This window comes from Sabethes cyaneus, chromosome 3 (assembly GCF_943734655.1).
Source record: "Sabethes cyaneus chromosome 3, idSabCyanKW18_F2, whole genome shotgun sequence".
NCBI classification, from domain to species: Eukaryota; Metazoa; Arthropoda; class Insecta; order Diptera; family Culicidae; genus Sabethes; species Sabethes cyaneus.
This window is the reverse complement of record NC_071355.1, coordinates 194,707,547-194,779,635: the sequence shown is the minus strand read 5'-3', so window position 1 is coordinate 194,779,635 and position 72,089 is coordinate 194,707,547. Positions and strand designations below refer to the sequence as shown.

Here is a 72,089-nt window from a genome sequence, read left to right as displayed (position 1 = left end):
GGTCGAGGTCATTTAGCTGCTCCATCGTCAGAGGATTCCAAGGCAATCCTCGATGTCGTCTACTGTCAATTGCTCCAACTAATATCTCATCCATAACGATGAGAAACAGAAGCGGTGATAAAATGCAGCCCTCACGCCTCACGCCAGCAGTAACCCTTATAGGGTCGGACAAGACGCCGTCGTGCAAAACCTTGCAATTGAACGCCTCGTACTGAGCCTCGATGAGATGGACTAGCTTATCTCCTCTACACCTAAGTGCGCCCCAGATGTTTTCGTGGTTGAATCGGTCGAACGCCTTTTCGAAGTTAACGAACACCAGCAGAAGAGAGTCCTGGAATTCGTTGATCTGCTCCAATATAATGCGGAGCGTTGTGATATGGTCTACACATGATCGGCCAGCACGGAATCTAGCTTGCTGCCGCAGGAGAGTAGCGTCGATCTTCTCCTGGATCCGGTTGAGGATTACCTTACAGAGTACTTTGAGAGTAATACAGAGCAACGTGATGCCACGCCAGTTACCGCAGTCAATTAGATCTCCTTTCTTAGGGACTTTGATTTCATACTCTTGATGGCTGCTACAATTTCATCCAGCGATGGCGTCTCCGACTTAAAGCGATTAATTCGACGAACGCTGCTGGTTTTGTTGGTCTCTGACATTTGAAACTCGGAAGAGTTGTTCAAAATGTTTAGTCCATCGCTTAAGCTGTTCTGTACGGTCAGTCAATAGCTGACCAGCTCTGTCCTTTAGCGGCATCTTTGTATTCATCCTGGCACCACTAAGGCGGCGAGAAATATCGTACAACAAACGGATATCACCATTGGCGGCGGCGGTTTCTCCTTGTTCAGCTAGGGAGTTAGTCCCGGCTCTCTTGTCCCGCCTACAAGCACGTTTAACAGCCCTCTCCAGTTCGGCGTATCGTTGACGGGCAGCTGTCTTAGCCGATCTGGTTCGCGCTCGCTCAATGCCGGCTTTCGCCTCTCTCCGCTCGTCGATCTTCCTCCAAGTTTCATCCGAGATCCACTCGCTCCGCCTGATGTGCGCTTTGCTTGCAACCAACGTTGCAAGCACGTGGTAGGTGGCGTTGACCAGTGTAATACCGCGGTATATACAGCAACCGAACCGTTCACCCTTTTTGTTGATGGGACAAACCACATCTTCCATCCACTCCGCCGGTAAAATCTCTTCCTCCCAATACTTTGAAATCTTCCAGTGAGGTGTCGTTGCCAGTGGTCCATGGCTATTTTTGTAGAATTCTGCCGGGAGTCTCTATTAATCTTCAGGCGTCCAATTTCCTCGGATCTCTTCGAAATCGGCAGCCGGTACGCTTTATCGTTTATTGGTATTCCGATGTTAATTTCTATTTCGTCTCCTTTTGTCATATCGCCGTTGAGATTTTGAATACCTGTGGACCAACTCGCGCGATTATGATCAAGTTTCCATCCTCGTCCCTCACATATCAGGCTTCGGTGCGCATTCCTTACGAAATTGGTTCACCTTCTTATAGAACTTTCGCATCTAGTTTTTCTCTATTAATAAGGTTCTTTTGCTCAAACAACGCGGACCTTGAACGCGTCATAGGATGCCATGGCCTAGGAGAGATGAGCGAAAACGGAGAGCTGTTTACAGAATTCTGTGGTAATAACAACATGGATCGGATTGATGTACGCAACAAACGCAGCGCTGAAATCGCATCCAACTATCATCTTGTTATCGCTGAAATACGTTTGCGCGTCGCACGTGTCCAGCGACGGGAGGAGAAAGAGAAAGTCGGGTGCCGTTACGACGTTCGCCGATTGCATGCGTTGTGAAGACCCGTGCTACTACGGAACAAATTTTCACTCTCCGACAAATCCTCCAGAAATGTCGAGAGTACAACGTGCTCATGCATCATATTTTCGTGGATTTCAGGGCACGATATAGTCGAACGCGAACAACTGTGGAAGATGTAACTTACGACTAGCTCGGTCGAACTCTTGGTTACAGGATGGGCAACCCACCAATGTACTGGAGGAGACTCACTTCCCAGAAACTTACCTCGGACTATCAAGCAGACAAAACATCAAATACACATGCAAGACAGACATAGGGCTCAGTAAAGGAAAAGTTATACAAAGCAAATCATTTTAATACTTATATTTATATGCGATCATGCACCATTTGAACTGTGCGACCGACTGGAACTGTTGGCGCCCTGATAACAGGAACATGCAGACGTAGAGGGGGAGGGAGTGTGACGTACTGTGACTGGAACGCTGTGAATCGAGCTTTCCTGGATATTGACCGTCGCTCTGTTCACGGCGCTCGTGGACAAAGGAGAGACTCATCGGTTCTGGCGTCGAAGAGCGCGATCCAGGCCTAACCAGACCTCCTCGGACTTTTCCCTCCGAAAGATTCGTCTCTCTCAATGAACACGTATGACTCGACGATGGCGTTACTCGTCAACCACTAGCTCCTCTGCTGCCACCGATAACACGTTGTTGAAATCTGCTTACTTTGCCGGGACGAGATTTCCGAGTTGCTGTTATATACACGGGAGCCCGCCGATTTGTACCACGCTGCTGTAATGCTATAAAGTACTTCTCTGTAGTACGTAACCAGATCCAGGCCTTCTAGCGGTGGTTTTTTTTTCTCCGAAGGGCCTGCGCGTACGAACAATGCCAATGTCAAATGCCGATCCCAATTAGGTTACAAGACGGCGAAGGTTTTTTACGATTCCACCGTAGTGGAATGTCACAGGGAACCGCTTGACGGTCCGAACTTCGTCGTTTTACGGTGCGTCGTAATAGAATGGTTTTTTCTTAAACACTCGCAAAATCTACTGAAATCACCGACAGGACAGGCAGACCTTTCACTCGTGGTCTTGCACCACTGAGACACGTTTTTCGATACTGGTTGGAGGTCAGGCAACAACGATCCTGCCTCTTGATCGATCTAACCACGATCGACTTTTTCCTCTTCGATCACGACTCTCTTTGTTCCAGTCGCACTCCCTCTCTCTGTCGCATACCGGACATAAGGTTTTGCAAGGTGACGTCACGAATGAAGCGGAATGAACGCCATTCACGCATTTGACATCCACTCGTGGTTTGTTTACTATTTGTTGGGCGAACGCGATATACATAAATTGAAGTTAAACGTTTTAAAAGCGTATTATCCAGTAATGTCGCCCTCCAAACTACTCGGAATGGCAGTTTTTGTGCTTTTCTGACTTACTGTTAAGGCCTTAAGCAATATTCATTTTCAACATATTAACCCACGTTCTAAGTCCATGTAAACAAACCACTGATAGATGTCAAAGAAGTGAGGTTATGCTCGCCCGTGCAAAACCTTATAGTGGTGCTGCGTCAATTTCGCCAAGCTGAAATTCGCCGAAGAATTGTTAGTAGTGTTTTCAGGGTTGAATATTTTTTGATTGCCGTCTTTTTTCTGGTCTGTACAATTTTGTATTTTTTTTTTCAGGTCGACTCCAGGCACTCAACATATTTTACACATCACTGAGAAAAAAACCATGGTAACGCGAAACATGTACCCATGGTTATCTTAACTATATTGCAATATTGTAGTGCCTACCATGATTTTTGTCAACTTGAGAAGTTTCGTGGTTAAAACTACTATAACAACAAGCAAACCGCTCACTATTTCAGTGGTTAAATAGACTTTTTTCTCATACTTCTAATGACAATATTTTTACAGCTTGATATAACAATATTGAATTTTCAACAGGACCATGAAATTGGTGAATTTGCTAACTGCAAGAATATCATGGTAGTTTTAACATTTTTAGGAGTTATCGTAATCGGATAAGTTTAGTGGTTTTGAACTCACTGTGAAAATATGTCGCGTTGACAATTTTATAGTTGTTTTACCTTTTTTTTGTCAATCAAAATCGCCATTTTGGAAAATACAGAATACACGTGTTATGTTTACAGGTTTAAGTTCGGCTAATTATTCTTTAAAAATTAGGTGAGTTTTCAAACATTTAACAAGAAAAAACGTTGTGCTTCTTTATGTTACTAGTAAATATAAAAAATCAGTAAATCATCTTGGAACATCAGTGTCTTAAAACAACCTTTTCATGTTTTAGGGAGGATTTGGATACTGACTTTTGTCTTTTATCAGATGTAATTACAAATGGTAGTCTACGAAAAGACGGAGGCGGAAGCACTTAGACTCGCACTTAGAGCACAGAGAGGGCGAAGACGATTGTATTCATCTGCCCATGGAAGAAGCGACCGAACCCGATCCGGAAGCCGTGATCAGAAAAATTTGGACGTGCGCACGGCAACTTGAACTTGGACTAGGTAAGCCCAAATCCATTTACTGATCGAACGACTAACGCAGATAATAAAACTTTGATATTATGTATTGTTATATTATTTCATGTATCTTTAACTAATCAATTATTACAACTACAATGGAAGATAGTTTATTTAAACTGTAGACCATACGTTGATTAATCAATTAATTTATCTAATCGAATAACAAAGAAAACACAAAGTAGTTTTATTAATCGATTAGTAAAAGTGATTAGTTAACGATTAATCGATAAAGAAGTAAGACATTTGCACGATTTCGCCAGTTTTCCGTGTTTACAATATTAATCGGTCGGTCGGAAAGTTATTAAGACCGGAAATGCCGGAAATAAATTACATTATTGTCTGTTTAACTTAAACTCCGGCCGGCAGAAGCAGGATAGCGTTTTTTCTCCGCATATAGCTTTTTTCGTGGGTGCACTCGCTCTAAATTATTCAATGATTGTTCGGAAAGTGTCCTTTTGTTGCGGAACGGAAATAATACGATTTATCCTATGAGTAAGAACTGTGTGGACGCAATCCGTGATCCGAGCTGATTGGACCGGTTGGTCATTCCTCCGATTAATGTATTGCGGCAGCATGTGTTGGCCCACTTCGAATAAAGATTCGTCAAAATCTAGCAAAAGGTGCATCTGCATCTAGTTCTAATGCTAATGGGGGATCGGTCGGTTCAGACTTGAATTCAGCCGACCTGTCAACATTTGCGTGATCACAAATACTATTATTGGCAATCGACCGGTTTGCATTCAAGAAATTATGCATCGTAGTGTGGATCGTGAGCTTTGAGTTTAAACAGTGCTCCCCTTCCACCGAGAAGCAAAGCGACACTGGGAGGATTACTGCCAGTTTATTGGCCGCCCATAGGATCCGCCAATGATAATATGACAAGGACACAATGAGCAGTTTGAATCCTCTGCAGCCACAAAAAAGCTTAAACGAAACTTACTTTTCAAATCCAAACAAACGGCGTTGCAGATTGTGCAACTTTTGTGCGAGATTTAAGTTCAACCACATCTAAGACAACTACTGAATACAAAGGATGCTCAAGGACAAACTCCATTTATGATGGCCCTTACCTGCCGGGCTGGAAACATAGTTTTAATGCTATTCTCAGATTAAGCTAATGAAGATGTCAACATTTCCGACTTAATTATATTCCCGTTAGGTAGGCCTGCTTAATCAGTCCCTTTGGGGACCTTATGCTGTAATGACGCTCTTTCACCTGGCCAGGTTCTATCATACTAATTGAGACATTTTCGAATTTCGCACTTGCGGTCTAATACAATATTTTTGCTGTTGGACTGTATGTGCGAAGGATTGTCACAAGGGACACGATTGTAAACTGAAACGAACATCCCCAACATTGTGATGGTTTGGAAAAATGCAAATGAAAGCGCTAATTGCAGGCAATCAAATCAAACGTTACGAATTGCTCTGTATAATTGCCACCGATACGGTTTTTTTGTGAAACCGAGAAACTTAACTCCTGTTGAGAATCGACCCTGGGAACGTTCATAATCTTGAGGATTGCTTGACTGCAATCAGGTCCCAGGGCTGGTCTGTATCTTTACATAGGTAGATGAAAGATGCACACTATCCTGGACAGCCGTCAAAGGTTACATATTATACCGGGATGTTGAATCTAAACATACTGTCGATAATTGTAAGCGATAGGCACCATACAATTGTCATAGCGCTATCAAAACATCAGTATTCTGTCTAGATTTGAACCCTTTTGAACATCTTTTTAAATAATTTCATTTCTATAATGAGAAATCATTCGATTTCATATTAAAATGACTTAGACCGAGCTCTTGTACAAAAATGGTCAGCTATTCACAGAGGGATATTTGAAAAATAGTTAATTTTATCCCAAACAGATTAAAACAGGTCATCAATGGTCCGACAAGGTAGTAGTTGAGCGAGAAAGGACATTTGTTTCAACTAATAGTTAACTGTCCGAATACTTTTTTGTCTGCATTTTTAGCCAATTCAAACTATATGTACTCTACCTTCAAAACGCAAAGCTTTTCCCCGAATTTTTGTTGTGCATCTAAATATGCTTTAGTTAAACATTGTTTTAAAAAATATGTATTAACATTCTTTGCAAAAATACTGCGCAAAATTACTAAAAGAAAAATTTATGCGCTGCGGTCCAAATACTTTTTTGGTTGATTGTAGTCCTTCAGTCGTATCCCCGTGCCAAATTGATTGCGGAACGAGCCATTTGCGACTCAGGTAAAAAGTTAGAGAACAGTCTTGGAAATGCATTAATATTTTTTATTTTAACAGGAAATGTGTATCCGATATAAATGGAAATTGATCGAAGCGGCTGGCCCTGCAATTATCCTATACTCTAACAGCTGGCTGCAAAGTCTATCACTTACAGCGTCAGGATTCTACTGCGTTGTGCCCCCGGGAGATGTTTTTAATTTATTCGGTCACAATAACCGATGATCGTCATTGGATGTGCCATCATGATAAAAGTTTTTAGAACAGCAACTGCAAGGGCACGACAGCTTTAAGAGGTAAGTATTGCTGTAAGTTAGTTTAGCACATGTCTATAATCGCTTCTTACTCCGAATAGGATAACGTGAAGTCTGCCGCATTCGATCAATGTTCAGGCAGTTGAAACTAATAGTCAGTGGTTTCACTTCAGTATATTCCAGCTGAATACGCCGGATTTAACCGGCTCTGCCGCGGGCGGAACATCGCAAATTATGGTTGTGACTCGGAATGCATATAAAACAAGAATGCTTATAGAAAACAATTCCAAAATGTAAAATATCTGTTAAAATTATAGGTAATACATATTGACATAAACGATGGTTTGTTATTCGGATTGTGAGATAATGAGAAATCCGTCTAAAATATTTTTATATATTTTTAAAATATTTATATATTTTTATTTTTATTCATATTATACTTACTCCGAATGAATCAAATGAATCTTTTGCAATAAATGAATGTAGTGACTTGCAAGCATACTTGCAAATGCACCACATTCATTTATTGCAAAAGATTCGTTTGATTCATTCGGAGTAAGTATAACGTGAATAATCATAAAAACTATAAAATTTATAGTTGAGATGACTACACTCATGGTTATTTCCAATGATAATAAATAGACAGGTTAGGAGGAAAGACGTGTTTGATTATATTAGTAAGGAAAACTGATACAACAAACTATGTGCTCATGGCAACTACACCACGTGGTTGAAAAATTTCAATGCAATCTATAGCAACAAATCGAACGTTGTGACGTAGTTCCCGAGCGCTGCGATTGCTTTTACTGTATGATACAGGCTGGGTACCAATACGCCTGTACGATCTGCCTAACCTGTGCTTTATTATCATTGGGTTATTTCAACAATAGTTAATAACGTCATTTTTACCACGAAATTGTCACGACAACCAGCTTGTCCCGTTCATTGCGTGTTTAAGATGACTATTTTCTTGTCAGCAATACCATACAAAACCTGGTCATGATAACAAAACCATTATTATGATGACAATTGTATAGTTTTAAATTATAGTTGTCCCAACCATGCATGGTCATTTTTACCATAAAATTGTCACTGCTACCAGGCAGTTCCGTTTGCTTTTAGTCCAAGATGACTATTTTCTTGTCAGTAAAACCATACAAAAAGAGGTTAAGATAACTAAAGCATTGTAATGATGACAATTTTATGGTATACAGATTATAGTTATGCCTACTATGCGTGGTCATCCGTACCATGCGTGCATTGTCCAAGCTTATAGTCGAAATAACCATGAAAATGTTGTCTAGACCAGTTTTCCCAGTCGGTTGAAAACCACCCTACTTTTCTGGTCAAGCTTGCCCCTAAAATGGTAAAATTTACCATGAAATTTTTCTGTGTGTAACTAATGGTATTTCCAAATATTTCTCCACTACTAGAAAGTGCTTTTTGAATGAAGAAACTTTCCTGGAAAAATTAGTTGAATTGGTTGGTTGAAAGCCCCATTAAAAAAAGATAACAAATAAATAAATTTCTAGCATGTTTCCATCGCCTTCTTGTTTCTTTTCAGCGATTTATTGGCATTTTTTTTATGGTTTTATGGGATTTCAGAAGTTACTAAAGTGTCATTTTTCAGTCCGCAGCGGCAGATCGCTTGCCAAACGAACAAGTTTTTTGGATACTCCTCTTTTTATTTTAAGTCTTCTGACACACTGAGACTCTATTACTGATCTAGAACTTAATGAAAGCTTCAGTATTGGTTAAATCTAACAATTTAGAACAGATTTCGATTCTGTTTTTGTGGCAGCACAATTCAGTGTGCATATACATACCTAGGTACATTTTTTGTATTAATGTTGTTTAAATGTTCTGTCTTTTTAGTTTTTGTAACTTGTAGGTAGTAATTTTATCTTCACCGACTACTTCGTATTAATTTTCTCTAAAAGCTGTCTAAAATCAGTTTAGTTTGCTAGTTATCATTTCAATTTGTTTTAATGTCGTAATTCAGTAATTAAAACTTTAATTTGAATTGACCTTTTTTTTGCTAAATTCCACTCATAAATAATGTATGAGTGTGATAGGTATGTACCTACCTACTTTCGTTGGCTAGAATAACTATCGAACCGTAAAAAATAACCATGCCTTAGAGCAGGAACATTTTCAACCGGAGAAGAAATAACTTTACTGACCTGTTTGACAGTTTTAATCATGAGTGAAACAAATCGCTTAATGGTTAACAACATTACTGAAAACATTTATTTTGTCCACAAAAATACAAATGTTTATAAAAATGTATAATCTGAAATATGTTTACCTATACAAATGAATGAATGAATCAATTTCAAGCTTTATGAAGCTACTATGAAGCAGGCGTAAAAACGCATGGTAAAAATTACCCAAATTTATGTTCTGCTGTGAAACTCATCGAAGTATCTTGTTATGTACTAACAAAAAATCTTTTTTGTGACTGGAAAATGCCCGTTTATCTACAATAAATGTTATCGTTCTGTGATTCCGTATGTTTTACCGAAAATCAAAACAAATTCACAAATGAGTAAATGTTCGGGTATGAATAAGCAACCGAACCTGGCACCGCTGTTCGCATGTTGAATAAAAAAGCTTATCTGAAGTGAACCGCTATGAGCTTTCGGAGCTTTATAACGTAAAGCGAGCGAATTGAACGTCATCATGATTCATGCGGTACACTCTACTTCTTTCTACTCTGCCTATGCTCACCACGCCACATCGCACTGCCTGATACTGACGATGACGAACGACGATACTATACTATACTAATACTACCTGTCTCGAATCTCGACTCGACGAATACTGGCAATCGCTAGCGCAGTACAGCAAACGAAAATGGATTCCGCTGCGAAAAGCTTGTTCCGGCAAGACTGTGCTTCACAGGATCATTTCTGTAGGCTAGTTTTCACTACAAGTTTTTTCCAAAAGGAAAAGATTTCCCACCCACGATGATGAGATACAGTGTCCAACCTGGAGCGTGAAACTTGGTGGAGCTTTGGTTTATCTATTCGGATAGGCCACTCTACTACTGAAGATCGGCTCTTTCGCAAGGTTGGGACGCATTCTGAGTGGTGTTTTTGATCATTTTTAAGTTTATAAATGAAAAATAGTTCGTAAGTTTTAATCTCAATTTGTTGAAAATAGTATAATTGTATTTTAATTGGCCAATTTTGTTCAATTAACGAAAGCCGGAACCGGCTGATTAAAAGATGAGAATTTCTTAGCTTTAATCGACTAATTCAACTATTGGTGCTAGTAACTACTAACTAGTATTCGGTTAAAAGTTATTCGAATTCGTTTACGGTCAAATTTAGTTAATTGCTAAGCATATCACCGATACCGATTTCTAAGCTAAGCTGTTATTTATAGCTTTAAGTGTTGTTCTTGGCTTTATCAGATCAGCCCGACTAACGAAAGTGTTTCTCAAAATCGGTTATAAGCTAGTCGCTAGTGCAATCAATGAAATTTAACTGTACATGTACACTCAAGTCGCTTCTTATGCGAAGAATACATCTCACGTATATCAAAACCGCGTATATTCCGAAAATCACGTAAAAAACCGCGTAAATTCCGAAAATCGTGTAAAAAAACCGCGTAAATTCCAAAAATCGCGTAAATTCCGAAAATTGCATAAAAAACCGCGTAAATTCCGAAAATCGCGTATAAAAACAGTGTAAATTCCGAAATTCGCGTAAAAAAACAAAATTTCGCGTAAAAAAAACTTTGTGGATTTCAACACTACGCGAAAAAATAAACGTTTTGAACACATTCGCATAAATTCCGAAAACCGCGTAAACTCTGAAAATCGCGTAAAAAAACGCGTTAATTCCGAAATTCGCGTAAAAACCGCATAAATTCTGAAATTCGCGTAAAAAGCGACTTCAGTGTATTAAAATTAAAAACAGCTCCGATTTAATTAAAATTTTGTGTATTCCTTTGCAATGAATTTTAAACCCGTATTTTTATTTGTCACTCAGGGTTCTCTTTTCTGAGTCAGTCTGGTCCTAAAAATTATCATTTTTTTCACCTTTCTTTAAAAATTCATAACTTTTGAACTACTGAACCGATTTAAATGATGTTAATACCAAATGGAAAGTAATTTTAATGAGCTTTTCAGAAAAAATATTGATTTGAAGCCCAAGTTTTCTATGATTGTAAAAAAATTGAAAATATTCTTTTTGTGTTTTCATGGTGTGTAGAGTTTTTATGAAGTGCCGACAATACAATGGAGGCGCATAGTTTATGTTTTTACTTGTAATAAAAGGGATAAAACATCATGCGATTCCGTTGCATTTTCGCTATTTTATTCATTCATTAAAAAATAGTATCTCAAAAATGTTACATATATGTTTTTTGATGTCTTATGTAAACAACTAGCTTGCCATTGAAAGCATAATAAAAACAAAAAAACGTTCATTTTAAATGTTTTAAGTGATTTCAAGAGGTTCAAGGCTCCTACAAAAAATGTTTTTGCAATCATAAAAATTTTGAACGCCAGTTTATTGTCGTATTTTTTTTCTAAAAAGCTCATTAAAATACTCTATATTTAGTATTAAAATTGGTTCAATGGTTCAAAAGTTGAGAATTTTTAAGGAAAGATGGTTGATAATCCACAGTTCCCAGCGGAGACGGGGTTTGTCCGTCAGTGTTACGGTATAAAAAAAACTCACAGCGATCATTATGAAATAGGGTATGTTGCTGCTTCGTCGTAATTGCTTATTCCCGTCCTGTCTAACACAAATTATTAAAAATATCAGCATTTTTATGACACACAATGCAAAACTAGTTATTCCCTAATATTTTAATTTTTTGTCCATCATACACACTTAAATAACTACAAGGTATACAGCCCTAAGGGTTGTACGAATGGGTGACGTAGGACTATATCAGATCATTAGATCAAAGACTAATGTAAACTGCATTTCTGGCATATGTATGTTTATAAGAATCTGTGAGTGCCGTTGTTTAAGTAAATGCTTAAAAGATAAGAGCGGAATATTCAGATTCAATTTTTCATTGAATGCAATGATGGCTTTGAAAATACATACACGGGGGTTCATAAGTACAACGCCTGCAACCATTGAGACATAGAAGATTTCTTTTAAAAATCACTTGTGTGCATCATAAAGGTTAAAATAGTAATGAATGACCAGCCCACAGATTATTATATTAAATATGATTATGCGTAGCTTGACACGTTTCTATAATCTTACTTTTACTCGCTTGTGTCTTTAAAAAGGCCATTGGTTACGAATAACATTAAAGCCAAAGCACATGCATCGCAAATATGACATACCATTCGAATGTCCTTCTCTTTTGACATGAATGGCAACAGGCACGTAAGCCAAATTTGGTTCCTTTTGATTGATTAGTTCTAGCACTGACAAACTGACATGACACATAGAAGAAAATCCTTTTAAAACCATCGTCCTGCACATTTTGCTTGCACACTAGCACCCTCTGTTATGCATGTCGCGGAGTAGCTTGCATTTGTAGGGTTTTATGCAGCAGGGTTTTTACATTTGTATGGTTTTATACTGAAAACTCGAAGCAACACTCGCGCGCCGCGGTGTGGCCATGTTGCGAAACATGCTTTTTTAAAAAATGAGTGGTTTTTTATTGGACGATGGAATTAACGCGAGTGTCTCGTCTGTTTGTCTGTGGTTCTAGATTTATGAGGAAATTTGAATTTCATTTGTATGGGAGCCCCCCCTCTTAGCAGAGGACGGGGCCTCAGCACACCATCGAAAAAAATCCTACCTTCTATAACCCCCACATGCCAAATTTGGTTCAATTTGCCTGATTAGTTCTAGAGTTTTGAAGAAATTTGTATTTCATTTGTATGAAAGCCCCCCCTCCTCTTAGCAAGGGAAAAAGTCTCAGTACACCATAAAAAAAATATTCTTACCTCCAAAATCTCCCACATGCCAAATTTAGTTCCTTTTGATTGATTATTTCTCGAGTTTTGAGGAAATTTGTATATTATTTGTATGAGAGCCCCTCCTCCTAAAGGGGAGAGGGGTCTCAATTTACTATAGAAAAAATTCTTTCTTTCTGAAACCCCCACATCCCAAATTTGGTTCCATTTACTTGATTAGTTCTAGATTTATGAAGAAATTTATATTTCATTTGTATGGGAGCCTCCGCTTTTAGAAGGGGAAGGAGTCTCAGTACACCATCGAAAAAAATCCTACCTTCTATAACCCCCACACGCCAAATTTGGTTCCATATACTTGATTAGTTCTCGAGTTTTGAGGAACTTTGTGTTTCATTTGTATAGGAGCCTCCCCCCCATTCCCTCTCTTACGCCGTCCATAAAATTGCTCTCTTGACCCCTCCATAAAGTTGCTGATCATTTTATCTTTCCAATGACATATAAATTGTTCAGTTTCGCTCAGTAGTTTAGTAGTTACTGGCATTTGAAATCTTTCATTCAAACGTTACACTTCTATTTTAGTTTTCACAGAGTGCTACCCAGTCCCAGATAGTAAACAAAGACGTAGTCCTACGTCAAAAAAGCACCGAAGTCGGCAAAATTTTGCCGAGATCTGCACAGCCGAGCGTTCGGCGTTCAAAAATATTTGAACTAAGGCAAAAATATGGTGTTAAACGTACTATGCCCCCTTAATTTCGTAGTCGTTGTTATTATCGTGAGTTTGTACCACATTTTGTGCAGTGGAAAGTTCATTGACCTTGACGTATGCACAATCATCATGGTGGTTGATTTACAGTTTAACGAGTTGTGCCCAAGAAATTCCGAGCAGTTGGCCTACAAAATGGTGTACCTCCTCAGAGGTTGGCTTTTTGGGCAGGTTCGCAAATTCTACGCGGAAGGTGTTTTCGCATATTTTCTTGACAATCATCTTGCCAAAGGTTCAGTGCCAAGAAATACAGTGCCAAGAAACACTATACAGATTTAGAACCGGACTTGGGCGATTTCGCAGCGCAACTCGAATTTTAACTTTTACCTTTGCTAGTCAGTAGTGACGTCTTTACACTTCGACTTCCGAAAGCAGCCTCCACCATTCTCCGTTTGTACTCCGCCAAAAATAATCCACAACACCGTAAGTTTTGCATAGTCACCTTTTTTGAACGAGTAGGGAAATCTGCTATCAGACACCTGAGAAGACAACTCAGGGAGTGGGGTTTGGTAACCCGACCCCCTACTGGGGCGTGAGGATCCAGACCCGCTAAAACCCTACTCGAGTCTCCAGCCTCAATCCCCCCTGGCACCACCTTATCAGTATTACTTCAGGGAGGGGCTATTGTGCTTAACGAACACTCTTAGATAACTACTGGCCTATGGTAGTTGGGCTGTTTATTCGACATTGATCGGCTTTCCAGCGGTTTTGTAGCTCAAGTACGATCTGGGTAGCAGCCGCATTGATCGCTCCCCAGACGTCCGAGATAGAACACATCCTTTGGACTAAGTTATCCGGAGTAGTGTCCTGCCCGTTCACTGCCATCATGTTGCTTCTCACGCCCGCGAAACGAGGGCATATGAAGAAAGCATGTTCTGCAGTTTCCTCAACATCCACGCATTCGGGACACGCGGGGGACTCCGCATGCCCAAACTTGTACAGATACTGTCTAAAACAACCATGCCCTGACAAAATTTGTGTCAGGTGGAAGTTGACGTCGCCGTGGCGCCTGTTGATCCACCCGGATAGTTCCGGGATAAGTCGATGTGTCCACCGGCCTTTTGTGGAATTAGACCATGCCCGCTGCCATGTGGTCATCGAGGCCGATCTTGCGGTACTCCGTATGCCTCTAGTTCCACGTTGGTTGAAGCACTCTACGTCCTCGCTGATGATGATACCAATAGGCATCATACCCGCTAAGACGCAGATTGTGTCATGTGAAACTGTGCGATACGCACTCGCCACTCTTAAGCACATGAGACGATAGGTGCTTTCCAGCTTGGCTAGATAGCTTTTGGTAGCTAACGCCGATGACCACACCGGCCCGCCATACATGAGTATGGACTGGACCACATTGGCTAAAAGCCTTCGCTTGCTGCCATATACCGCAGAGCTTTTAGACATCATACGAAACAATGCCGAAATAGCTGTGGAAGCCTTCTTGCAGGCATAGTCGACGTGGCTCCCGAACTTGAGCTTGTCGTCGACCATGACTGCCAGGAGTTTTAAGGACCGCGTTAAATAGTGCAGTCCCCGACGCTGATATTTGCTTGCTGCACCGACTTGCGGTTGTTCACCACGATAACCTCCGTTTTATGATGCGATAGCTCTAGTTTCCTGGATCGCATCCAATCTTCAACAATGCTTATAGAGTGGGCAGCCGTCTACTCGACCTCTCTGATAGATTTTCCGTAGACTTCCAAGGTGATGTCATCCGCAAAGCCGCCCTACCGGGAACTTTAGCTTCATCACCTCGTCATACATGACGTTCCACAACACCGGGCCCAGTATGGAACCCCAGCGGTGATTGGAACGCGCCTCTGACCCCCCTCCGTGTTGTAGCATAGCACACGATTCTGGAAATAATTTTCCAGGATCCTGTACAGCGACACCGGCACTTGGACGTTCCGAAGCGAGTTGGTGATGGAGTCCCAGCTAGCGCTGTTGAACGCATTTCTCACGTCGAGCGTGACAACTGCGTAATAGCGGATACTTGTCCTCTTGCGCTGAATCGCCACCTCGGCTGTCTTAGTGACAGACAAGATGACATCCACCGTAGATTTGCCTTTTCGGAAGCCGAATTGGTTCCTTGACAGACCGTTTGTACCCTCAGTGTACTGTAAGAGTCTGTTAAGGGTAACCCTTTCCAGTACCTTGTCGGCAGTATCGAGTAGACAGATCGGCCTATATGATGAGGGTACACCCGGAGGTTTTCCCGGCTTCGGAAACAGGACCAGGTTCTGTCGCTTCCATCTGTCCGTGAAGTGGCCAGCTTCCAGGTATCTACTCATTACTGCCCGAATAATTCGGGAGTCTCCAGAATAGCCGCTTTAATGGCAGTGACGAGAGATTCCAAATATTCTAACTCATCAACAACTTTCAGTTTATCGCCGTCAACCTAGCTAGCATTTTCATATGTATACAGTGGACCCCCGTTCGTTTGAACGATTCCTCACGCAAACTAACCGGGTTCGTTTTTAATTTGAACGACTAGCAACCCTAAATATACTGAAATTTGTATGAACTGGCCGCCCTGCTCTTTGTTATTGTTTTGGTGGTTTGATTTAGTCTCGTTTAGTTGGTAGTTGCAAGCAGCGAATATGTTATTCTCCGATCGGATTTCTATCGTAATCGTTGGGAAACGAAATGTGAAACTGATTAAACTAGGATTAAACACGCTAGATCAGTACAACACGCTTGTGAAGAACGTGCTGCTCGAGCCACAAATGCTGATGCTGCTGATAGATCAGTACAAACAAATCGTGTTTATGTGCATTGTCTGCGAAGGCAAATGATGCCATGTTGAGAATGACATTTGAACCATTTTTAATTTGCACGTCGCACAGTGGGGCAGATCGACCCTGCGCTCGGACAAAACCTCATAACTTCTTTCATATACTTCGTAGAGCTTTATTGTCTTCAGCAACATTGTTTGTTATAAAATTTCGCATCTTTTTGTAAATTTTAAGTAGTTGTATTTTTATTCCTATAGATGGCGTTTAGATCTAACTTTTTAAATAAGGACTTTAGAAATGTTGTGTCTTCAAAAAAGTTGTTTGTCCTGTAAAGTTACGTAAAGTTACTGAACATACCAACATTGTAGGACTTACGGGAATCAAGTTATAAATATTTTCAATACTCAAACCCATTTTTTTCGGTGTGTAGTCGAAATTGGTAGTCGGACGACCTCCTATACAATTTATCACAATCTGTTCATCAAGAGTAATTTAGTATTATTATTCAACCATTTGTGGACCTTTCTATAAATTATTTTGAACTCGTAACGCTAAACACCCAACCGATGGCACTTGCAATATTAGTAACTTTCGAATAAGCCTAAATATATCAATTTATGCTGCAAATCTCTATATTTTACATATTTTTTAAAACAGATTGGAATGTCCATTTTCCTTTAATAGACCCTAGTGGTTTACAATAGAATAACGACCGGGTTCATTATAGGAATTCTAGTGCATTTTGCATGGAGAGGGTCCGCTAATGGCGACATTTTTTACATTGTTAACCGTATAATGGACCCTCACCTGTTGAAAATGTCGATTTTAAAGCATTAATAGTGAAATGCAGCTAAAGTTTTATAAACTCAAATGTGTGTTATGTTTAGTATGTTCTGTTTCGTGTTTATTCCTCAGAAATAAGAAGTATAAGCTAATAAATAGCGAAATTTTATCCGAGCGTTTATTACAGGTGAAGGGTTCACTATATGTATAAGTTAACTTACCCTACTATCTGCTTTAGTGTATTTATGTGTTTTTGATGGATTAACAATTTTATTAAACTAAGTTTCCGTAGTAGATCTCCGTTATATTTTAAATTTTTTGGCCATACGCAGCAAAAGGATACGAGTGGCGAGATAGGCCGTCATCGGCCTCAGCCAAAGCCTGGCAGAAGGCACAAAAAATAACGAGTAACTGACAGAGTAGCAATCTGTTTATCCTGCAAACACGTATCAATATGTTCGACTCTAAATAAACAAAATGGTGACTAGTTCACTTGAGCTGAAAGTCTAACCGAACATATTCTACTGCCAATTTGACTTAAAACGGAGCTTATTGGGAAAAACTGTTAAGTGGTCGCCTTTACAATGTCCTAAATTCTCCTTATCGACTCCAATGTATCTCATAACGATAATAATGTTATGTCTTACATACACAAGCATGACTATTTAACGTACAGCAGGAATGAACTGCGCACTGGCGCGCTCATTTATGAATTCGTAGCCTAAAGTGCCGGAAAACATGCATTCGGAAAACTTTAATATCTCCGAACATCGCAACTAGTAGCAGCTAATTTTTTGCTTATTACTAGTTAACACTTTGAATATGGATTTTATGGTAGTATCAGAGCGGAAATCTGTGGAAATCTTTTTCTACACACTATTGAAAATTGACAAAAATAACAAATTTTTTGTTTTAAAACACTTCGTCAGAACAAAGCCTACTAGTAAAAAATTTGTCTTAATATCACCTAAACTATTAGTTTATAATCCCTTTAATGTGAATTGTGATTTAAAGGTATAGAATTTTAAGCAGCACGGTAGCTAGAAACTAAAAGATTAAATCATATTTATTTTTTCATTTTCCAAATTTTTTTACACTATGTTTCACCTTCTTTAATGCCTATTGAAAAAATACTTATTAAAACAAATAATGCATATTTCATATAGATTATATGTCTACTATACGTAGAATATTAAGTTTGACATAATATTTCAAATAAAAATTTTGAGGTTTTGTCCGAGCTTTTTCGGGTTTTGCCCCATAGTGCGTCGTGTAAACCAGCGGGGTTCAAATTAAAAAGTGTTCAGATTTAAAACGGTCAAACGAACGGGGGTCCGCGGTACAACTTAGGTTGGATTTGTATCCAAAAAAATCGTATTCGACGCGCAAAACTTGCCTATCCGTACCATTTTGGAGGCGATATACACGCTGAGGGATAATTATATACGCGGTACACTTATATAGGTATTTCTATACGATAAAATCCGATTAAGCGCGACCAGCTTCGAGCTACACAACTTTGTGCTGAAAATCGTATGTTTATCATTATAGACAATAGAATATCAACTTGTGTGCTCTTTATTATAGTTTATTTACGATTCCGATTTTGTTAAGAGATATTTATGATAATCTTTGTGCAATGATATACGAGTTGGTGCTGGCTGGAAACAGTCACTGTCCGTGAGACGCGTACGTTATTTCTTTCTGGAGCCTCTTCCTACAATTTATTTGGTTTTCGACGCATTGATTTGTAGCCCAATCGTTCGAGCATCCGTTTTTAGTCTAGCATAGACAGCTTCCGCAGTCCTCTAGTTTCTAGTAATGATGTCGAGGTCGTCTGGCGAAGGCTACGAGTTGGCTATTTTTGTTTAAGATCGTTCCTCTTGTTTCGATGCTCGCTCGTCAAATTACACCTTCAATAGCGACGATAAATAACACACAAGACAGTTTACCTCGTTGTCGCGACCCTCTGCTCGAGGGTGTCCCCGAAACGCGCACGTAGCACATCGCTCGCTGTAGGGTAGCTTTGAACAGCCACAGCTTTTTGCACTCGACTGTATCGTATGTTGCCTTGATATCCATAAAAATTTCTGGAGGATTTCATGGAGAGTAAAAGAGAGTAGGACCGCCTGAAACTACTCTACGAAAACTCTTGCTATTAGGGATAGACGACGTAACAAAATCTGGGGGAGCACCTTGTAGTAGGCGTTGATCAGCGTAATGCCGCGGTAATTACAGCAATCGAGCCTATTGCCCTTATTTGTAGATGATATAAACCACACCTTTCATCCTCCGGTAGTTTCTCCTCCTTCCAAATCTTGGGAACTATCCTGTGAAGTGCCGTTGCTAGTGATTCTTTGCCATTTTTGTACAGTTCTGCCGGGAGTCGGTCCTTTCCGGCGGCTATTATTCTTCAGCTGACCGATGTCTCGTCGGATCTCTTCGGTAACCGGAGTCGGGAAGTTGTCATTTGTAGACCTAGGCTAGGCTTCCTAGGCGAACTTCTGTTCCGTCTTCTTCTGTTATATCGCCCATCGAAAAACTGCTTCCACCTGTCAAGCACCTCGCACTCGCTTGTAAACAGGACTCCCTCCTCGTCTTTACACATATCATGCTTCGGTGTGTGTCCTTTTTGAGATTGGTTCACCTTCCCATAGAACTTGCGCGTATCATTAGCCCGGAATAGCTGTTCTAGTTATTAACAATCTCTGTTCACCTTCTGGCGCTTTTCCCTCCTCAGTATTGTGGTCAACTCATTCCGCGCTCGTTCATACGCTGCCGAGTTCTGTCTCTCTTGGCAATGTTTAGATAGTTTTCCAAGCTCTTTTTTCTCTCTCCATCGCTTGTTGGCATTCCCCGTCCAACCAATCTTTCGTGCACCCTAGGTTTCTTCACCTTGCACCGCAGTTGCGGTCTCATCGACGACCGGACGAATCCTGCCCGACCAGGTGACCTTCAGGTAGCGTTATAGATATCTCTGTGGGGAAAGAAAGTACCGTGAACGCCGTAATTCCGTAGTACCGTAATTCCGATCAGCTCCTAATTCCGATCACTCAACTAAAATAGTCGATTTTTAGAAGATTGAATCAAAAACCATAACTAATGAGAATCCTCATGAACAAAGTTTGCCATTGAACTATTTTAATTTTAATTTAATAATTTAGAAATCGACTACTTTGGTTGAGTGATCGGAATATAATACTGATAGCAATTGTCTGCGTTCACAGTCCTTCTGATCACCAGGCCTCGCCCGATTGTCCTGTCCATGCCGAATGTTCCGAGTTGAATTTTCTTGATTTTTCGTAGTAAGGCGGGTTTGACTGGTTGCCTTACTAGGGCCACGCTACCGAGTCTTGTAGTAGGGCTTCCATCTTAGGTGCAGTGCAACGAGAATACATTTCAGGCCCTATTCTCAGAGTCACCTTACTTCTCTCACGGGCCCTATTCTTACAGTCACCCTCACTCCACTCACTGGCCCCATATGGTTTGAACTATCACACAGGTGACTCTAAGAATCGCCTCCCGCCTAAAAAATATACCTTACATAAGATGACTTTGAGAATAGGGTCCTTCTTAGTTCAGCCGCTCGCTCCGGATCAGACGCTGTCTTGAGCCGCTCTCAATCTAGATTATAACCGCGCATTTGGTTAAGGAACACTCAAGCCACCCCTGAGATGGGAGCAGACGCTGTGCAGCGGGTCCATCATCCTTGGCGATGCGCAGGAGTGCTTTTTTATGGCGAATAAAGTATTAGAAATTGGGCGGAGGCTGGAGGCTGGAGGCTAGAGGCCATGGTCCAAGTAAGAAGGAGGTATTACGTAAGTATTCACAGGTTACCTGGGTAAACAATATGGACAAACTCTTGGAATAATTTTCTTTCTACTTATATATAAAACACTTCACGTAGAAAACGTTAATAATTTTTATTGAACAAAAATGGTACAACAAAGCAGTATACTAACTGTAGCTATCTACATGTGAGCCCCCTCACGATAAGCCCTTTATTGTTCAGCAAAACTTTGACTTAGATAAATAAGTATTTAAAACCAGAAATTAATACAATTTACAAGCTAATTTGTACCCCAAGGTCGTTCAGCTCTTTCAATCTTAGTCGTAAATGCTGTTTTATGCGGTACTCAATCAGCTTCAAACCCATAGAAAACCGGTTGACGACTTAGAAACTAAATTCTAACCTACTCTTCCGCTCTACAACAAGCCGAATAATGCTTTTACTTCACTATTATCACCAGGCTCAGCCATGCGACACTGTACAAAAAGAGAATACAGCCTACGTGGTAAGGATAATTCTTTACCACTTCCTTCCACCGCCTCGGTGGTTGTTGTGACTGCCACGATTTTGCAGCCAAGGCGGCCGATAGTTACTGTTGCGTGGTCCTCCCCGGTCATTGTCTCGATTGTTATTCATCCAACTGCCTTGATTGGATCGACCACCACCACCACCAAAACCACCTCGTCCACCATCGCGGCCACCGTCTCCTCCACCACCACGATTATGATTGTGGTGGAAGTTTCCTGGTGGGCCTCGGTTATTCCCATTATTAAACCAGCTGGGAGGTGGCGGAGGTCCACCTCGGAAATTATCGTCCTCCATGTCATTCATGTGTTGCATGGGCGGTGGTCCTCTATTGTTCGGGAACATGTTGGGATTGTTTGGGAACATGTTTGGATGTGGAAGACCTGCTGGTGGCATATTGGGTGGTCCATTGGGAGGCATACTGGGTGGCACGCTCATTTGTCGCATCATATTGGGCCCGCCCATTGGATTGCTGTTATGGGCTCCGACCGGCATGGGACTTATTCCCGGAGGTATCCTGCCCGGTGGAAGCATTCCCGGCATGGGGCTTGGATTAGCTCCAGGAATGTCCCAGTTTCCAGGTCCACCAAACGGTGGAAAATCGTTGTTGGTACCAGTGAAGAAAGGTGAATTGAAACCGGCCGATTCGTGGGGTGGAGTCGACTTTGGTTCAGGCCAAGGCATTGTGGTGAAGTCATTTACAGAGTCGGGGTTTCCGGTCACATCTTCCAGTGGGATATGCGCTGGAGTGGAAACCGAATACACCTCCACATCCGGTTCACCTGGTGAGTCGGGAATCATGTGACGGTTGAAATACAGAGCTTGAAGAACGTTACGTTCGCGGTCCCGTTGAATACGTCTTTCTTGACTGTTGACACCATCTGGATGAGGTGGAACGTTATCAACCGTTATTAACGGTATCCAAGGTGTTCGCTCAATCATCACGTCATCCGTATGTATTTTGCGTGCTAGCATGTACTTTTCACGTTCGTCCACCCGTTCTAGATGTTTCAAATCAGTAAAGGTCTTCGTCACATTACACCGCTCGGTAATATCCAACTCGAAGTAACGAATTTCCTCCAGCTCTTCTTGTGCTTTCCATTTGAGCTGTTTTTTGGGTCCTTTACGGCGATGGATTACCAGCACTCCAGGAGGTCCATCGGGGCCACAACCCGGACCGGGAGGCTTCTTACTGTCCTGGGTTTCCAGGCTCGCTCCTTCGGCTTGAGCCATTTTCTTCTCAAGGTCGTGATCAACCGCATTGATCAGCTTATCATCAGCATCCTCATCGTCATTGTTCAACTCTGATTTGACCCGTTTTGGTTTTTTAATCAGATCCTCATCATCGTCGTCCTCAGCTTGTTCGGCTGAAGTGCCGCTTGTTTCCTCAGATTTAACATCAACATCCATGGATGAGATGTCGGACGGTTTCTCGTCCCCTTCGGTGGATTCTTTTTTGTCTTCGGCATTTTCTTCCGAATCTGCCAAAGTATCACGGTAAAATGACATCGGCGCTGCAACTACCTTGGCGGGTGACGACGCAGGCTCCGAACCGTTGCTGGTGGTGGTATCTGGTGCAGTCGTATCGGAGGAATTTGATTGGACGGGCTTGCCAGTTGGTGTTGAGGGGGCTTGTTTTTCCGTCACCGGACTGGTTGGTGGTGGTGAAGCGGGAGCGATCTTGTCTGGTGAAGCGGCGGTAGCATTGGAGGCTTTTTCGGCCGTCGTTGCCGTCGCTGGATTGGCACCGGACTTGTCCGTGGCGGCGGTCTTGCTGCTCTCGGATGCACTGAGCTTTCGCTTGCGTTTCTTCACGTCCTTTTTGAGCGTTGCCGAGAGAGCATCCATAAACATGTCCGATTCAACGAGCGAGTCTGTAAATGTAAATAGGAATGAAAAGAGTCGATTAGAATGAGGTGTGACCGATCAATTGAAGCAGGAAGCAGGAAAATCGGAATTGTGCTATTGGCGGTGGCGTGGTGGCGGCGATCGAAGCATAGTCAGCAGGCTGTGAAATAAAAATGAATTCAGATTATATTACGCCCACAATGGACGCTTGTTCGTTAATGTTCAGTGTTATGAGCGCATCTCGAACCCTAACAAAAGATCTTAAACCTCTCTGTCCCAAGGGTATTTCGAAGATTTACAGTTTTTGGTAATGTGAAAAAAATTATTAATAAGCAATTCGTAGAGTAAAACTATACAGCTTATATGTACAATATTTCTGCTACGTTTGCGATAGAAATATCCATATTTATTCGCCTTAAAAATTTTATCAGCTGACTTCAGTATCGAAAGTCATGGATCACCTGTGCTACCATAGGGCAGAGTGGTTTAACCAGCCGATAATCGAAAACGGAAAGTTTGTTCAATTTGGTTTATGTTTAAAAGTGAACCAATTTTAATTTTCTGGGTTAAAACAAAACTTGAGGGTGGCATAAATTGATTCGAAATTAAGGTCGAGACTAAAACCATAATTGAGATTATCGATCAGACTAGTTTACAATACGGAGGCATCAGTCAGTAATCATTGAAACGATAGGAGGCAATAGGTTTTAAAAATTTATTGATTCAAAACTTGTATACACATTGGTTACAATGATTCTGCCTAGAATGATTAACGAATTTTTCGGAAACGCTATATTCATGAGACGATTGATTATTAGCATGCGACCGAAATTTGTTTTATTATAAACATAGTTTTTCGTTCCAGCTAACTCATAGCTTAATTCTACCGATCGCCTTAAATCTAGTATTTTTGGAATGCAAAATGTTCTTCAGTAATTATCAATCAAACTCCGAACTGCTTAGAATAGATTACGAGAAGCAAAGATTATAAAGATTATCGCCCGAAACGGTCTTTTGTATATCGAAGTTTCCCTCACAGCTGATCGCACTAACGATGAAGTTCACGGGCTCCGTTTCTTATTTAAAAAGCGAAACTATTTTTTTAGGAACTTAACTCGAATGAAGTCAAGCAAATCAGATACATACTGTGATTGCCTTCAAACCTCTGTCCTCCAGATAAAGAATGCAAAATCAGGCTTCATTAAATTCCCCTACTTGTAAAAGTACATTACTAAATCGCTCTTCCACCCCAATCAAAAGTAAGTATCAGTTACGATTTAAATATTTATCGTATCGTCCGATTTGTTCAAATAATTCAGACTTTGTTGACATTTTCAAGAATCAAATCGATGCAGTGGCAGTTACACTTTCAATATGCCATTATTTAATTGAAAATGGTTTCAAACTAAACTTTTCATGTTTATATGACGCTCTAGCTCACAGAAACCAAAATTATTACTATTATATAACTAGAGTCGAGCAACTCGACTCGACTGGATCAACGTTGAGTCGTGCGAAATTTCTCCAAAATATCAGGACAACGCATACTACAGCATATCTGTGCATGACAAAAACAAACTTGGCGTTTGCAGTTGACAGTTGAGTCACTAGCTTTCGAGCGGCCGACTTTATCGAGTTACTGCACAGAATTTGATTTCGTTATGAACTTTAATCTGCTACTGTCGTTAACAGATGCTTTTCTAACCTTTGTTTCTTATCATTTTATGCCTTTTTGTAGGTACTGACTCACCACTGAGAAAATTGAGGTATGTGCTGATTGCAGTTACATGCATTGCATTGGCGTAGTTGCTTTCAATATTCTTTATTTCGGAATTGGTTAAGTTGTTTTGACAACTTTGATATGACTAGGATAAAAAAACCTGAGCTGGCCTTTGATCTGCCCTGGAACAGTGCGATTTCTGTGTTCATGACTTCGAATCGTTGAAACGTCTCGTTTACTGTTTACATGATTTGCAGCGATGCAAATCACTTGAACGCATCTGACAAAATTTTGTTATTTTTCATATGAAGGCGGAAAGTCAATCGTTAGCTTTTCGGCCACCACTCAGAAACGAAAAATGTCTAGAAAATTTTGCCGCCTGTTTTTAATTATCGTACAAATTGCGCCCAGCGAAAGGTCCCAGAATTTTATGAGATTTTACCCTCGAGCTTACTTCATCGACTTATGAGCAAAAAAAATATTTAGAAAATTCGAGGTCTCTTTTCCCCAGGAAAATTGATGAAAATTATCCGATTTGCATGGACATCGCTTTTTATTCATAACTCTCAAACCATCGTGGAAGCTTTTTTTTAACCTTCTGCGGCTGAGGTTGTAGTCTGACAGACCCCTTTCCGACTCATATTTGCAGTTTTCTTACATCCGATGGGTTGTCAATATATGTTCTCAATTCTAACATAATCAAAATCTGATTTACATAACTCAACAATAACAATTTTAAAGTAAAGCTTAGGTGTCTACCAGTCCACCACGTCAGCATAATCGTTACAGATTAGGGCACCTCAGCCGCAGAATGTTAATGAAAATGCAAGCTATAGTTTTCTTGGCAATCGAGGAAAACAATAATCTGAAAAGTTGTCAGACATGCCTTCTTGAAAATCTCTGGTAAAAGTAATGGATTGGTATTTTGTACCTTGAGGAAAATGGGGCAAACTGACTTCTAGATTATGTTTTGTGAAAATAAAATTGTTCCTATACCTATTTCCCAACGTTCTTCTTCTTTCCTTACCATAGAACCTCAAATTGGAGAGAGTTTGTACATGATTCTTTCAAAACTATTAGAAAATAGGGATAAATGGGGGAAAATGGGCTACTTCTCGTCATTCCCGCGCGTTGAGATCATCACCAATCGATTTATCGGGATTTTTTACATAACGAAAGTCACTTTTTACCCCACAAAATAGGCGGCAACAAAAAGTTCCGTTTTCGGACGATTCTGCCCACTGTGCGCTGTCAGAATACAAGACAATTGCGGGACTAGTGCTACGATCCTATTGACTTTAACAACCTCTCCTAGCCGAGATGCGAGCATACGATAACGGGTTTGTCAGACCAGCCCGTTTAATTTCTTCCGGTCATAACTCAGGAACGAACAGAAGCCGCTATCGTGAAATGTTTATCACTAAAAGACTATACGTTCAACTGTCATGCATCTTATGTCCAAGAAAATCAAAAAAAAAATTCATTGGAGTTTTCCGGGAAAGCACGAGGCTTTGAATTTTTTAATTATTTTTTTCGTTCATAAATACATGCCCTCAATCCGTGTACGAAATTTTATAAATTTTCAGTCTGTACGATTATTTAAAAAAATACGCAGATCTATCATTAGGAATCGAGATGGTTTGGAATTTCAGATATTCTAATAATTTTCTCGCAAAACTAGTGATCTTAGTATCCATTTCATAAAAAAAAACCTTTAAAAAATCGTAGAATAAAATAAAAAGAATTGTAAAGTTCCAGCCTATTAAAAACTATCCGAATCGTATAATTCCATGCGGTGAAAGAATTCAATCCTCCGATTGTAATGCGATTGAAAACTTGAGTAAAACATAGTAAAATCTGGAAGAATTAATCGAAATGAAATTGGCTTAAATTTTTCGAAAATTTAACTTTTATGTCGATAAAAACAACGGCGAAAAATAAAATCAGCATATATGAAAATTAAATTCTAATGCACATGAATATTGCAATGAAACGAAACTATGTTCGCTTTTTGCTCTCCTTTCCTTTCTGGATTAAATTTAATCTCGCTTAGCGCGGCATCAAGTCCGGAAATAACTATCTGCCCGTATGAAGTTGTAACTGACAGGTACAAGGGTTTAATTTAATACCCTACCGTGACCCGCCTATGCGTGAAACTGTTGTAAAGCAAAAGAATGGAACGAAAGAATAAAGAACAACCAAGGAACGAAAACGCACGTGTGTGAGTCAACGCTCAGACAAGACAGCAAAAATGAATTCAAAATCTCAGGAAAGTTAGGAATAAATTAGCTTTTTTAAGCGTGGCATGAAAGCCTACATTCAACTCTTTCAAACAGATAATTTTCTACGAGTTAACTTTTTCCAGGTTCTGCAGTAAAGTAGGGTACAACGCTAGTTCTTCAGCCTGCTACTATTTTGGGCCTGTCCCCTGTTTTCTATATCCTGAGGGAAATTAGAGGCATGCTAAAAATACCATTCCATGCCGTAATATAGTAAAATTTTAACATAAATAAGGCCTTTGCAAATTATTTTTAAAGTTCTATTACTACTTGTACCGCTTGTATTACTGCTTTGTACAGCGCGGCGTATAAAAAAAATCATAAACCTAACAGAATCTCTTGGTGCAGCAAAAGAGAAAGATGGCACTCGAAAAATTGTAGATTGAATAACTATAAAACTACAAACTAAACTAAAATGGTTCGTACCAACGAAACATTTAAGATACTGTCTAAAGCGCGAAAGTGCCGATTTTTTCTTTCAACCATTAGGTAATTGAAATTTTCATTCAAAAATGAAGGCGCAAAAAATATCCCACGTTCATACTTTAATGGTTTTTTATTAAAGAAATTCTTTGAGCGAAAAACGGTCAGAAAACTAAACAACATAAACTCTTTAATTCTTTTAACAATGTCTAATGTGATCGCTCTTGCATGAATCGTAAACACGTGGTTGTTGTTGGATTTGTGACGCAAAATGAACGATGTTAATTCAAGCGCATCGTTTTCAACGTGTAGGTACCATTACTGAGTGAAACTAAGAAATGTTGGAAATGTTGGGAATTTGAGTTGAAAAAAGTGAATTTAGAAAAATTTTAGGTGCTTTTATGCTGCATAGTTTTAAATAGAATTCTAGCCTGAAGCAATGTACGAGCATATAAGTAAGGTAAAAATGTAAATATTTTGATATTTATTATTCCCTTTTTAATAGAAATAGTGCGAAGTATGTGTAATGAAAAACAAGTTCCGAATGTAGAATGCAGTACCAAGGCTAAGACGGAATTTTGCACCAAGCTTTTGCTTAACGGTTGTTCTTCTTTATACATAAGGGCATGGGATGGTATTTGCAATATACTCCTAACTTGGGCATACTCTGTTTTCATGTTATCGTGAGCCTGAAGAACTATTTTGACTAGAGGGTAAGCTCAAAATAAAAGGCTGAAGAACTAGTGCCGTACCTCATTAACGAGCAAATTGGGCTGTAATGCCACAAAATTATACGAAATTTTGTGCGCGACGGGCATAGTTAATCAACCTATGAACGAAAACAATATTTAAAAATCTGAGGCTATCGATTTTGTGTAAAGCTCCAACGGAAATTTTCTCGGACTTTTTTTTAATTCACAACTAAATTTAGCATGCTGAGCAAAAATTTTTGGCAAAGCACGGTTTTGTTGCTATATTCTGTCGAGATTTGGTTTTCTGCTATTTTGTTTGACAGACTTCACAACCAATTGTTAGCGTACATGACAATTTTGGGGTTAGGACTTTCCCAATCGAGATTCATATATCAGACGATTGGGCTTGCTAGACCGTATTTTTGTATAAAAATGTAATCAAATTTTCACTGCAACTCAGGAAAGATATGATCCAAAAAAACTTTCCACAATTTTTTTTATACCAGGGAAAAATGTTGGAGGTTAACAAAATTTGGTTACATTTTCCCGAAGATATTTCGGTGCGCCGTGCGATTATTTTTACGTCATAGATAGCAGGTTAACTGACTGACTGCACCACTTCGGAACACCCGTGGGCAGTATCGTGATTCAAAATTAGTCATTTTCATTTTCAAATCACAGGATTTTTCAAGACGATTTTGAATGGACATTTGGACGTATTTTAAGCCAATCTGAATACTACTGAAAATCGGTTATCGATCCCACTAGGACTCAAACTGGTCATTTTATCTAGAAACAATGGTAAATGAAATAGTGAATCTGATAGAACAGATGAGCAGTCAGTTAAGCAGATTGCTATTTTTATTTCGTCTGCTATGACGAGGAAAATAATCCCACTCGATTCTCCTCACGTTATGTCTGCCAATTTTGATTTTCAATTTTTTATGTTTTGCATTTAGCCTTTATTTAAAATTATCGTACAAATTTGAATGGAATTATCCCAGAGTTTCATTAATTTTTATACATTTTGACTTTTTTCTTGAATCGTCAAACTTTTTTTGTGAATGTAAGTAAGTTTTCTTAATTCCTGGATTGTTGAATTTACCTTTAGCCCAAAAAAAATCGGCAGTGGAAAACTTTAAAGAAAGTTGAAAAACTAAATTTTTCCGCATGGAGATTTTCCGAAACCTGCTTGAAAAATGTATATCTCATAAACCAAGCAACAGGTAGCTTACATTTTTTATAAAAATTTTCTCAGCAACCTAAAAAAAAGTTTCTGAAAGTTTTCCAATTTTTTTTAAAGTAGTGAAAAACTCCAGGGTATAATCGAAAAACTATGTTCTGCCTCTGGGAAAACTTTCTAAATATTCATTTGTTTATCGATTATTAAACTTTTATCAATAAAAATTTCACGATAGCGTTTTATTTCTAAAAAACTAATGATTTCAGAGAGCCACCATTTAAATCCTATAGAAATTTAGGCCATTACAAATATTTTAAAAAGTTTTTGTCCGGTGCTCCGGTCACTGAAGTGGGGGGGGGGGTGTTTGCGAAAAAAAACAGAGATTTTTTTAATCGAGCAAAAAAAATATTGATAAGTTTAAACGTGAAAACCAAATCTATTCTTGATTTTAATATAGGTATACGTTATTATTTTCCATACAAAAAACTGCGAAAAAAGACAAAAACGAAATAAAAAATTTTCAGCCGATTTTCGGAAATTCCGTTGTTCGAATTTCCATTTCTGTTTCATGCTAGAAGCATTAACTCAACTCGTACTCATTTTTCGAGTTTTCCGGCTGAAGAACTCACAGACAATTGGTTTTATGAATAAAAATTAACTCATGTCCCACAAATTATTTTTTGCCCCCAAATTTTTCAAGCCAATTTTCAAGGGGGGGGGGGGTGACAAAAACTTTTGAAATTATTTGCAATGGCCTTATTTTATTTTATTTTGTTGAATATATTTGAAAATTAAAAAAAAAGCTCATAAAAGCTTTAGAAATCCATATAAAAGTCGCTGTCCTAAAAGCCAGCCATCACATGTTCAAATCTTGGCTAAATACACTTGCACCGGAATTGTCTTGTACACTACCAGCTGACTGCGAAGTCTGTCGAATTAAAAATCAAACTGCAAAATAAAACGCAGAAATTGAGATTAGGGGTTTTGGGGTCTGTACATCGAAAGCACCCTTAAAAAATCCCAAGCGTATTCATAAAATTTAATTTACAAGAAATCATATTTCTATCTTTAGACATTTTAAATCCTTGCAAATTTTTTGCAATTTCATACATCACAAATACAAATTTCATAATCTCCGTGGCTCTGCTGCTAACTGGGTCGGTTGACTAGTTGGATTGAATTCTCAATCAATGAAAAATTTGACGTATATTGAGAAATGGCATGCGAGGTTCCTGCCTATGTTAATTGAATACTAAATTCAGTCGGATTTATGATTATGCGAAAAAGGTACTAGAGCGGAGGGAGAGAGGCGCCTCACGCTTTCTTTTTTATGAAGTTTATCGCATTCGTCGGGCAAACACATTGAGGTCTGCCCTACACATCTACCCAGATGCAGTGGGGGTGTTGTTAGTTGTACATACTTACAGTACAAATATGCACAAGAGGAGAACTGAATCACCACCCTCCAGCTCCAGTGGACGACATGGTAGCTGTCGTCTGCAAATTTATCTACGCAATGCCTGACGGTAACATTTACCGCCCAATTATGAACATTTTTCAATGTTCATTAAGCTTTAATAAACATTAATTGAGGTTTATCAGCAAGAAAATACTTTTTTTAGGTTTAAGAAAAAGTTTGCTTAATCGTGATGCAAAAATCATAACGGCATTCACAGTTTGTCTCGTTTGCAAAGGTTTCTTTCATTAGTTATGTAAGATTCACCTATTCAGCAACAATTTTTTCAACATTTTTTCAACAATGTATTCAAAGAAAATAGTGCCACATCCAGCTAACAATCACAATCATATTCGTACTACAGCAATAATTATTTATTGGGAGATCAGCGATTGTAAAACGTGACCAAGATTTTTGATTCAAAATGAGCAATGAATGGAGAAGCATGGTGATTAGATAGCTTATAATGTGTACGCTGTGCCGTTTAACGGAAACCAACAGCTTGACTTTTGTTACAATTCAGCAAAATCATGCCACCGAAAATTATATGTAATGCAATTGGTGCAGATTTAACGTCAAAACAAATTAGCAGTAAACAATTTCTAGCATATCTTTGCATGTTGCTTCACCACAATTAGCTAAGTTACAGTTCACCTTTACTTTCAGCCTCGTTTATTTGCTCAACCCGTTCGTCGCGTTCGGTGAATGAATCACCGCATCCATGAGGTGGCAAAGCAGATAAGTAGGTCAAACACGAATGAGAGAGTAATAAGAAAAATCTCAATCGATAACGACTTCTCCTAAGTGGAATAGGAAAGGAAGTGCGACCTTTGTGATTCATTTGTTCAATGCTCGGAAGAATTGATAAGCTTAGTTATTTCTAAAGCGGTACATAAATCTCGTCGAATCTACATTTTTGGCAAAGATGTAGGACTACTAATCGATAAATGCCTTCTAAACGAGTGGCCAAAGGACCCTTGCATCCGAAATAAGTTGTAATTGAGTCATAGCATTGCTTTAACATATTTTTGTTTGTGTTCAAATCATTTATAACTGACAACACGAAATGTGATTTCCAATAGCTCAATATTTAACTATGGATCACCAGCAAGATCAATGTACGATAAAATGGCAACTCAACTCAACTCTCAATTTAAGTGTCCGTTAAGTTAATTTAACATGGATTACTTTGTTAAGCCACAGACCAAAGCCGTCAGAATTTGGCATAGCAACTCGTGGAACAAGCCAAGCACAGTGGTAACATACTGTGTGTTTCCATCGAAGAAAAAAATCCAACTTACAAAGGTCTCCGATTTGATCAGAAATCAAAACTAACAATAAAGCAAGTCAACCGACTCTAACTGTAAGGCCACGGCGACCGTCATTACTCAAAATTGTACATCCAGATCAGCTGTCTGGGGGAGCTGAGAATTATTTATCGGTAAAAAGCCTAGACCTACAACAACCCATCCTCCTATTGTATCCCCATCATCTATTTCACAACCTCAACATACAGACCTCCTAAATATGGTGTCATCTTCGCAAGGCACAGGCATAACACGGGCAGGTAGGTAATTTCGCAACGTTGCTTCATTCTCAGGGACGTAGTGGCGGAGTGAATAAAAGTGCCTCAGCGAAGGCCGAACTAGCAAAAGAGTGCGCCTGCGCAATCTGGTAAACGTACACGGGAGAGTGGATGAAAAAAAAAACGAGTAAAAAAGAAAAAGCTTGCATCGTTTCTGCACTGCACGCGTTGGGACGGCCGGAACGATCCACGCAACATACTTTCTAATGGGCTTGGTATGCGCTATACGGTACATTCCATTTAAAAGTTACGTTCGAAAAACAAGTCCTTGCTATTGACGGCTTGGATTGCCCATTAGGATTTAATCCGAAAGTAATTGTAACCCTCTTCTTATGGCTTCTACAGTTTTAACTGTTCAAAAATGGAAGCGTTGCGGAATTCAATAAAATAAGCTTTCCTTCGAAAGAGTTCGAAACTCATGAATACGAAATACGTATCTGTCATGAATAAAATTAATAGTAAAATTCAATCGTGAAAAAGTTTTTCCCTACTTTCATCCTTGCTTTTTTTGTTTAGCAATACACGGAATAACAGGCATGTTGACAGACCTTTCTAGCACGAAGGCATCAATTGAAGATATATGGCAATAAACGACTTATTTTCAAATAACATTCTTCAACGTTAAATTATGACTGTTTGACTGTCATAAATGGACTGCAAGGCAAGATTCAATACTTTCTACTCACAAAAAATAGCAAAACAGCTGGTAAGCTATAATCAGCTGCAAGAGTTAGCAATTGACTGGATGTGTGAAATTTGGCTCAATGAATAAATATATAACACACAGCAATCTTTCGCCCAATTCGTTCACCCGCCGCAAAGTCTGTTATTTTTTTAAATCAAGCTGTATGATTTTCGTTATAAGCTAAGTTTAGAACAGGCTCTAATCACATAAAAAAGTTCAGTTTTGTTGGCTATCATATAGGGTAACCAACGTATTTTGGACCCCCTCAGCAACTGTACATAATTTGGACACTTACAGCAAAATCAAATGCAAGTGTCCAAATTATGTACAGCTGCTGATGGGGTCCAAAATAGGTTGGTTACCCTAAAAGTTTAACATTTTTGGCTCGAGTCGCACGTTCCCTCACCATTGCACACTCCTGAATTAGAGTGGTCTTTAAAATTGAATGGGGGGCTTGAAGATCTTTCTTAATAATTCAACTTTTGAACCACTAAACCCCGCTTCTGATAATTTTGACAGGATATGGCAACTACTTTAAGGAGTTATCATGGTATGCAAATAAAAGAAACTCCTGTGTATTACCTTTTTTTTTTGGAAAGCTGAGATTTTTTACGAAATATAAAAAATTTAAAAACGTATAATTTGTTGTTTTTCATGAATAAATTTTTAAATAAAATAAAATTTTGGTGATATTTGAACCACCATAACACATTTGGGGCACCCTTGGTATTAAATAAAAAATATAGGTATAAAACCTTTAAAAAGGGACAAGCACACAAAGTTTGAGCACATTCGGTGCAATTTTGACGTAGGACTAGGTAGCGACGGGTAGATAGGGAAGGCGTCATTCAAAAAAAATCTAAAAATATGAGCTTCACGAAAAGTGGTTAGATTTTGAACATTAATCGATCCGAAAATCTTCTAGGCATCAACTCTAATATAGAAAACTATCAATTTTTAAATGCGCGCAATTGAAAAACTGCCAAATGTCATGTCTTATTGTGGTCATGACATTTGCTAAAAATACGAGATTTTACAAGCACAGACATCAGTTTGATCAGTTGTCAGTGACAGCTGCAGACAAAGTAAATTAGCTTTTTCTCGCGTTTCAAAATTTAGTGGAAATCTTCATTGGAATCATTTTTTGATTTCCCAAGCACGGACGTCATGACTGACAATTGTTGCCATTATCTTATTGAATTTTTGAGAAATATTTTTTTTAAATAGCTCGCTTGTCAAAAATAACTTGTCACTTTTACGCGAAAAATACGTTCTACGTAAATGCCGCGGAAATTCTGAAATTCGCGCAAAAAACCGTGTAAATTCCGAAATTTGCGTAAATAAACCGTGAAAAATTTATCCCTACGCGAAAAAAATACACGTATTGCATATCCGCGAAAGTCGTGGAAAACCGCATAAATTTGAAATTCGTCTAAAAAGCAACGTGAAATCCGAAATTTGCGTAAAAAGCGACCTCAGTGTATTATTGTTTTAATGCTACACTTAAGCCGCTATTCGCGCTAAGGATACGCTTCGCGTAAAAAAAATCTCGTAAATGTCGCAAGTTCGGTAAGAACCGCGTCATTTTCAAAATTCACATAAAAATAGTCGCACGAATAGTTCAAAATTCCCGTGAAAAACGCGTAAAAGCAACTTCAGTGTTTTTATTTGTTACTCTCTTTTTATGCTATTTTGGCTCTACGTGGGTGGAAGTCACGAAGAGTTCAAAGGTTTTTAATAAAAACCAGCCTAACATAGTCCTACGTCAACCATGCGGTAGTGTGCATAACTCTTGATTTTTATTACAAAGTTGAGATCGATTCAAGTTTATACAATTGATGAATTGTTAATATTTAGAACACATACCGATATTATCGGATACTAAAATTCGCATTTCTATTAGATTTCCCACTAGGTATAGGTTGAGCGTGATGATTTTAAAAATTGTTCAATCTCAAAGCTAACTGTCTACCTAGAGAAACACATTTGGTGTAATGTATTTTGCTACGACAAATCTTAGGGGTCCTAATTAAACAGAATCAATAGATCAAGGACAGTTTTTCGGATTGAGTGTCATAATTTAATCTATGTCATGTTTTGATGATGATCAAGTATAAGTGCAAATTTAGTTTTCCGATAAAATCCACACTCTCTCTTTCAATTAAATAGGAGAATGCTTGATTCAAAAACGATAGATTGTATACCAAAATACGTATCACCAACAGCGTAGAACGTAAATTGAAACAAACAAAAACAGCTGTGCATGCATTTCATGTGCAGATTAAATGCCTTGTTTGGAATCTACTTTTTAAAGCTGACCGTCCCCGAAACCGAGTGGCTATTGTTTTTATTGCCGCAGACAACAGAGGTGGAAGTATACACCAATCAACGAAAGCACCCTGCATTGCTAGTTCGGCCTTGGACTTCCAGGACTCCGTGGGGTTATATAGTTATTTTCTTTTTATTGCTCGGATTTTTCTCACTCTTGACAATTGTTTTTTTGCGTTTATTAGTCAGCCATTTACGCGTCTCGCGGCTTTCGTGCGATTTGCATCACACAAAAGTTACAATGGATACAAGTGCGAGCAATAGCTTCTTTTCCCGTACGCTGTAAATGAGGTTTCAATGTTTTCAATGGGTCGTGTTGTGTATGCAGATGTTATAGAGAATGGGCATAAACTTAAAGCTAATACTCTAGGGAAAACGCTCCATTTTCTTCCATGTTTCCGATCGGCGCGCGTTGATTGCAATTTTACAGCAGCACGCACTTACCCAGAGAAGAGCGTTCATTATTCAATGTTGGTTTGATTTTGTGATAAAATAGTAACAATCATAAAATTATCTTACTCATCGTTGCCTGCTGGCGTGTTGTACCTTCTTCAAGGATCCCACGTTGTCCTTACGCGTTTTCCAAGCTTCTCATTTGGCTGAAGTTAAAAATGTAATTTTGCCAAGCTTACAAAATTTCTAATGGAGCAGTGACCTAATTTGAAAACTGACAACCTTTTGTTTTACTTTCCACTGATATCCGGAAAGCAAAACGTAAGGAAGCATATAATTCAAACAAGCCACTGACCAAATATTCACAACATTAGTTTATGAAGTATGAATCTCACAACAAAACACATTTAGTTCACGATACAGCCACACATTTCTTTCATTAACCCGCCGCCGGTGATGCCGTTACCCCGCTGCCAATGCACAATTCCAACATTTCCTGTTACTGTAACTCTCTGTAACGAAACTCAACGGAACCCGATAAGTAGCGTTGTGAAATGGTGAATACTTACGTTGCCGTTTCGGAGGAATAAGCTTAATTGCTCCTGGTCGTTCTACGGGATCTTCGCGGGCTTTCTTCTCTGGTGGGACATCTTTGGATGAGGGAGGCGGTGAACTTCGTTTACTGCCGCCGATGGTTCCCGTAGCCGTAGATCCGATTACCGCTGACGGGCTGGATACTGATGCTGGTTTCTTCAGGCCCTTGCGCGACGGTGGCGGAGGAGCTTCCTCAATCAGACCATGCGAGCGGAACTGGGAATTGTAGGTTTTTACAGTCTTCGGACGATTCTCAGCATTACGCACTTCAATCGAAATCGAGGCTTTTTTGCTGCTGACTGGAGATGATTTGTTGTTCAATGAGGAATCACTCTTGTCTCCATCATCTTCCCGAAGTTTTCTGGGTATTTTGGGCAATTTTGCCGAAGATGGAGATGTTGCTTTCGGAGTTGATTCTTTATCTTTATCTTTGCTCGAGTGACTGGATTTGTCTTTGGGATCACGATGTTTTTCACTCGAGCTTCCACTTTTGGAACTGCTGCTAGAGGACTTGGACGAAGATGATGAAGATGAGCTCTTATGATGGTGTTTACTCTTGCTGCTGCTATTGCTACTTGTGCTACTGTTGTGACGATCCTTGTCTTTGTCTTTCGAGCTTGAGCTGCTACTAGAACTTTTACTACTGGAGCTTGAGCTTGATTTGCTTTTACCACTGCTGCTACTCGTGCTACTATTATGCTTCGATGACGATGATTTAGATGACGAAGATTTATGATTGCTGCTGCTACTACTAGATTTCCGGTCCTTATCCTTCTCCCTATGCTTATCTTTATCTTTCGAAGAGCTTCGCTCTTTATCTTTACTACGATCTTTCTCATCGCTTTTTCTTCGATCCTTTTTATCAGACTCGCTCTTCTCTTTTTTCTCGTCTTTTGTCTTGTTTTCATCGTTTTTATCGATTGATTCCTTAGAATCAGTTTCTTCTACCCCTGTTGGTTTCTCTTCAGAATTAACCTCTTCACTTGCACCATCTTTTGCACCATTTTCATTCACTTCCTCATCGGTTTTAGTTTTATCACCTTCATTATCAGCCACCAACGATGAATTCTTCTTGCTAGGAGACTCCACCTTTGCCAGTACTTGCTTACCATTTTTTACCGTAATCTTAAACAGTAATGGAGCTTTCTTAGCGTTACTCTCAGCAACGGCCGAATTGAAGGCTTTCTTAGTTTCTTCCACATTCTCTTCAGAATCATCCGTGTCTACTTCTCCACTGGCACCGTTCTGCTCACCCTGTTGCTGCTGCTCGTCGATCGGAATAGCATCTGGAACGTCACACTCCTCTTCTACAACACTTCCATCGACATCATCTTCATGTCCTTCCTCGATTAAATCTTCCTGACCTGCAACGTCCGGGCCACTGCTAGAGGCGTTTTGTTTTCCGTCTGCCTGCGCGGTTTGTTGAGCTCCTGACGAGGATGGTACCAGTGAACCGGATCGGATGTCACTTCGAGCGATCTTGAGCCACTGCTCCACAAGCTTGGAAGCAAGCAGACGAACTCCTGAAATGTGAGAGAAAGAGAAGAGAGCTTGTTAGCAACTTATTTAAAGACGAATCTTGACAAAAGTCGTAGTTTGGAGCAAACAACAAAAATATTGAAGCTTTCCTACCAAGTAAAAACATTGTGTATTGCAAAATTACGCGATAAAAATCTTCAATGTAATCTCCACTTTTTCACAACTTTCGTGTTGGAAATATTGACTCGGAATTAAATATCGTCACGTGTTACGTGTAACGTGATGAATTTTGCAACTCAAACGTTGCCGGTTCGCTGTGAGATGATTTACAACAGAACTCTTTCAAGTCGCTGCTGGTCTACTTCCAGAATGTGCTAGGACTCTGAACCAAAATGGACGAGTTTCGTTACTGCTGTGGTGGATTCGGATGTCGATGTAATCGTCTTAACGGAAACCTGGCTTGACCAGAAGATTGTGTCACTACAGTTGTACGAAAGCGCTTTTCTCCGTTCTGGTATAGTTTCGAATGATGCTGTAAATGGTGGCCAGAGTCTTGTCTACCAATGCGCTTACGCATTTGCGGCCTATGCTGCGATCTTAGATGATTTTTGCGTAAGGTCATACGCAAAGCACAGACCCATAGCGTACCTATGGCATTCGCCAAGGACGGCAGTTTTTGAGGTACGGCAAAAAGGGTAAAAAACTCGGCAAGTTAAGTTTTGAAATCTGTATACACTGAAGCCGCTTTTTACGTGGTTTTTTTACGCGACTATTTTTATGCGAATTTCGGAATTTACGCGGTTTTTTTAACGGGATTTTCGGAATTAACGCGGTTTTTTACGCGATTTTCGGAATTTACGCGGATGTGCTCAAAACGTCTATTTTTTCGCGTAGTGTTGAAATCGCGCGAAATTTTGGTTTTTTACGCGAATTTTGGAATTTACGCGGTTTTTACGCGAATTTTGAAATTTACGCGGTTTTTTACGCGAATTTCGGAATTTACGCGGTTTTTAACGCGAATTTCGGAATTTATGCGGTTTTGATTTACGTGGGACGTTTCCTTCGCTTAAAAAGCGACTTGAGTGTATAGTTATTTTAGTAAATAAAGCTACAACACTTATACAATAATTATAAGCGTAATTAGGCCATTAGAAATATTTAAAAAAGTTTTTGTCCCTCCGGTGTTGGGGTTCTATTTCGTGCTATAAGCGTTAACTCAACTTGTACACTCATTTTTCGAGTTTTTTAAGCTATGGAGCCCACAAACAATTGATTTTATATAAAAAAATTAACTCGTATCCTACAAAAATTTTTTTTGAATTTTTTTTTAAGGTGGCACCGAATTATGACAGGCGGAACTCTTCGATAAATTTCATTTTCCATGCAAGAACCACTCATGTTTTAAAAAAGGTGTTTCGCAAGATGACCACATGGCAGCGCTCGACCGTAGAGCATAATAAAATGCAAATAAAAGTTGCTTCACAATGTGCATTACAGAGGGGAAGTCTCATTAAAAAAAATTCTATGTAACATATTTGCAAAACATTTCAAACAGATATACTTCTGCATCCACGTAACAAATCGCTTCTTCTATCGGAACTACCGTCACCGATTTCAACAATTTTTGTACAACTGATGAGGTTGTCAAAAGAGCCAAGATTATTTTTCCTCATTTTGCATCCTGCATTTTCCTCGGCTAGGCGGTGCTGCTAGATAGTCAGTAGAATTTTTGCTTTAGCCAATACTGTCCTGCACTCTAACAACCGGCCCCGAAGTCTGTCGATAAAGACGTCTTAGACAGACGTTTAAGCCGAAGGTTTTGCTTTTTAATATCGCATGAAGGTTATCAAGACCATGCCTAACTTCTGATAAAAATGCTTTCAATCTCTCTTTGATTTGAAGGAGAGCGATCGATCGAATGCTAGCCCTCTGCCACGAACATACCCTGCACGCGGTACAATGCTTATTTCCTTGTCCTTTTTTTTGGGTTCCCAAAATAGCATAGTATAGTAGTGAGTAGTAGTGAATAGTAGTGTATAAAAGTCTTTCTCCTTTTTTTCCTTTTTTGTGTTATTATCATCATAGGGACAACAGGGGGACTTCAGATTCAGACACCTGTTCTACCTGACGAGACAGCTAATGTTGGTCACTAAAACACAGGTAAAGCGTAGAGCCCCAAACATAGCCGACACGCCCATGTCTGTAAGCAGAGACATTCCAACCTCACGTGGACCTAACGAACTGAGACTGGGATCCCCTCTGCCTAATGGTGGAATTTCATATTTACAGCGAAATGTAGTCCTTACAGCAATGAAAGGAAATGTTATAGAAATGATATTGGATTCCTCTAGGCTAATCTGCTGCCAACTACCTAATAATAAAATATACGAAATACGCAAAAATGTTAGCTATGGTGGAGATAATACCTAACGGCTGAGCGCTAAAAATGAGTATTAAATATGTTAGGAATATGAGGATGAAAATCTGCTGATTACTCGGAGTTAATCAAACTAATTACACTTTCTTGTGGAAGTTGGACATAGATTTTTTTTAAACAATTGCTCTTTTTTCATGATAGACACAAGAAAATGTCGTTATGACGCAGGTGAAATTTTCGTTTTTGGGTCCTGATTCCTTGCACCCGGTATCAAAATCAACAATCTCTTAACAAAACATGCACATTTCCTCCAACAATATTTGAATGTTTGAAGGGGTACCATTCAAACATTTTTTCGAAAATATTTTGCATGGCCCGCTAGGAAATCGCCACCTTTAGACCAAGTGTGCGGAATTATGCGCCGCACGGTATTAGCGCACCTCACGGTAACAGATTTTGAACGACGAACACCGGTAATGATAATGAAACCTGTTACACGTTATACGATCAACTTGGATTGTTATAATTACACTAAATTATATTACGTTACGCGCGCGAGAGTTTAAGAGTGCACCCAACTACGATACGAAGCGAATTTACTCACTTGTTGCTATATGTACAACCTACTTCGAGGGCTAAAGGGCTGAGTATGTAACTGTATGAAAAATATCCGTCGCGTTGCAGGTCGTATGCATTCTAGCAGTATCTCAAGGCATCGCTAACAAGAAGCACGTTGCTAGTTTATTCTACAAAATGCCATCATAGAAGAAAGAATCTCGCGTACGAAGTAACCGAAAAATCGGCTATTATGAGACAAACAGGAGCATTTAGCTAATTTGAGTTTGAAATTTAGCCAGTTTGAAATCGGCCGATTCGTCGAATGCAAATATTGGCACTGGCGATCTGCAAATGGGTTGCGAAAAATGACAGCATAATAAGAAACTTTCTTTTTAATATTTAGCTTGGCTTCCTAAACAGTATAAATACGATGACCACGGGGAAACAGCAACAGCAAACAACTCACGCGCACGAAATGCACAAGCGCATGACATACACTTCAAATTACGCAAAATTTGGAGCGCCTAGAATACCGCCTCCCAGTTGGCCTCGAAGTAAGACGCTGGTCTAATAAGCCAGTCTTCGTATGTTCGAATCTCGGCTGGGAGAGGCTGTTAGAGTCAATAGGATCGTAGCACTGACCCCGCACTGTCCTGTATTCTAACAGCTGGTTGCGAACTCTGTCGTATAAAAAAAGGTCAAATTTCGATAACGGAATTAGTACCCAGGCTTTGCTTTTAGAACACCGCACCAACCATCAACAAGCCTCTCAATCTATCTCGGAGGTATCTTATATAAAAAAAAATCTTATATAAATTCAGAAGCTGCTTTTTATTTTGACCAGTTTGAAGCTGACTGCATGTTGAGACGCGCAACGAATTAGCGACGTGTAACCCAGGACCAACTATAGTGGAGATGAATTCTTGATACGGCAGGAGCCAGCTCTCGGTTGGTAAAATCTCTATATTTTGTAACACATGTTTTGTCAAACTTCGTAACACGTCACACCCTTTCCGCTAGGGACCTTTGGTTTGCCAACGTCTCTTTCTTCGAAAATTTATAACTTTTGAGTCACTAAACTAATCAATTAATGGCTTTGTATTTTAAATAAGGCCATTGCAAATTATATTTAAAGCTTTTGTCACCCCCCCCCCCCCCCCCCCCCCCCCCCGTTGGAAATTGGCTTGAAAAATCGGGGGGCAAAAAAATAATTTGTAGGATATGAGTCAAATTTCTCTCTATAAAATCAATTGTGTGTGGGCTCTACAGTCTGAAAAACTCGAAAAATGAGTCTCCGAGTTGAATTAACGCTTCTAGCACGAAACAGAAATGGAAATTCAAACAATGGAATTTCCGAAAATCGCCCAAAAAAATTTCCCTTCGTTTTTGTCTGTTTTCGTATATTTTTGCATAAAAAATAATAACGTATATATTATAAGCAAGAATAGATTCGGTTTTCACGTTTAAACCTTAAAAATTCTTAAAATCCATGTTTTTTTTTGCTCGATTAAAAAAATCACTTTGTTTTTTTTCGCCCCCCCCCCTTCAGTGGCCGAATACCGGAAGGACAAAAACTTTATAAAATATTTGTAATGGCCTAACTTTAAAAAAAAAGTATTGAAATCAAGCTCAAAAATACTCAAGACATTTTTTTGGGTGTTTTTATGGTGCGTAAACCAAGAAGGAAGAAAACTGAGTGTTGTTCACATAAGGTGTCAATAAATCAGATATGCAGTCAGTATACAATCATGGGTCACACACAAATATGGGTCTTTTAACTTTACTTGCCGATTAGTACATGAATGCTTGGCGAATTTGTTACTCATAAGTAGCAGCAATATTTTGATCAGTTAAACCGAAATTGGCAGTTAAATATTTATTAGTTTTTAATGTATCATGCAAAAAATTCCCAACTCTCTAAGAAAATAGAAGAACTGAGAGTCTCTTTAGCCTCACAACATGAAAACACAGTAAAAAAAACAAATATTTTCAATGTTTTCTCGATCATAAAAAGCTTTTAAATATGTCTGAGCTCATCAATAGCTTTCTTTTGGTACTAAAATCTGTGAAATAGGTTCAGTAGTTCAACAGTCATGAATTTTTACAAACAGAAGAAAGCAAAAATAATAATTTTTGAGATCACGCTGAGTTAGCAACGAGAACTCATAAGTGCCAAATAAAAAAAACGGCTCTAAAATTAACTGAAAAGTGAAAAACACCTAATCCAAAAAATTTTATTTCACCTAAGCCCAAATCAAATTGGAGCACTCTTAAATTCTTTTTTATGAAATTGCTGAATTGATATACATTATGGCTTATGACTGTTGATTTTTATTATTTTGAAGCAATTTGTTTTTTTTTTCTTCAAATTTGTCTACTTCCCAAATATATCCTCCAAAATTTTCCGAAGGGGTAGATAGAATCGGAGATCTACTTTGAACTTACTTTGAGTTTTGAAGTTTAATACACAAATCTTGTTTTACGTCCGCTTTCAGTGGGACGTAAAAAAACGGGCGTAAAAAGAGGATGTTAATTAAACTTTTGGACGTAAAAAAAGAGAAATCCACCTCATATTTGACGACGACGTTAATTCAAACTTTGAACGAAAAACAGGACGTTAATTCAAATTTCGAACGGAAAAAGCGTACGTAAAAAGAAATCATATGAAATGAATGGACGAAAAGAGATTCGAATGAGCGGCAATTTTTATCAACATGTAGAATGCAACATGTGGAATGCGACATGTGGCTAGTTTGTTGCTGCAATTGGCACCTGCAAGGAAACAGACATTTCCCGCAAGCTATAGCCTGAAAACTATAAAATTAGTTATAAACCTGAGCAATACCTACTAAATCTAACTGACGTGTAAAAAACTACAAAAGTGCTTTATGTTTTGTAAAAATTATCGTACCTCACATTTAGCCTGAATACTAGCAGCATCTATGATCGACATTCCCAAATATCAAATAGCAACAGTAGTATCCCTCGAACTAACAAGTATTTTTTACCTTCTTTCGTTAAAAAGCGCCACTTTAACCAAAACGGAGACATTGCCAACTAAGCCCAGATTTGAAATGACGGGTTAATCGGTAGGAAAAATGTTGTATCGGACGTGTAGGAAGCGTAAAAAGATGTTAGCCGCTACTTTACCCTTCAGTTTCATACGCTAGATGTTAGCCCTTGCCAAGCAAAGCACATCTAGATAGAATTAACAAAAGGGCGAATGTCGCAAATGTAAACAAAACGAGTGAGAGTTAATTTTTGCTGGGCCAGCATAGGAAAATCAACTTTCACTCGATTTTTTACGCTTGCGACATTCGCCCTTTTGTTAGTTCTATCACAGACAAACAGACATAACACTCGTTTTCCATTCTTCGTACCGATTAAACCGTCATTTCAAATTTTGGCTTAGTTGGGAATGTCTCAGTTTTGGTCAAAGTGGCGCTTTTTGACGAAAGAAGGGAAGTTCCCCATAAAAAATACTTGCTACTTCGCGGGACACCCATGTTGCTTGTTTGATATTTGGGAATGTCGATCATAGATGGTGCTAGTGTTCAGGCTAAATGTGAGGTACGATCATTTTTGTTGATTTTTCTTCCAAGAGTTATGTATGTTTGTCTGTGGTTCTATCTTCAAATGAGATAAAGGTGCAAGTTAGCTGAATGATACTGACAGATTATTGTCATTTCAATTACAGCCACTCTATAAAGTGGGATTTCGAATTTGGCATGGTTCGATTCTGGGATTTCCCTTACAAAAATATGCTTACATATCAGTCAGTTTCCGTATATTGCACCTGGCAGCAATTTACGAGTTCTACACGTAAAAAAACCGCGTAAATTCCAAAATTCGCGTAAAAAACCAAAATTTCACGTAAAAAAAACTTTGTGGTTTTCAACACTACGCGAAAAAATAGACGTTTTGAGCACATCCGCGTAAATTCCGGAAATCGCGCAAAAAAACCGTGTAAATTCCGAAATTCGCGTAAAAAAACCGCGTGGGGAGGCAATAACGAAAAACTGATAGTTCAAATTGCTAAATTGCAAACATGCGTGGTAAACGCGGAAAATAACCACGCTAATAATTTTCGCGTTGAACTCTAAATAGATGGAAACTCCGCAATACATGCTTTAAATGACGCAAAATGATGCCCTCAGTGAGTTCATGAAAAAAAGTTTGCTGTTTCGAACAATATTTTTATTGCCGTAGGACTACGTTTTACCGCAGGTTGCCAAAATCTTACTTGCACCGGACGGATAACTCTTGGCGAACTTTCCAAACAGAAACCGGTTGCAATCGTTGATTAATAATATACTCAATTTCTAACACATTTACATTCATTTTTTCATATCAAAAGAGAGTCACGATTTTGGCAACATAGGCGACACGCATTTGTTGCCAAATTCGACATCCCACTGTATAGATATAGTCACTCTATGCTTACAATAACTCTCACCCGTTTTGTTTACTTTTGCCACATTCGTCCTTTTGTTAATTCCAGGGGGGATCTATCGCTAAGGAATTGTGAAACTCACATGTGAAGGGGCAGGCAGGTAACCATAATTTTCAATGCCGCTCTTGCTATTTCTTTTCTTACCGATTTGCTGCTCTTGCCTGTATATGTAGCTTCCGAAAAATTTCTCAGTTTGTTTTATTTACGCAAAAAAGCAGATAAATGCATTATCGGGATCAAAACAATACAAACGACAATTGCGCTGCGTGTTTGGGTTTGAGTTTCTGTCAACTGCAGCAGACAAAAATAGCGTTGCGAGTCCCCTGGCTCGAAATCAATCATAAGCCGTTTGGTCCATGACAGTACAAACGTCATAGACCAAACACCATCTGCGGTAACGCACACATGTAAGGAATTTGACAGCAATAGATTCCCCCTGGTTAATTCTATCTAGAATTGTCATGAAGGAAACATCACACGTTTGGCAACCCTTGTGCAATTTTCGAAAATGTGGCTTTGCTCATGACAATCTTTATAGACCATAACATATGAAAAGAAATATAACTTACCCTCGTGACTGCTGTCCTTGGACAATGACTTGACCAGCTTAGGTGCTGTATTGCTCTTAAGTCGTTCAACATCCACCGGACAGCACAGCAATAATTCAAGCAGCTCCTGTATCAAAGGCCAATTCTTGGTGGTAATACCATCGGCCAACCACATGTGCACCAGTGACCAACCACCAGCGGCCATAAACTGCCCGAGTAGTTCAGTCTCAGTGCATTTTAATATTTGTATATAAATGCATTTAGATACAAGTTTCTTGGAAAATTTCGCCATCAAACTGAAATAAATAAGAGAAAAATGCGTCGATTAGTTGCAACAACTTCTATTTGTTGCTTTGCTGAATATGTCTAAAGATTTTTAAAATAAGAAGTACGCGGAAATTAAGCTCAATGATTTGGCAACAGTGTACAAAAGCTGCCAATAAGGTTTTGCACGGGCGAGCATAACCTCACTTCTTTGACGTCTATCAGTGGTTTGTTTACATGGACTTGGAACATGGGTTAACATGTTGAAACTGAATATTGCTTAAGATCTTAACGGCAAGTCAGAAAAGCACAAAAACTGCCATTCCGAGTAGTTTGGAGGGCGACACTGCTGAATAATACGCTTTTAAAACGTTTAACTCCAATTTATGCATATCGCGTTCGCCTAACAAATAGTAAACAAACCACGAGTGGATGTCAAATGGGTGAATTGAGTTCATTCCGGTTCATTCGTGACGTCACCTTGCAAAACCTTATTTGCCGTAGGGAAGGGCGAAATGTAGCCGTCATGATGAGTGATGAACTATATTCAGACTATAAATAAAACCAGTCAAATGGTTCAAATGTATAGACATTTGTGCTGTTTTTTTAACTACATCTAACAATTATCAAAATCGCTCTGGATGTTTTGCAGTTTTACCAATATACCAACATTACGAAAACGTTTTTTTATTGAGTGGTCTGGTTGGAACTAGGCAGGTTAAAAACAACAAGTCTATTAGAACAGTACAATGGTACTGTACAATTAGGGTTAGATCAAATCCGTTCATTAGCTTTGATTTGGAAGCTATCTGGTCAACACACTTGTAAGGTTCTAACGTTAAGTGTGAAGTAGCAATACGGGCGTATAGCAATATAGCTTTCTGACAGCTCAAGCCCAAGCACCCACACGATAGGTATTTGCCTCATTTCGGGAAAGATCCGTCAAGTGTTGGTGCTGTTTTCAAGCACCAACACACACATAAGTGGAAAAGTCTATGGATAGCGCTAGACATGAAACTTTATGCGAGTGCGACTTTGAGTCTGTTTCAGTCAGCCAGTGGTCAGTCTTTGTATAAATTATACCGCAAGTTTAGAAAGATACTTACTTTGCAAGGCGTTTTACTTCATTCGCACTACGAATGCCGCCATTGGGAGCCAGTAAAACACTGAGGCATACCAGCAACTTTAACGGGTCAATCCGCGGCTGCAAGTGAGATATAAAAACATTAAATTCTGCATTCATGTTTACTGCACAGATTTGTTACCATTTTGATCGACACAACAGAATCTCAGATGTGAACTTCAAACTGCTTTATCGATTCTATCAGCTTTCAACTTTTTGCTGTTGATTTCAACTTAAACTCGGTGCACTGTTTTATCGACAGCTGCCACTGCCACTAGAGCTTTTCCATTCTTTAGCTTAACGCCGGTATAATGGAGACTGCATGGAAAACAAACACACAATTTAGCAATTTATCGATTCACTAATTTCTTCTCTTAAATCACTTGCCGAGTACTATATTTCGAAAGTATTTGAAAGCGTCGCAAAATCTACTGCACTAGTTATAGAACACTGTAAACTAGCTTGATTGGACTCGTTTCAGTCGCCTTTAATCATGCTCTTTTCATTTCACTAAAAACGTGCACATCTAGCTAGGGACAATATACAATCCTTTTTTGTTTATACTGGTTGTTTAACTAGGTACGCTCATTTAAAACAAATGCCAAGTTTAGAAATTGCTTGTGCCGTTTTTTCCTTGTAATCAGATGAGGTACGGCAATAGGATTAACCCTCTTACGTGCGTTGAATTGCAATTCGCCAAGTCGGTTCAAATACACAGTATTATGATCTGAAAGGAAGCGTCAGTTTCATGACTGGAGTTATTTTTGAATAAACCAATAAAATTAAACGTCGAGACGAAGCGGTGTCGAAGTGCACTTCAGTATCAAATTGAAAGTCAAATTAACAGGAAGCAGTTCTCTAGAAAAATTGGCAACCCTGGCATACTAATGTCAGTTGAGCTTTTTAGCTTTTGTCACAAAAACAAGGTGGTATTGATTTCCGTTTCCCACCCGTCAGTACAGCTGTATCTAGAGCTTTCCCGTGGTGTTATGCATTGGGGCCCTACCAGTTTTTTTCGAAATACGTTTAATTGCTCCAAATTACTTTCGAAATGTAGCTTACCGACTATCACTGCAAATTTCTTAGAAACTAATTAAAATGCAACTCACTCGAAATCCTCTTTAATTGTTCTCTTTTAACTGACTTTACTTTAATTCGCTTCTCGTGTATCGATTATCCGATAATGCGAAGATTCCAGTATCTACAGTAACTTTGCTGCCACGCGATTGACCGATGTGCGCCGTACTTCTCGCTAGCCCTTTTCAAAGATGGCGACGGCGACTAATGGCGAAAATTCCTGCGATGACCAACTAAAATCTGCGGATGACGTGGACTAGCGCAAAATCTACAGGAAAACCACGGAATACACGCGAATTGCAACGATTAATAATCTGGCAAATCTCTGGGAAGCCAGAATCACTTCAAATATCTGAATAATAACGCAAGGCTGAATAGGCAAAATGGTGGCCTAAAGAAAAATGTTCAAGCTACAGCCTGTAGGTAAAATCTACTTCAAAGGAGCACAGCCGAAAACACGTCATAACTCACCAAGCGCTAAGTTCTTTCTAAACAAAACACTCTTGTTGAGCTTTCGACAACCAGTTTTAGGGCTGGGCGCTATTTGACATCAGCACCATTTGAATTTGACAGCAATGTTTCGAAAAGAGCTACCCACTGGGTGTACCTACTATGAACTACCTACCGTTTTACCTGACTCACTGCGAATATACGTGTTATTGAAATACAGCCTGAATTCGTTAATTGGGCCATGACTGCACTCCAGCTGATTCGCTAATTGGGCCGACTGACAGTTGTTAGAAATTTCTAAACTCGAAAATTCCATACAATTTTGACATTCAGGTTGTCACATAGCCCAATTAGCGAACACCCAATTAACGAATCGCCCAATTAACGAACCACCAATTAACGAAACTTTGCTGTAAAACATAACCATACGTTTTATTCGTTTATATCGCATATGCAGTTAATATCGACAACAAACGATTTTTTATAATATTCCGAACCGTGGAACAAGCGTGAGGACCGATTTCTTTATAGCAGTACGCAAACCACCAGGTTGAAGTTTTGTGAATGCCAGACAGCTTTAAGCTGCAATTTTAATTCATTTTAATCAACTTTAATATAATTTCACTACTGTTTTACCTGACTCACTGCAAATATGCATATTATTGAAATAAAACGTAACCATACGTTTTATTCGTTTATAACGCATATGCAGTTAATATCGATAACAAACGATTTTTTATAAGTTGTGCTTTTGTTATTGCATTTAATTTGTGAAAAGTTGCATAAATAATAATTCAGTTTCACAATACAATGATTGCGTACTACTGGCACATGAAATATAACGTTTGAGTACGTTATTTTTAGTGATCAAAATTAACGATATTTTCGATACAATGGCGATATTTTTCGAAACCTTCCGAACCAACACGATCCCGCGAACACAACGCATATTCGCAGTGAGTCAGGTAACACAGTAGGTTTTACTTACATAAATCGGTTTTCTTTTCTAATTAATACAAGTAGAGTAAGCTGTTCCTGGTGCTTCTAGCACAGTTCTGGTTGAGGAGAATTTAGTTTAAGATAGGTTAGGTTTATTTAATTACGGGTCAAAATATGGGTATTACTCACTTTATATCAACTGTAATTTTAGTTGTACCGTGGACCCCCGTTCGTTTGACCGTTTTTAATCTGAACACTTTTTAATTTGCACCCCGTTGGTTTGCACGACGTGCAAATTAAAAATGGTTCAAATGTCATGCTCAACATGACATCATCTAGCATCATTTGCTTATGCAGACAATGCGCATAAACGCGATTTGTTTGTACTGATCTAGCGTGTTTAACCTGTTTCACATTGCGTTTTTTCAACGATTATGATAGAAATCCGATCGAAGAATGAAATAATCGCTGCTTCCAACTCCCAACTGAATCAAACCACTAAAACAACAACAAAGAGTAGGGCGACCAGTTCACACAAGTTTTAGCATATTTAGGGTTGCCAGTTGTTCAAATTAAAAACTAACCCCGTTAGTTTGCATGAGGAATCGTTCAAACGAACGGGGGTACACTGTAAATAGTAGGATAGCAAATTAGGATTTAAGAAACTTTTAATTTAGATTTAAGGTTTAACGAATATGTATTTTTAAGGATTTTTGCACTCTGCACGACTATCGTTCACGTGTTCTCCCGATCGACTTGCTAATTCCTTTTTGTTCACCAGTTTGACGTCTCGGCTCAAGACCGTAACGTTTGAAGGTGGAGTATTTTCCGAGCCATAGTTGTATGGGTGCCCGGTGCCGTCACGACAGTGCGGCCAGAACCAACTATAAGTTGTCGACCAACATTCGAAAACGGCGGATAAGCCAACTGTCAAACCGACCGAGCGAGAGTTATTTTTTGCTGGAGCAGCATAGGAAAATGAACTCTCACTCGTTCTGTTTGACAGTTGACTTATCCGCCCTTTTCAAATGTTGGTCGACAGTTGTTCTTTTGTTATTGCATTTAACTGATAAAAAGTTGCATAAATAACAATTCAGTTTCACAATACAATTATTGCGTACTGGAACTACTGGAACTTGAAATACGTTATTTTTAGTGATCAAAATTAACGATATTTTCGATACAAAGGCGATATTTTTCGAAGCCTTTCGAACTAACACGATCCCGCGAACACAACGCATATTCGCAGTGAGTCAGGTAACACAGTAGCCGCTATTCAGCGCGCGAAAAGGTGGATATGACGAAACGAAAGAGCAACTTGCTTTTTCTCTTTCTTACTACAGTGATTTTGGTTTGTCGCAGTTTTGTGCAGTCGCATTTTCAAACTGTAAAGTCCCGTTTAGTGGGAAGTGCAGTATATAGGGTAACCAACCTATTTTGGGCCCCATCAGCCGATGTACATAATTTGGACACTTCTATCCAGGTTTTTACGAGCCATAATGGCGGACGTGTTCGTAATATTTGAACGGCAACTTTGACATGTCACTAATACATCGCACGTCTTGTTTCCGCGCGTTCACGGTAAAACTAAAGGAATGTACGGAAAGAAAACGTGCGATGTATTAAGGAAATGTCAAAAATGCTGTTCAAATATTACGACAACGTCCGCCATTATGGCTCGTAAAAAGCTGGATTTGATTTTACTATAAGTGTCCAAATTATGTACAGCTGCTGATAGGGTCCAAAATACGTTGGTTACCCTATTTGCGTTTTATGCGTTTATAACGCATATGCATCTAAAGGGCCAAACAGAATGCTGCGTCAACGCGACCGTCAGCGTTATTCTGACAGTTTTCCCATGGGTTTACTGTCAAATTGACGCTGACGGATGCGTTAACGCTGCATTCTGTTTGGGCCTTAATATACACTCAAAATATATTTCACGTCGAAGTTACCTGAAAAGTTATGTGAATATTTTCCACCTAGCTTTTCCTATACTATTTACGTGATTTTCAGGTAGTTCGCACGCATACTAATGCGTTAACGTGTAAATCAGATAGATTTTATTGCGATTATTATCTAAAATTTTTCTTTCGTAGGTTAAGTTGTGCGCCTAACAGTTGCGCGCAGCTCTGTTCTGGTTGCTCGCAGTCAAAGTATCTCTTTTACACTCACACGAAATCTCGTAAGAAACTGTCAACACAAGAGTGATGAGAAAAGCAACAATATTTCTCTCTCGCTCATCAGCTGAATGCTAGGGTAGCTTGCTTCGTGTTTGTCCGTTCAAACATGGACCAATTTTTTACAAACGCAATCAGCATTTAAATTTTATCATTTTCGGTTAACGTAAGACATTGTAACTGTGTTGTTTGTAAGACTGTACGTAATAGAACAAAACAAATGTTATCTAAGCAAAGAATAAGAGAATAAACATATAGAAAACTTACACGTGCTTACACTGTCAATAATACATGATTTACCTTTGCGCACAACTATATAAAGCTGAAAAACGAAATATTTTCTCGGGAAGCACAATATTATTTTTTCCAATAACAATCACCTGAAAGTCACGTTAATCCCTGTAGAGAAATTTACGTGATTTTTCACGTGGAAAGGACGTGTGGATTATTTTGAGTGTACACTTCCCACCAAACTGGACTCTGCAGTTTGAAAGTGCGACTGCACCAAACTGCGACACACTGAAATCACTGTAGTAAGAAAGAGAAAGAGCAATAACGACAATGTTGCTGTTTCGTTGGTATTAGGAAAAATATTCCAGATTTGGCTGCCAGGCACAATATCAATATCAATCGATTTTTTGTAATTTGTGTTTTTGTTATTGCATATAACTTGAATGAAGTTGCAAAAATAACTAGGTATTCAGTTTTAAAACAAAATTTTTGCGTACTACTGTCACTTGAAATATAACGTTTCAGTGCACTCCACCCGCGTTAATAATATGAAACAGTCGTTTAGGCGAACTCGTTGTCAATCTGAATATTTGGTAACTACCTATATATTTACAGTCAACTTTCGCTAATTGCACTAAGCTCTCAGCTCACTTAGTGAAAGACTTTCGTTAATTGAGCTGAAGCTGTCAAAACCGAGGGATACATCGATTATTTTTGTCGAAATCGTCACATAAAAGTCTATGCAAATATGTACCTATATTAAATACGGAACCAAAGTGAAACTTAATCTTTTCGTTGTTGATATTTATTGATGTTGCAGTTGAAAACTGTAATAATCGACGTGCGACATTAAGTTTTATTCTCGTTCTGTGTGTCGCAACTACGCCGCACGTGGTGCGCTGTGTTTGTACATTGATGCACTATACAGCGCACCACGTGCGACATAGTTGCGACGCACAGAACAAGAATAAAACCGAAAGTCGCACGTCGATTATTACGGTTTTCAACTGCAACAGCAATATTCCTACTTAGTTTGTTTAACAAGTGAACAGCCCAGATAACACAAAATCGTAATAGAAAGTTCACATTAAATCGTTTTCATGTCAATTTCACATTGGAATTGTATAATGATTAGAGTATGTCAAATCGAAGTGAACAATAAGTTGTTTTGCAGTCGTGCGTGCCTTTATATACAATTCATGACTGTGAATTATAAAGCAGTATAGACGATTGCAATATTTGATTATGTCTTAATCATATATTCAGGAGTATTTAGTTGCGTGTTATAAAAACTACGTAAAATATAATTACAAATAATTGTCAAAGCTTTCGCACGTATATCGCCTCCACTTTGGTACATATATGTTCTTATATGGCGCGAAATATAACTTTTTCGTTTAGATATGATTTCGTATATCTCAGTTGCAATCGAGATATACAAACCAAATGGTTTACTGGGAGTACAATTTCATACGACAATGTTAACATAAATTGGCATTTTATACTGTTTCACCCTGATACTAAAAATGGGAGAATCAAGCTCAAAAATGATCAGAAATCGACATGATACAATTGTATTCCATTTAATTAATTTTAATATTTTTTTATATAAATTACTTTCTGAATTTGAAATAGATCATTCAAGATCCCCACGGAAGAATAAATACACTGTCAGAAGTGACGTTTGACTTCGTTTTAGATCGGCTATAGCCCAATTAACGGGAGCCCGATTAAAACGTAGCCCATTTAAAGATAGCCCAACGAACGAAAGTTGACTGTAATTTCAAATACGCGCAAGGCGCGCACTTTATGAACTTGTTATTTTGATTTGACGAAAGCAAACGTTTTGAAAATATTTCGAATGTGCACGAATTCTGAACGTCCAGATTGTGTAAGAGCAAATTAGCACGACAGTTTCAACTGGAGAGAAGTAAGTTGCACGTGAGCTATATTATCAAAGCTGCTGAGCAAGAAGACGCGTATTAAGTTTTTTTTTCAAATTCGCCCGGTCAGCTAAACCGTCAATTGTGTATGACGCTTGATCGGATTTTAATACTTCTACAACAACAATCAAGGTTGGAAATGTTAACTTGACGTGAATAAAGTTGCCAAAGATTTGGTGCAAAGTTTTGACTATCCTTTTCACTCTTTAACCAACCTGTGCACTGACTTCACAAATAGAATTAACTTGGGAAGTTTGATGGTTATTTCTCCTCGAGTGGTTAAAATCCACCCCATTGACATCTCTATATCGAGCTGCAGTGAACGTCAGCGACAGCATGTCCGGGGCTCAAAATTTGACAGCGGGCCCAAATCAGACTGCTGGCAGTTGAGTGAAACGCAGTGCTGACATGGTATCTCATTTTCGCACACACGAGATGTTGGCAGCGAAAACATGGTTGCCTGCCTACGGGGTGTTAAAATCAGTTCAGAATGCGAACCATTTCATATTTGACAGATTGATAGTTGTTTTATTCAATGAGAGCATATATAAGGTGAGGATGAAGATAACAGCAAATTGATTTATTCAGTCCAGGTTGGAATTGGATGAATTTTTGGTGTTCATTTGCTCCTATTTGATAGATAAAATTTATCTCGTTTCATTTCGGGTTGAATAAACAAATTTGTTATATGTTAAACATCCATACATTGGTGAAAAAAAATTCAAGCAAATGATCCCTAGCAGGGTTATTTTCGAAAAACCATCGTGCTGTCAAAATTTAACCAAAAAGTTAAAAATTTCGCGAAATGGTTCACAGTCTTTCCCGCTAAAAATTTGTACCCAGCGGTGTCAAGTCAACAACAGGGCTACAAATATCGCACAGCTCATTATGAATTGGTTAGAAAACGTTCTTGCATCTTGCTGTCAAAAAAATACGTTTTGTGTACTTCGTTCGCTCTTCCTTCGTATTTTGTTCTTCTACCAGACTGCTCAGCCTCCAGCGTTTCAGCTATCGCTATATAGCTGAATGCAAATATATAAGATTTTTGATAAAGTATAATTTCTGAAAATACTAAGTTCTTTTTATACTACGTAGAGTGCGTCTGAATTTTATTGCACTTGAATAAAAAAGAGTTGAGCGGGTCACCGGTTACAGCAGCCCAATAAAAATGTCAGCCGAGCAAATAATCGATTTGGTGAGTGATGAAAACGACGATGTGATTGTGATTTATGATAGTCCAAGAAGAAACAACTCCGGTGAAGATGCTACATCGCCGGATGTGGTCATGGAACCAGATTCGGACGAGACGCCTCTAGTAGAGACGGATGACCTTATTCCGGTTGATATGGATATTGAAGACAACACTATAAATAACCAAACGTAAGTAGCTTATCACGAATAATACGTAAAATCGTGTAATATAGTCAAAATTCACTGTTATTGAATACTTCGCATTCGTACCTACTATTCGTTTTCCGCCGAGTCTATTGCCCGTTTGGTTTCGCTGGTACATTCGCTCAACATGCCCGTTACTTCGGGAATTATAGTCGATTGTCTCATTCAACTAACTTAATTATCAATTACCTTGTTTGAGGAATTCTATCATAAACCTAAAAACTATCTTCGTATCAAATTTAGGTTGGTTGTAGCTTTTTGAAATTAAATTTTGGTTGGAGATAGGAGAAACCAACTCGTTTTTTAAAGAAGGAATAAAAGCCAAAAGGTCATCTAATCAATCTGAAGATTTTTACTAAGTAAAATATATAAAGGAGGAGAATTTGAATAAATTAAAATCGCATACATTTGTAATTCTGTAGTGTTCAATTTTATTGACTTCTTCAACTTTATTTCAAAGAAACATTTACAATTACTTCGCATTTCGCGAGTAGATAATTTTAACGTTCTATTTTATCATAAAAAGTTAGCATCAACAAAAGCGTAAAATGTTTCAACATTTTTGAAAAGCTTTAGATATGAAAAAATAGGAAATAGTAACTTTTATAACAAAAACGTTTAAATGTGAATCGGCACATGCAGCAACAGCTGAGATCTGTCCTCGAATGTGGCAGAACACATTTCGCATTCAAAACGTTCTGGTTGGAGAGTCTCCAGTAGTGTCTCACCCATCGGTACGTTTTGCAATGGCTCCCGTTTTGGGTGGACAAATGTTGACGAGGTTGTCTGTAAGTCATTTAATAACATGGTCGATAACTTATCCGGACTGTCTTTCTCTTGCTTGATAGTTATCGAGTCCGTTGCATAAGCTTCACGTAGAAAGTTAACTTCTCGTTCTAGTTGGCGACGTGTCAGACGTTGACTTCGAAGGACAGATGTAAGTGATTGTTCGTTTGTTTTGCTATACTTCGACAATTTGTTGGGGAGTTTATCTTCCCGATTTTTTGTCGTCGTTTCATACTGCTTACTTTGACTAGTTTTTGGAGTAGCCATTATTACAGCCGGTGGCACATTATTAGTGGTATTTTTAATAGGCGATCGCAGGATCTCTTCTAGATCGTTGACGATGTCACTATTATATTTATCGATGTATTTATCTTTGCGCGATATCTCCATAAGTAAATTTTGACTGAGCAGTTCTTCGTATTCCGAGACATCCTGCTTACGATTGATATCCGTTGTTAAACCATCGTTTTCTGTTTGCTCCTCTCCGTCGCAATCGTCTTCACGCCCGTCATCCAGCAGAGGAAAACTTTCCGATGAAATTTTATCTGATGGAATTTCCTGGTACGTCGCTACGGACCGGTTTTTAGCTCTCTTAAATTCCAAAGTCGAATATTCTCTATCTTCGGGATGGCATTTAACGTCCTTAGTTATAATCGTTTTAGTTTTACGCTTCCCATCTGTGGCGGACACGCGAGTTTTTTGTGTATGTATCATTCGAGGACGTGAATTGCTTGTTGAAGAGCTCGGTTGACTTCCGCTAGTATGGGAAGCCGCTGTTGTAGATAGTAGTTTCCCCGCTCGACGTTTCGGTGATGCCGGTATTTCGGGTTTAAACTTGGATTCCATTTTCGTTGGAGGACTGTTGATTATAACTACATCGCTCAATAGATTGATGCCGCTGTCGTCTAGATTACCGGGCTTTGTATGAGTAATGCCAGATGTAGATGCTAATAGCTCGTAGGAGTTAATATACTTTGGAGACGCGATTAGCTTTTTGTTGGAATTTCCTGTCCCATATTCGAGTAATATCTCGGCCGGATTTTTGAGCAATTCTTCATCCTCCATCACTTCATCACTCGCTGCTTCTTCCACGACAGTAGTGTTGCCCTTTCTTTTCCATTTCGTCGAATTGAGTTTTTCGGCATCCGTCGATTTAAGCTTTTTCCTTCGTTTATACTTTCGCGGAAATGTCGGCGGCTGCCGTTTCATTGCCGTGTTCAGATCACTGTGTTGGATCAAATGTTGTATTAACTCCACTGATGATTCGAAAAGCTGAGTGCAAACCGAGCAAAAGTATGGTTGTGCTGCATTTCCTCGTTTAGAATCTGGAGCAGAGTGATGGGAGCGAATGTGCTCTCGGAGCACTACTCGTTGATTGAACGCGCGAGGACAAACAGAACAGCCGTAAGGTTTTTCGCCAGTATGAACACGCTCATGCTTCCGCAGGGTTCCTCCATCAGCGAACGCTTTCCAGCAAAAGCTGTATAAAATATAGAAAAAAATCGTCTAAGTTTGCAGTAATAAATTTCTGATTCTATATTGGTTTTTCATTTGTGCTAACTAACTTACCGGCATCCGTAAGGTCGTTCACCAGAATGGATTCTAAGGTGGATCTGTTGGGATGAACGGGAACCGAAGGTTTTACCGCATTCATTGCACGGAAACTGGCGAGACTTGGTGTGCGAATGTCGATGGTTCATCAGGCTTCTCCCATCGGGGAACTCCTCTAAGCAAACTTCACATTTGACCGATTTATTGCGGTGCGAAACCATATGCCGTTTTAGGCGAGCCTTGTTGTAGAAAGTCTTACCGCATTTAGAACAGCAATGCGTTCCGTGATTTAAGCGCTCACGCGAATGTTCCCAAGCATGCTTGAGCAGCGCGGCATGAGTTTTACAAGATTTTCCGCAAACCACGCAGCTAGTGTCTGTAAGCTCAGTATTGTGGGTCCGTTGAACGTGATCTTTGATGGTTTTTTCGTCAACGAATGTTTCCCTGCATAATTGACACCTGTGTGGCTCGAACCGCGTGTGGATTTCTGCATGAGCTAATAAATCTAACGCTTCGGCAAAGTTCTCGCCGCAAACGTTACAGGACAAGGGTGTCTGCGCTTCGGCTTCATCACACTGATCTTGGTCGTCTTCTTCTTGGTCGCAATCTGCAGCTTGCTGGCTATGCTGTTGCCTCTGCCGGACTATTTGACTTATTGGTTCAAGCATCGGTTCTTCAGCACTGTGAAGCTGTTTTATATGACGTTTAAGTTGGTCTGGTTTCGGAAACATCGCTCCGCAACTGTCACAATAATAATGTTTGGTAGTTTCATCTTCCAGATTAGGAATTTCGATTTCTTGTTGAAATGGTGTGTAAGGGGCTTTGGTTGGTTTAGGTCCAATGACCACCAGATTGGCGGCATGGCGTTGACGAATGTGGTCTTGCAGCATGGTTCTATCCCAAAACCGATCACCGCAAGTTTCACACTCAAATTGACAATCTCCACCGTGCACTCGAGAGTGTGATGCAAGAGCTTTTTCTCTAGCAAACGAAATACCACAATGCTGGCAGACGAATGGTTTACGTTCATCGGTGACCGGAAATCTTGGAGGAAGATTAACAAACGGTTCAATTGAGGTACTGAATGAGCTGTCGAACTTATGCTGTGTTTGACACGGTCGATTTCTGACTGATGAGGTAGATGATTTTTTGTTGGGTCTTCCGGCACTCCCACTATTTTTGGCACGAGGTCTTTTAATTTGCTTTGATTTGGGTGTACGATATTGTATTGATGCCGGAACTAGCAAGTCGTTATCGTCGCCTTCTAAAGATGGAGAGCGTCTATCTGGGCTTGTTAGTGGAGAATTGGACAATTCATAATCGTCTAAAATACGAAATAAACCAGTTCGTTAATAGATCCTGTGACGAGTGCTTTGGTTGCGCACTTTAAAAAAATACTTACAATCGTCCTCGGGATCGCTTCTGATCGGTTCTTCGTGATCATCCGTTGAGTAGGCGTGCAGTTTAAGATGGTTCAACAGATCGCAGCGTCGCATATACCGTGCACCACATAAGTTACAAATATGTGGTCTATCATTTGAATGGGCAATCATATGGTTCATTAAATTTGCCTTCTTTCGAAACCGTCGGCTGCAGAAATCACAGGGATATGGCCGAGACGTAGTGTACTCATCCTGATCTGTCGGAAGCGGAACCGTTTCTTCATCTTCAGCAGAACCAATCACTGCCGTTGCACCCAGTTGATCAACGGTAACCTGTACACAGTCTTGCCCGTCTGTCTGAACCCAATCGTCTGTAATTACTTCTTCTGTTACCTCACATTCCATATATTGCTGCTGATCTTGCTGCATGATCAGCTCCTGATGAACTTGCTGACCTTCAGCTTGAACATGGACAACCTCGCCTTGGATAAAGGATCCATCTTCAGCAGACATGTAGATTAAATTTTCCGGTGGAATCTGATCAATTCGACCAATTTCATTTTCGTCTACAAGAAATTCTTGACCGTCATGTGTCTGCAGAATTATTTGTTCATTGGTCGCTGATGGTCTCGTTGTTTTGCTGAGTCCAGAAATGGACTCTATATATTGGGTATGGCCTTGGCCAGGAATATTAATTATACGCATCTTAGCATTCGGTTGGGTAGGATCCCAAATTGTGAATGCTGTTTTATCCATATTGGATCACTAGAAAAATAGAAAGGGAAAACTTAGTTCTGGCATACCTACAACATAATTTGGGTTATTAGGCGATTAGACTTTTTTTTTATCTATTTCAAGCTACGCAAACTATTTCCCATATGCCCCTTACTACTCTATTACATTTTGGTAACGTGCTTAGCTTTACCCATGTAGTGGTTACCTCGCCTCTGTATGAAACTTGTTACCAATACTAATGCACTGCAGGACCATCAATAATGGTGGAATATTTGCCAGACTCAATGCACTTCTAACCTGAAAAATCAACTCGGCTATGGTTTGTCGTAGCAATAAATTTCTGAGGTTATGGTCCAAGAATGAGGTTAGTACCAGTTGTACTCCAATCAAAACAAAACTACATAACCAATCAGCTGATTGTAAACAAAACATAAAACTTTAAAAATTTATAAAACAGGTACTTACCAAAATTTTGTATTAAGCACACAAATTCCACGTAGAATCTACTGCGCCATATTAGATTATTGCAAGTAAGCATGAATGAAAATGACGACGAACGTCGAAAAGAGTACCCAGTCGCAAAGAGCGAAGGGAAATTTTTAGCTCCGGAGCTTCTTTTTCCTTTCAACGTAGCGTTACATCACTTCTTCCCTAACAATAGCTTTTCGTTTGCGGACACTTTTAGTGGTAAAACCAAAATAGTAAGGTTTCAAATTAAAAATTTACGAATCAACTATTAACTTTTTAATTTTTTTCCGAGAATACTTTTGGATTCAACTGAACATAACCACGAAAAATGTCTACTGCGCGAGCATTGAAGTTTATAACAATGGTGTTGGTAGTGAGAGAGCAAAATCAACTGGAGAGCGTTTGAGCGACGAAGACATCGTCTCATCGACGTGTTGGGGCTATCTAAAGAAAACGGCAGAAAAATGTTAATAAATTTCATGAATCTGTAGCTTGTCCCAATATCTAAATCATAAATAATTGTTTTGTATTTATATCAACTTCTAGGAAATATTTATAAAATTTTGAAAAATAGGTCACTGTACACAGCATATCAGACATATTTTGTGCTGAATCTCGATGTGGTGGTCATTGCAGTGGTGAATATCTTGTGCTCTCCGTGTGTGAACATGGTGAACATGATATCTATAGGGTATGTCTACCAATAGTGGACCCTCTCGCTACAACCGCTCTTATGGACCGCTCTCCATAAGAAAAGCACATGAATTCCTATAATGGATCCGGTCGTTTGCCTATTGTAAACCCCAAAGGGCCCATTAAAGGAAATTGGACATTCCAATCTGTTTTCGCAAAATATAGTGATTTGCAACATAAGATGGTATTTTTGTTAGCTTAATAGAATGTTACTGTTTACTGATATTGTAAGCGTATACTCGAATGCCAGTTTAAGCACTAAAAGTATCTACTACTGGTAGTTATACCTTATATTTATGTTTGTGTTTGTAAATTGAAATTACCCGAAAAACAAATAATGGCAAAACCACGAGCACCACGTGCAAAGTACTTCATTATTCTACGCGCAGCGTTTCGCCATAAAGGCGGGTTATTTTGCTTAGCTAATGAAAGGTTTTGTTTGATAAAAATTCTCGGAAAATTTTTTTTATTTTATAACCCTAACACGAAAATGAAAATAATTATTTTTTTTCAGCTGGATACAAAATACAGTAAAAACATTAACATTTAGTGTCAGAAAAGATATCCATACCATCAAACTTATTGTAGTCCACCATCCAAAAAACTGTTCTCTGGAGACTAAATGGGATAAACCCTATTCGATTCTGTGGACCCCTTTATACAAAATTATTAGTTTTTAAAATTTTGTTTTCTCAAAACCTAGCTTTGAATAAGGGTAAAAAATGATAAAAATAGGAAAAAATGTGCAAAATGGTGCACTGCCGGTGACTAATCCAAGATGGCAAGTACTGTTCTAAGGCCAGAGCTATGTTTGACGCTTTTTCTCGGTTGCCTTCTCTATTTCCAATCCCAGTTATATTTCTAAAATTTATTATCCAAAATATAGATATTAAATTATTTTACGTACACTTCGCCACATATACGTATACGCGGTTTGTTTTCATCTGGAAAATTTTCCCCGCAGAAAAACCGTTTCCTATACTGTTGGATGCCAACAAACCAAAAGCACAGCCGCACATCAGCAATCCATGTAGCGGATTGGCAATATATGCACCAGCTTACGGTAAATGTCAGAAGAAATTCACCACCCCTTGCCTGGATGACATATTTTCACCACATTTCATTCTCTCCATTTTGCTCTTTGTAAATTTATGCTCCCTGATTAATGATTGCATGGTTTGGAACACTCCTTTATCGTTGCTCGGGCGGACTGGTTGGTTGTTCCGAGCATACTGTGACAGGCTTTGTAGTTCAGGTTGCTATAGGATTGATTGCCAATTGAGTGTTTTTTCTTCTGTCGTGAATTAAAAATAGCAAACTTTGTTACGTTCGAGTGTTTTGATGTGATTTTGGTACTTATAGAATTATATTGAGCAATATGATGACACTCGAGGATACCAGGTAATTTTAGTCATAAGAACGAAATCGAGGTCACTCGAGAAAGTGTTATGAAGTCCAAATCAGTCTCAGACAGGTAAGACTGGTTATGAGTTACGTACATGACAGCGACCGACATGTTTGTTATTGAATCAGATTATGAAGTTCAACAGTATCTATGAAATAATAGAAAAATAACTGTTTCTGTATTTATTTTCGTTTCAATTTTCACAGTTTGGCCGAAGAAAAGAAGAATGCTGGAAACGAGCAATACAAGATAAAACGGTATGATGCAGCACTCAGTCTCTACACCGAGGCTATCAATCTTTGCCCGGACACTCCGGCATACTATGGAAACCGTGCAGCCACATACATAATGCTCGGCGACTACAAGTCAGCCTTGAGGGATGCCAAAATGGCAGTCAGCCTAGACGATAAATTCGAAAAAGGCTACATGCGGATCGCCAAATGTTGCCTGATGATGGGTAAGTATTTTTCCAAATTTTACTACGACTTACTAAAATTGCTAAGTTTATAATTGTGTGATAATACTGCAGACTAAGTTTTTTTTTTACCAATAATGCTATATGAATGCATACGTGAACATGGTGCTTTACTGGTGAAGTATTTACAGGCTGTATACAGATAATTTAAGTCTACAAATTCACACCAATACTATTGTATCAACGGTTAAGCATGTTGTCTTAAAAGGTGCATATCGATATGATGGCAGTACAAAAATGCAAGTTTATTTTTATTCAGCTGTTAGAGCAGCAGGTTGAGAGAATTGTTGTGCAGTAGACTAGGTTGGTGGGCGTAGTTGCTTATTATTATCTAATTTCACTGCCATGCAGTACAACTCGCGTCCGGATTTAAATTAAATTCGAAATGAATTGATGAACCACTGTTTTAGTCTTAGTACTTAGTAGGTTGCCTTATTTTTAAAAACTAAGTTCATAGTTGTTTTTAAGCTAATTTTATTTCACTTCACGTTTTCACTTAAGGTGACTTGGTTGGTACGGAACAAGCTATCAAGAAATTTCTGGAGATCGATCCGGTGAACCAAAGCTTGAAGCATGAGGTGCTTGGTCTGAAGCAGCTGCGTGAAATTAACGAAAAAGCTGCCAGTTGCTATGATAAGCAAGATTATCGGACATGCTTGTATCATTGTGATAATGCTATCAAGATCGCACCCGCCAGCATGCATTATAAATTGCTAAAGGCAGAATGCTTGGCTATGTTGGAGCGATTCGATGAAGCAGGAGATATTGCGATCGGCATAATGCACTCCAATTCTACCAATGCCGATGCCATTTATGTCCGTGGACTTACGCTCTACTATAGTGACAATTTGGAAAAGGGACTGTTACACTTTGAAAGAGCCCTACAACTGGATCCGGATCACAAGAAAGCAAAGATAATGAGAGTCAAAGCGAAACAGTTGAAAGAACGAAAAGAGAAGGGCAACGAGATGTTCAAGGGAGGTAATTTCAAAGATGCACTTGCGGTTTACACTGAGGCGTTGTCGCTGGATCCTATGAATAAGGACATTAACAGTAAACTCTATTATAATCGTGCATTAGTTCACTCTAAACTCGGCAGCATTAAGGATGCCATTGCCGATTGTAGCTCAGCTCTTGTCATAAACGAAAAATATATGAAAGCGCTATTGCAAAGAGCAAAACTTTACTACAACTTAGAGAATTTTGAAGAATGCGTTAAAGATTATGAAAAAGCTCTTAAATTTGAAAAAACCATGGAAATTAAGAACTTACTAAAGGATGCCAAACTGCAACTGAAAAAGTCGAAGCGGAAGGATTACTACAAAATCTTAGGCGTCTCTAAGCAAGCATCGGAGGACGAAATCAAAAAAGCGTATCGTAAACGAGCTCTCGTACATCATCCAGATCGACATGCTAACTCGTCCGAGGAAGAGAAGAAGGAACAAGAACGTAAGTTTAAAGAAGTCGGTGAAGCCTACACGGTTCTGTCAGATCCTGTGAAGAAATCTCGCTACGACAACGGGTATGATATAGAAGATTTAGACCAGTCAGGTATATGCGAAGTTTAGAAAAGAAATTGAACCATTTTTTAATCGAAAATTATTTTTAATATTCCAGAAGTTGATCCCCAGCAGATGTTCCGGCAGTTCTTCCAGTTCCAAGGTGGCGATGCTGGTTTTGGTGGATTTGGCGGCGGCGGAAGCAATTTCACATTCCGCTTTGGTTAAAACACTATGTCACTGAGTTAGAACTGCATGGTTTACCCAACAATAATAATATTTAAACTGAGTAGAATCAATAGCCGCTGGAAAAATTTTCAGCATTTATTTCAGAGTTATAGTCACTCAGCATAAGAAATAACTTAAACTCAGCTGAAACCACACTAATCAAATTTATGTTTATGCTTTTAAAAATCAGAATGTATCGAGGTATATCTTGTTTATGCCTCGAGTGTGATCTGGTATCAAACAGTCAAAGTAGAGCTTTTTTAAACGAGCAGTCGTTTCGATAAAACATTCTGCAATCTAAAGGTAACCGATTTGATTTTCCGTTGACAAGCGTTGTTGTACAACTGACATGTGTATCAGATAAATTGAACCTATTCCGATAAATAGACATAAAAACCTTCAAAAGCGAGTAATTCAGTGAAAGCCGAAAATATCCGACTATTGTCGCTCCTGATCCGTTAGCTGTCGCACTAAGGTAAGTAAGAATCTAAATTTTTCGGTTCGTGGGATATATCGTGGGACGCCTCAAAAGTCACAACACAATCCTAAGAACAAAAAAATCGTGGAGTTTGCCGTTTCGATTTCACAGTCCAAGTAAAATGTTCAATGATTAGAATAGTTGATTGTAATTTATAATGAATTACTCCAACCGCGTGTGACCACCCTGGTCTCGGCGGTGGCGGATGAAAAATGTATTTAGGCTAAGTGTTTGACTAACTACATAGTACATGATGACTTAAATAAATGCTAAAATGGGAAGTTTTGTCCCTCCCATCACATTCATCTCATCGCTCCATCTAATGTACACACTTCGAGACAAAGATGAAGCATATTTTGAGTAGGAATGTAACACATACAATAATGAATCATACGTAACGTACTTCACTATTATAAAACAATCCATTTATTAATTCTGCCGCTTACTTTACGAAATGGAGCGTATTCCAGGAGACAAGCGAAGTCACACGGCAAATTTTGTTTCGGAATCACTCGAATTTCATTCGCTATTAGTTGCGTCGAATTAGTTGTATGTGGCTAAAGTAAATGCGACCCCGGTAACCAATAAGCATTAGTATAAGCAGTAAATCAATCGTTTATTAGCATCCCTGGCGTTTTATACTGCAGGTTGCTGTTTATCAGCCTTTTGACTGCATAACTGTTGTAAATATGCATCCACAATTCTATTTAAATTCTTCTTGTCGGTAACTAGCTGCAAATAAGCATTGTCAGCACTATAAGAGGGCTAGCAGTAAAGTAGCCGCATATTTTGCCAAAATAGCATTTAAGTAGCATTTAGGGCAACTTAAATGCTTATTCGCTTGCATTTAAATTGCATCGGAAATGCTTACTGGTTACCTGGGGATAAAAGACGCAACGTAATTTGGCGCCTAAAGGCACTCCTTCTAGCTTCGCAAAAGATGTCCCAATTCTTCTACGTTTCTCGATCTTGAGGTGCCATCCTCCAATTGCTAATAACACGCGCTATTCGAGCGTCCTCAACTGACCACATAATCCATAGAAGGCCCTATTTGCAATCTTTCATTCGCGACTCATCTCGTTGCCACATGTAACTAGTTGTAGCCGTAACCTAGGTAATGGACTGGTAGTTCGGAATGACTAGAACAGTCTATCTTGCGTGGTGGTTGACTAATTAAATTAAATTTATAGCATTGGTAAAACAAGGCCTGCTGTACAACGTAAACGAACGAAATCGAATCGAATTACTAGCAATAATTTCAGCATTTTTTCTATGACCAACGCTCTCTACCACGACTTAAATATATGTATATTTTAGTCATGGCTCTCACCTAGATTTTAACACGATGCGATAAAACAGAGGAACTGTTTTCGTTTATAGCTTTCCATAGTTCTTGTCGGCTAACACATTCATATGCAGCTTTCAAGTCGATGACTACATGGTGCGCCATCTAAGTTTTCTCACGAGATTTCAATTTTGCTTAAATTTGAATATGATGCAAATTGTTGGACGTAAGGGATAGTAGCACATTTTACGGATACGTTTTGCTTTCAGGACCAGGGATAGAAAATCAGTGATTTTGATCAGATCTGAGTTATCGCCACACGCAGAAATCATGATCTGTACAGTTCATGACAAACTGTGGATCTCTAACAAGATTTTGTTATCTGCTATTTCTTATTTCATCATGTATTCATCTCATCGTAATCAAGCAATGAACTTGATCTGATATGAGGTTTGTCATAATCTATACAGAGTATTTTTGTCGCTTACTACCTACTAGTGATGTCAATGAATCTGAATCTGATAGCTCCTATATTCTTGATCGCTAGAAACGATTTTTTCCCAACTCTGTTCCGGACATCAAATTCGTTTACCTTGACAGGAGAGAATATAGCTCATGACCTGGGACAGGAAGACATGGTCACTGTTTTTTGGAAATGGAAACGACAAGTAACAAGTTGGAAGTAACAATGTACTTAAACGTGCTTGGTTAATCAGGGTGGCAACTCAATTTATGATTTCAAATTCCATTATCTATTTCCTTTTCACTAAATATTTAAAACCGGAGTTAGAAATTTATATTTGATATATCTTTTTCATTTAACAATTTCCCTAATCCAGTACAGTGACTCATAAAGACAAATTTAAAGACTAATTCCTCACTTCAAAACGTAACCACTTTTCGTTAGTAAAAGTGACAGAATCTCCTCGTTCCAACAACCTGTTGGATCTCGCTCCACCTGGTCTAACCATCTTGCTCGCTGCGCTCCTGGTCGTCTTGTTCCTACCGGATTTGAGGCGAACACCATCTTTGCAGGGTAGTTGTCCGGCATTCTTGCAACATGCCCTGCCCATCGTATCCGTCCAGCTTTAGCTACCTTCTGGATACTGGGTTCGTCATAGAGCTGTGCGAGTTCATGGTTCATCCTCCGCCTCCATACTCCGTTCTCCTGTACGCCGCCGAAGATCGTTCTTACCACTCGTCTTTCGAAGACTCCGAGCACTCGCAGGTCCTCCTCGAGCATTGTCCATGTTTCATGCCCGTAGAGAACAACCGGTCTAATAAGCGTCTTGTACAGGGTGCACTTTGTACGGGGACTTAGTCTGCTCGACCGCAATTGCTTGTGGAGCCCATAGTAAGCACGACTTCCGCTGATAATACGCCTCCGAATCTCACGGCTGGTATCATTGTCCGCCGTTACCAGTGAGCCAAGGTAGACAAATTCATCGACTACCTCAAACTCATCGCCGTCGATCAATATACTACTGCCCAAGCGGTGTCGTTCGGCCTCGGTTCCGCTGGCCAGCATGTACTTTGTTTTAGACGTATTTACCTTTAACCCAATCTTTTCTGCTTCGCGCTTTAGTCTGGTGTACTGTTCAGCCACCGCCACAGATGTTCTGCCGATAATATCCATGTCATCGGCAAAGCAGACGAATTGACTAGATTTGTTGAATATCGTGCCCCGCGTGTTGATATCCGCTCGGTTAATAACAGCTTGTAGCGCTATGTTGAACAGCAGGCATGAAAACCATCACCTTGACGAAGCCCTCTGTGTGATTCGAATGAACTTGACAATCCACCCGAAATCCGAACACAGCACTGTGTACCATCCATCGTAGATTTAATCAGTTTGATGACCTTCGACGAAACCGGCTTGATAAATTCCCACAAATCTATTCGCAACTGGCGATAGACGGCGGAAAATGATTTGGGAGAGCACTTTATAGGCGGCATTGAGAACGGTGATCGCTCGATAGTTCTCACAGTCCAACTTGTCGCCCTTTTTACAGATCGGGCAGATAACCCCATCTTTCCACTCCTCCGATAGCTGTTCCGTATCCCAAATTCTAACAATTAGTTGGTGCAGACAAACGGCCAGCTTTTCTGGTCCCATTTTAATAAGCTCCGCTCCGATGCCATCTTTTCCAGCTGACTTGTTGTTCTTTAGCTGCATGATGGCCTCCTTAACTTCGCCTATCGTTGGGGCTGGCACCTCTTCCCCGTTTGTTGCACCGTCGAAATCGCTTTCCCCCGCCGCCATGGCTCTCCGCCTGGGCGCCATTCAGGTGTTCGTCGAAGTGCTGCTTCCACCTATCGGTCACCTCACGATCGTCCGTCAGAATACTGCCAGTCTTATCCGACACATTTCGGCTCGCGGCACAAAGCCTTTGCGGAATCCGTTCAGTTTCTGGTAGAACTTTCGCGTTTCCTGAGAACGATGCAGCTGCTCCAACTCTGCATATTCCTGTTCTTCCAGGTAGTGCTTTTTTCTCCCGAAAGATTTGGTTTCGCTGCATCTGTTTGTGTCTTTTCACGTTCTGTCGTGTGGCACTGCGCATCTTGGCCACCCGCGCAGCGTTCTCCTCATCCAGCACCCTCCTACATTCATCGTCAAACCAATCGTTCCGCTGATTCCGGGGCACATGCCCGATGGAGCTCTCTGCTACACTGCTGATGGCTGTTTTGATAGTGTTCCAACAGTCCTCGAGAGGGGCTTCGTCCAGCTCGTCCTCTTCCGGCAGTGCAGCTTCGAGTGAATGCGCGTAATTGCGGCGACGTCTGGCTGCTTCAGCCGCGCGAGATCTAATCGAGGCTGGCGTCGGTTGTTCACAATGGAGAGTCTTGGGCGCATCTTAACCATCACTAGGTAGTGGTCCGAGTCAACGTTAGCGCTTCGATAGGATCTGATGTCGATAATGTCTGAGAAGTGCCGACTGTCGATCAAAACGTGGTCGATCTGTGATTCTGTTTGATTTGGTGACCTCCAGGTGTACTTATGATGGATTCTGTGCTGGAAAAAGGTACTACGTACGGCCATATTCTTGGAGGCGGCAAAGTCGATAAGTCTTAGGCCCATTTCATTACTCCGCTGGTGTGCGCTGAACCTTCCAATCACCGGTTTGTATTCCTCCTCCTGGTCGACCTGAGCATTGAAATCCCCGATGACGATCTTGATATCATGTTTTGGGCAGCGGTCGTATTCACTCTCCAACTGCGCGTAGAACTCATCCTTGTCATCATCGGTACTTCTGGGGTGAGGGCTGTGCACGTTGATGATGCTTATATTGATGAATCGGCCCTTGATTCTCAACCTGCACATTCGAGGATTGATTGGCCACCACCCAATCATCCGTTTCCGCATCTCGCCCATCACTATGAAAGCTGTACCCAGCTCGTGTGTGTTGCCGCAGCTCTGGTAGATGGTATGCCCATCTCTAAACGTACGTACCGTGAGAGATCGGCAGTTCGACCTCCCGAGTTTCCAATGCATAGTCCTTTTTCGTCGCGTGGGTCTATTCCGATTGTTCCAGTAAGAATTTATTTGTTCTTCGTTCCGTGCTTTAGTATTTTTCGTGGTGACGGCTTGCAAAGCCTGCTACACCAACCCTCTGTTTCGCCGGAGGGCCAACGAAGCTCAAAAGAGCCCTCCTTTCCTGTCAGCATACGACCTTGGCTTCCACCAGGGTTCGTTACCCGATCTCCACCAAAGTTGCTCGTATCCCGGCTGGTATCACGAGGAGGTAGGAATAGGAGTTGCTGAATAAGAGGCTATGAACCACTGTAGGGTCTATTTTATGCCAACACGTGCACAAGGCACCGACGGTACGCATTATTCAGCCGTTTACCAGCCTTGTGACTGTCTAGACAAAGCTAAACCATCTTCAAAGGATGTGTTTAATGGCAATGTCTGGTGCATTTACTACAACTCCTACTGCCGCCCTAGAAGCTATTTTCAATATTAAACCTCTATACTTCCACCTGAAGCAAGAGGCACTAATATGTGCTTATCGACTACACGCGATTGGCCTTTGGCAGTCTGTGGACGGTTCCACTGGTCATACTCGATTGTGGTCGCAAATTGTATGTTACTGAGGACAAGTTTACCCTTGCTCCTAGCAATGTAACGCTCATGCGTACTTTCCCGTATAGGACTTACTCAAGTAACAAGTGACTTTCTTCTTAGAAAGTAGTGGATATCAGGTTACATGGAAAGGAAAATTTCCGACTATGTGGTCTGTTATACCGATGGTTCCTTGTACGAAGGTCGCGCGGGTGCTGGGGTTTACTGCCATGAGCTGGAATTGGAGGAATCCTATTCGTTGGGTAGTTACTGCACCGTTTTTCAAGCTGAAATCTTTGCAATTATGTGCGAAGCTCAGTTTGCACTTCAGAAAGAACTGATAGGCAAGATTGTCTATTTCTGTTCTGATAGTCAAGCCGCTATAAAAGCCCTTTGTGCGGCAAATTCTAAATCTCAAACAGTCATCGCCTGCCATACTCAATTAGAAGCACTAAGCATTCTAAATGCCGTTCACCTGGTTTGGGTCCCTGGCCATTGTGGTATAACCGGAAATGAATGAATGGCTGATGAACTAGCAAGATCTGGAGCAGAAAAGCCGGTTTTCGGACCCGAACCTGATTTTAGTTTCCTAAAATCCGATTCATTTAAGACGTAGGATCCAAGGATCCTATGGCGCAATTGTGCTACTGCAGGACAGTTGCAAATTACGTGATATGATGTACCGGATGTACCAGAGGGGTTCCGTTGCCGCAAGGTTACCGAGTCTGCTTTGACAAGTGAGTGGTCGTGGGTTCGAATCTTAGTAGAATCAAGCCATTCGATGTCAAGTGACTTTAGCATGAGTTTATTCTCAGGCCCCTCATTTACCCTTCCTTCATGCTGAATTCTATATTTACCCACTGAAGCCTCTTGACAGTGCAAAAGTCCCTTTTATATTTAAGTGTACTGGTCAGAGGAACGAATGAGTCCTCGCCAGGGACGGCTATAATATGGGATAGTACTGGCAGCGAGGAATAAGTGGGTAAGGTAGATCAAGCTTTGAAGGAAGGGTAAGCCCCAATACACACGAACACGCATAAAATTTAATAAGCATATCGCTCATTCAATGGTGATTATAGCAAAAAGAAATGCAGTGCAGGTCATACAGCAAACACCCGGGCGATATCATAATAGATCAACTATACTGGTCGCAGTGATAAGTCCACACAGGAAAAAAACGAAACTGGTTAACGTTAAGTGCGGCAAAACATGAGGTTATCAGGTTTTACCGCATGAAGAGCCCGATTCTTTTAAACTACCATATCGATGGTTCTGAGCTGCGTAGAGCAGACCATCTACTCGATACCAAACTAGCATTTGACCTACATCGCGAGTCGATAATCTCGAGAGCAATGTGTCAACTCGGATTCATTTCTAAAATTGGACGTAATTTTTATAATCCGCATTGCCTCAAATCCTTATATTGCTCTGGTTCGGCCACTACTTGAAAAAATGTAGCATTGTACGGTGTCCGCAGCAGTTAACATGGGACCTGCGCATCAAATGATTGCAAAGAAAATTCATTCGGCTTGCTCTGCGTCAT

General features: G+C 39.6%; 3 protein-coding genes and 1 non-coding gene across 5 annotated transcripts; 2 read left to right on the top strand and 2 right to left on the bottom strand.

The window, feature by feature from the left end:
* The first annotated feature begins 9,687 nt into the window (after positions 1-9,687).
* On the top strand, positions 9,688-9,894 carry LOC128744834 (small nucleolar RNA U3). Its single transcript, XR_008412457.1, has one exon. It is a non-coding gene; the product is annotated as a small nucleolar RNA U3 (small nucleolar RNA).
* An 11,015-nt stretch (positions 9,895-20,909) lies between these two features.
* Positions 20,910-48,821, bottom strand: LOC128744711 (dentin sialophosphoprotein). Its single transcript, XM_053841895.1, has 6 exons — positions 48,393-48,821; positions 47,426-47,601; positions 47,267-47,364; positions 45,918-46,192; positions 36,457-38,004; positions 20,910-23,169 (listed from the first exon to the last, which is right to left on the bottom strand). Exons 2-6 carry the CDS (start codon positions 47,426-47,428, stop codon positions 21,290-21,292), a joined length of 3,804 nt encoding a protein of 1,267 aa, XP_053697870.1. The 5' UTR covers positions 47,429-47,601; positions 48,393-48,821; the 3' UTR covers positions 20,910-21,289.
* Positions 48,822-55,127: 6,306 nt separating this feature from the next.
* LOC128741345 (dnaJ homolog subfamily C member 7) lies at positions 55,128-65,115 on the top strand. Of its 2 annotated transcripts, none has more exons than XM_053837105.1 (4): positions 55,128-55,483; positions 62,725-62,975; positions 63,495-64,544; positions 64,611-65,115. In XM_053837105.1, the coding sequence occupies exons 1-4, from the start codon at positions 55,272-55,274 to the stop codon at positions 64,718-64,720; spliced, it is 1,623 nt and encodes a 540-aa protein (XP_053693080.1). In that variant the 5' UTR covers positions 55,128-55,271; the 3' UTR covers positions 64,721-65,115. The 2 variants fall into 2 exon arrangements, with proteins under 2 accessions (XP_053693080.1, XP_053693082.1); XM_053837107.1 differs by lacking the exon at positions 55,128-55,483 and adding an exon at positions 62,314-62,514.
* On the bottom strand, positions 55,928-60,722 carry LOC128741344 (zinc finger protein 91). The gene is made up of 4 exons (XM_053837104.1): positions 60,418-60,722; positions 59,238-59,982; positions 57,854-59,159; positions 55,928-57,764 (listed from the first exon to the last, which is right to left on the bottom strand). Exons 2-4 carry the CDS (start codon positions 59,971-59,973, stop codon positions 56,117-56,119), a joined length of 3,690 nt encoding a protein of 1,229 aa, XP_053693079.1. The 5' UTR covers positions 59,974-59,982; positions 60,418-60,722; the 3' UTR covers positions 55,928-56,116.
* Positions 65,116-72,089: the final 6,974 nt, after the last annotated feature.

Excerpts from the sequence above, each read along its gene's own strand:
- LOC128741345 (XM_053837105.1), top strand. The coding sequence starts at position 55,272 with ATGTCAGCCGAGCAAATAATCGATTTGGTGAGTGATGAAAACGACGAT. Across the intron at positions 55,484-62,724 it reads AACACTATAAATAACCAAAC|TTTGGCCGAAGAAAAGAAGA; the intron begins GTAAGTAGCTTA and ends CAATTTTCACAG. Across the intron at positions 64,545-64,610 it reads AGAAGATTTAGACCAGTCAG|AAGTTGATCCCCAGCAGATG; the intron begins GTATATGCGAAG and ends TTAATATTCCAG.
- LOC128741344 (XM_053837104.1), bottom strand. The coding sequence starts at position 59,973 with ATGGATAAAACAGCATTCACAATTTGGGATCCTACCCAACCGAATGCT. Across the intron at positions 59,160-59,237 it reads AAGCGATCCCGAGGACGATT|ACGATTATGAATTGTCCAAT; the intron begins GTAAGTATTTTT and ends TTCGTATTTTAG. Across the intron at positions 57,765-57,853 it reads GAACGACCTTACGGATGCCG|CTTTTGCTGGAAAGCGTTCG; the intron begins GTAAGTTAGTTA and ends TATTTTATACAG.
- LOC128744711 (XM_053841895.1), bottom strand. Across the intron at positions 46,193-47,266 it reads GAAGTAAAACGCCTTGCAAA|TTTGATGGCGAAATTTTCCA; the intron begins GTAAGTATCTTT and ends TATTTATTTCAG. Across the intron at positions 38,005-45,917 it reads CAAGGACAGCAGTCACGAGG|GAGTTCGTCTGCTTGCTTCC; the intron begins GTAAGTTATATT and ends CTCACATTTCAG.